The sequence below is a fragment of the Amblyomma maculatum genome, chromosome 4, assembly GCF_055883805.1.
Source record: "Amblyomma maculatum isolate TAMU_Amacu chromosome 4, ASM5588380v1, whole genome shotgun sequence".
Taxonomy (NCBI): domain Eukaryota; kingdom Metazoa; phylum Arthropoda; class Arachnida; order Ixodida; family Ixodidae; genus Amblyomma; species Amblyomma maculatum.
Window position 1 is genome coordinate 58,708,161 of NC_139347.1, and position 60,948 is coordinate 58,769,108.

General features: G+C 44.8%; 3 protein-coding genes across 3 annotated transcripts; 1 reads left to right on the plus strand and 2 right to left on the minus strand.

Annotated features, from left to right (window-relative positions):
• Positions 1-16,769: 16,769 nt before the first annotated feature.
• Positions 16,770-18,987, minus strand: LOC146191160 (uncharacterized). The gene has a single exon (XM_084601631.1). It carries the CDS (start codon positions 18,873-18,875, stop codon positions 17,421-17,423), a length of 1,455 nt encoding a protein of 484 aa, XP_084457757.1. The 5' UTR covers positions 18,876-18,987; the 3' UTR covers positions 16,770-17,420.
• A 4,979-nt stretch (positions 18,988-23,966) lies between these two features.
• LOC146191161 (transmembrane protein 185A) lies at positions 23,967-43,255 on the minus strand. The gene is made up of 7 exons (XM_084601632.1): positions 42,877-43,255; positions 42,546-42,722; positions 38,659-38,866; positions 38,466-38,549; positions 34,350-34,526; positions 30,399-30,531; positions 23,967-26,617 (listed from the first exon to the last, which is right to left on the minus strand). Exons 1-7 carry the CDS (start codon positions 42,912-42,914, stop codon positions 26,382-26,384), a joined length of 1,053 nt encoding a protein of 350 aa, XP_084457758.1. The 5' UTR covers positions 42,915-43,255; the 3' UTR covers positions 23,967-26,381.
• Positions 43,256-43,304: 49 nt separating this feature from the next.
• RpS3A (ribosomal protein S3A) lies at positions 43,305-55,238 on the plus strand. The gene is made up of 7 exons (XM_084601633.1): positions 43,305-43,461; positions 43,676-43,779; positions 44,079-44,266; positions 46,124-46,249; positions 53,569-53,651; positions 53,746-53,855; positions 55,058-55,238. Exons 1-7 carry the CDS (start codon positions 43,400-43,402, stop codon positions 55,195-55,197), a joined length of 813 nt encoding a protein of 270 aa, XP_084457759.1. The 5' UTR covers positions 43,305-43,399; the 3' UTR covers positions 55,198-55,238.
• Positions 55,239-60,948: the final 5,710 nt, after the last annotated feature.

Below are 60,948 nucleotides of genomic sequence, written 5' to 3' on the forward strand. Positions count from 1 at the left end.
GGGCTATGCCAGTGCACGTTAAACAACCCGACGAGGTCAACGTTATCTGTAGCCCTTCACTACGGCGTCTATATAGCCTGATTTGCTTTAGGACATTAAACCGCATAAAAACAACGCTGATTAATGCGATCATCATTTCATAACGGCATACGAATTCTGAATGTCAAGCCGTTCTGTTTCTCGGACGACGCAAGCAAGCTTTGTGATCGGGGCACATATTTGATGGTTTTTTTTTTTTTTTAACCCTTGATCTGCACCCTTACGATTCCGTACGACCAAAAGAAACCGGTAACAACAACGAAAACGAAAAAGAGACAGAATAGGTAAATAATTTTTGAAAAGGTGCTTTTGTTTAGCCTACAGTTCTTTTTCCTTTATTTTTTTTTTGTAATTGAACCAAAGTTTTCTAAGCCTAAGAATAAGAGTTGTATAAGATGATGACTTTTTATTGCTGAAATATCGTCTGAAAGCGGGCAACAGAAAATACCCGCCATGTTTTTAATTAGGGAAAAATAACAGCAAGGCCTAGCCGCAATCTTTAGCGAGGAAACGCACTGCTAGCCACGCGCCGTTCTGAACATTAATCCCAAGCGGCTTCATTACCATTCTGGTAAGAGCGCAGGTAGCGCCAAATTAATTGCGAATTTTCCGCGGGCCTTTTCGCAGCCATGATAATAGATTGTCCCGATACTGCTTGTTGTATTGTTTAAGGTATTACTCCCTACTGCCTAATGATGAAGTCATTGTTCCGCCGATCCTCTCCAAATGCTCCTTGCGGAATTTCCCCTTCTTATGTTTCATTGAGCTCTTCGTCCGATCCACCACAGGCCTCGGTTGTTATGATGGAATTCAAGAAGCGCGAAATAAATAAATAAATAAATAAATGTAAGAAGCATGATATTTAACGCTGCAAGTATCTCGTTGCTTATGTTCGCTCCCTTATAAATTCGCTGTTTACCAAAAACTATGAGCTTTAACTTGATGCGAAAGCTTAAGAAAAACTTACACCAAACATTCTTAATCTGTTCTTATTGTAAGGAAATAATTACATGGCCGTGCGCCTATTCCTCTTTCAACAACTGTGCAGCGAAGAATGCTTGTGAAAGTTGAGAGGAGATAACACATTTTCTTCTCGTATAAAATGGGCGAATGAAATGCAGTCTAGTTTGAGTTCTGTTCGTTTTATCCTGCAGTAGCCCATTTCTCTATAATCTCCAAGCAGGAAATGGCAAAAGATAAAGCGCTGTTCCCGTCTACTCGCTTGTCCTATGTTTGTTGCGCTGTGTATTTTTTTTTTTTTTAAAGATAAAGTATTTACGCGGATAGAACGTGGCCACGAACGTAGAGCAAGGAGGGTTTTAGACTTCATGAAAAAAATATAAAGCCTAACGATTATAACATTGTCGCAGTCTCTTCAAGACGACCCCGGCTTACACTCGGAAGAAACGGACAAGTCACGCAAGAATACGGAAGTAACGGACACTTCGATATAATTTGAGACGCAAAACTTCGGCAATGTGCGAGACATCATCGTGCGCAGCAAAGCCTTTAATGAACGCATGCGCAGAAGCGCGCGGGCCACCGTCACAGACCGTCGTGCAACCGCTGCAACGTATTTCGATCTGCCAAGTGCATTGCTTGACGCCCCCTTTTTTCTTCTTTTACTTTCCTTACACCATTCAACTCATTCACTGTACTTTTGTCTCTTTTATTTTTCCCCCCACATTCATCAACCCCATTTCCTTCAGCTGTGAGCGCCGCGCGGTTCTAATGCTGCCGGAAAGCTGGCTTCTTTAAATAGCTTACAAGTCTAACCGTGAAGCTTATCGTACCTGTCTTCAGCGCAGAAAGGACAAAACCGCCTTAACGCGAAATTCGATATGAAATCAATAGCCTGAAGGAAAAAGAAAACTTGCATTATCTTCGTGTAAGTACATTAAACACCACATATGCCTCGTGGCTTTTCAATTTGCAGTTCGGCTTTAATGCAGTCGTCTCGAAATCAAATCACGGAGTGCTGTCATGCCAAAAATAACAGGGTCGTATCGATCTGCAAAGATTTCCTCTAAGACAGAGCCACAAAGGCATATAACGAACTATAACTATACCTCACCAAATAGTAACAGTAGGATATCTGCTCAATTATAACTTTGCCCTCGCTTTGCAGGCGAAATTTCGCAGCATTTTGGCGAAATGCTTTGAACCTTTTTTGTTTCAATATTTGTCGCAGAAATACAAAAAGAATCGTATTACTTTGACCAATGATGAGGAAACGACAAAGGTGGTTATTCTGCTTGCGAATCTGCCCCGCGGAGACCGCAACGTATTAAAGCAAAAGTTTATAGAGAAAGTGAAACGTGCGACTCGCAGAGATCTAATCAAGCCTTTGCTTTTGCCAGCGCGTTATCAAGGAGTCTTTCTTCTATACGAAACAACGTACACAGTGAAATCTCTGCGGGCTGGCTCTTTCGTAACCATGTTTCGTAACCCTCATTGTGATGCGGCATAAGTAATGGGTCCCCACCCGCGTAACTGGTGCGACGGGATCGTTGATGCGTGCATCTGCTCGTCCCATGTTGCCTACAGAGAGCGCTCTCCATCTCGAACATGTATCGAGCAATCTTGCAAGCATGCGGGGGCGTCACAACGCGGGATGAAGTATGAGCGTTCCAAGAAGTGGAAGCCGCCGTCCTTGCCTGGCCGTTGTCTTCACGCTGGCTCCAGTCTCGCAAAATAAATAATTATATAAATAAGCAAAATGTGTGTTGTCTGACGTATTAAGCTATCAAGGTAGTGTGTTCAGGATGTTCAAAGACATCTGTTTTCGTAAGTTGGCAGTGTTTGATAGTTGATGATTTGGCCCTTCTCCGAGTCTTTGCTTCGTCCCGTCTTTGAAGCGCCCTTGAGCAGTATATTAATTCGAACAATTCAAGCAGTGCATTAGGGGTCGAGCAGTTAAGCTGAAGTCTCAAGCGTAGGACAAACGAGACGCTTGGTGCCTGGTGCCACCAAATTTTCAATGCGACAACGTTATTGCTCCCGTTCAGCATTGTATGGGGCGGCGCCGTTTTCAATGCATTTCGCGTGTAGAGAAAGGTGAGCAGTGGTCGAAGACAATTTCGTTTAGTTTATAGTTGATATAACGTCCCAAAGCGACTCAGACTATGAGAGACGCCGCAGTAGAGGGCTCCGTGAATTTCGACCGCCAGGGGTTTTTTAACGTGCACTGACATCGCACAGCACACGGGCTCCTTGCTTTTCGCCTCCATAACCAGATCGCGGCAGATGGAATGCAAACTCTATTAATACACTTTGAAAATGAAAAGTGTGTCAAGGAATCCCTGACAATGCTGCCGATACAGCCGAACAGATGGCGAAGAAAAAAAAACAACCTGCGTCATTGGCTATTCTATGGACGCTATACAGATACGCTGGAGAAAAGAGCACAGTAAGAAACGTCAGGGCGTCAACCATTTCATCCAATAATCCGCATACAAACACCTCACAAATAAGTAAGGCAAACCAGTACTTGGCGACAAATACAAGCTTGGATTGTTCTAAAACTCCTTTCTTTTTTTTTTTTTTTGCTCAAGCATAAGCCTCCGACATTTATTTATTTATTTATTTATTTATTTATTTATTTATTTATTTATTTATTTATTTATTTATTTATTTATTTATTTATTTATTTATTTATTTATATATTTATTTATTTATTTATTTATTTATTTATTTATTTATTTATTTATTTATTTATTTATTTATTTATTTATTTATTTATTTATTTATTTATTTATTTATTTATTTATTTATTTATTTATTTATTTATTCATTCATTCAGGGATACCCCGCGCTTTGCTCAATGGCGTACAAGCAGGGGGTTACAACTTGGAAAAGAACAGATCTTCATTAGTACAGCACACATGGTCACGAGACAAATCATTCCACTCTGATATGATTCTGACAAAAAATGAGTTAGCATAAAGGTTCGTTCCAGTCCGGTATTCGCGAATTTGGTCGCAAAACTTCCTTACGTCCTCCAGTTCTTGTACTGTACCGCGCTGGTGCAGTCGAACAGTCTGGCTAAAATGTGGTTTTTATCTTTCACATAGGGACCATTTTTAACCTACACCTACAGCTATAGCAGTGTAGCAAAACTACAATGCATCTTATGGTGTTTTGTCACACTAGTGTAGTTGAAGTATAGTTAAAAAATGACCTTATCATGCGGTAGATTACGTCTGTTTGCTACTACGTATGTGTGAAACTACAGGGAGAGTAAATAAGGGATTAGTGACTGAGAACGTAGCAAAATGCGTGTCAGTGTACGCGAGCGAAGACCGGCAGGAGGAACCGCTCACGCAAGGCATTAACGCTATCATAACCTCTATGGCAAAGCTTAAGTGTCCCAAGAATTTTTTTAACGTTAAGTCGAAATAATTGGATATTTAGCCTGCATAGTAACTAAATGATGACGACATTACTATTTTTATAGCACTGAGAGAAATTGCTGAGTGATCCCTGGTGAAAGGTGAAGTGGCCGGAAAGTAGTGAATTTCTGAAGGCCACATTTCTTGGTGCTGCGACAACGTAACCATTCAAGCGGGTTAGACTTAGACTGATTTAAATAGTTATGAATGCCAAAGCATGAAGATAAGTGCTTCAGTTCTATTTCAGTGCGCTTACTAGAAAAAGAGTTTTCCTCCCCATGATGGTCGGCGATAGTTTCGAGTTTCCGGAATGTAACACTCATTGTGCTGCGCATGCTCTGTTAGCCTTCGTGTGGGGTTGCTGTTTTCATTAAAGTCCTAGTCCAGTCGTCGCAGTGTACATCTGTCATCTCGTTCCTTGTCACTTTTCGCTAGTTCTCTTTATAATTTGACGTGAATCCCGTGAATCGGCGCGTGTCGACGGACACTCGGACTCTGATGCTCGTCAAAATAGGACGATGTAAAGTAGCAGCCTCTGCAACAGTTTGGGAAGCCGTCTGACAAGGGCGCGCCCGCGAAACCGCCCTGAGACAAAGTGAGGCTTCAAAAGGTGCGAAAGAAACGCATATACCTGCTTTTGCGAAGCACTTCATACAAGACGTGTTTGGAGTGTCGTGCAACGTGTGAGGTATACACACTTCGGCTCGCGTCAGACATCAAGCATGCAAGGTTCACACCACTAAATATTCTTAATATTTAACTTAATTAACGCGATATAGTTAAAGGCTCTATTCTTCAGGCTCTATTCTTCAGACAATCCGGAGTCGGTATTGCCGGCGTTGGAGCGAGAAAATAACTACCATGTATCTGGCAAATAAGGTAGTTAGCAGGTGACATGGCCGGACGCTGATTGGTGTAGCGGTTTGAGTGACGTCACAGAATCATATCACATGGTGAGTTTGCAGCGCTGTCAGCTCGCGCTCCTTCTTTGAGATGGGAGGCTGACATGGAAATTGAAAGCTCCGAGACCCCTGCACCCCGAGTCATACACATTGATATGGCTTGGTTAAAGTGAGGCTCCATATCTATCTACGAGGATCTTTCACATATTTGGTATCTTACGTGTCCATGCTAATGATTATGTGTGCGACAACAGAGGCACAAATAAAAGGATTAGAGGTTGAGCAAGTAGCAAGGTGGACACACGTGAACGAAGAGCCGCAGGTGGGAGCCATTAACGATGTCATGTCGTACCTATAAATACGAAACTCCTCCAAATTCTCTTTATTGAGAGTGAACATCACGACTACAATCAGCGTAGTCCGTCCCTGCAACATATTTTGCTGCACTGAGTTATTTCCCTTACCGTAGGCAAGGTTTAAGGGCGTTTTGCATTGCGGTCTGCGGGGGTATCGAATTATCTTAGCAGGAAGCCACACCTGGGACAAAGCATGACACCTATAGTATTCTGCGGGGCTTGAACTAAATGTAATCATTCTATTGCCTGCCCCAAAATTTCGCATTAGTTTTGCCGCTCTGATCCGAACGCACAGAAAGAAAACGCTGATGGTCGACTGGAATGAAAGAAGCCTGAAGAAACATGTGCACGTCCTCATACACAGCATGTGCCACCAATCTTTCTGTCATATCCCTATAGGCGTCTATCGCAGAAGAGTAAAAAAAGAGAGAGAGAATAGGAAGAAAGTACAAAGGCCAGAAACTTCGCCGGGTATTTTGTAACCTAAATGGCGCATTTTTTCTAGCTAGCAAGAATTGTTACTTGTAGAGTACATTGTGACACTACCTCACAGCGGTGACTCAGTGGTTAAGGCGTTCTACTTCTGATTTCAAGAATGCGGGTTCGATCCCGGCCGAGGCGGAAACTTTTACTGGAGAGCTAGAAAGGCAAGGCAATCGCGTACTAAGCGATGCTATTGCACGGTAAGAAACCCCAGGGGATCGAAATTTCCGGAAACCTCCATTACGGGCTCCCTCACAGCCTGAGGCGCTTATGAACGATGAAGCCTATAAATCAAACCAAGCCAATAAAAAAAATAGCGATGACATGTAGAGCTAGCGACTTAATTTTAATACGCTTTAGAACTGCCTAGTCTATAGCGAGCCGTTGGGTTCTGCCTGAATGGAGTTTTTCCCACGTGGATAGGCTCACAAAGAGCATATACCTGCGCTCTGGGCTAACTTAATTTCATTTCTATGCAAGATTGAGCAAGTTGTAATTTTCAAAAGGCGTTTCATGAAGCCTCATGCAATCTTTCATTTTACCCCACGGAATGTGGGATCAAATACCTTCTTTCGTATATCGCTAGAACACAGCGCAGTCGACTGACTCTACTGCAGACAGTGTGATTCGCCATGAAGGGATGCATTTCAGCGTCGTGTTACACAAAACACGTTTGTGGCGCTATTATGCGCGACTGACAGCAACAAAAAAGAAAAGAAGAAAATTAGCTGTGGTTTAGCTTGCGGTTAAACCTGGAGTTTTGCGAAGGCTATCTGCATGGCTACGCTTAGGTTAGGCTTGAAAGTAGACATGGCTTTTGCACATAGTAGTTTACTCTATGGCTTCAGCTTTATTTATGCCATAGGGGGCACGTTTGACCACTAAAGTGCGATGAGGCGAAAGCCTCTATCGCGCGGTGGTCTGAACCCTCCCCTACATCACCTCTTTCTCTCTGTTTTTACTCCCACCTTTGATGACGCGATAGTGTAAACTACCAGCCAATATATAAAGCCCTGCTTTAACTGAGCCGTATGAACGTACCTGCGTGGCCTAGTGATAACGTGAATGCAAGGGTGTTGGCAGACTGATTCTGATATCACCCTCTCATATGAAAGGAGAGGCCCGAGTTGGCAGTTCCTGCCAAACGTAGTGTCAGGAATCCCTACGCTCAGTTAGTGCTCGGCCATGTCAGCTGCCAGCTACCGCCTCCCACGACTTCTTCTTTCTTCGCTCTTCGGACAGGCACCGGACAGGTACAGACAGACACGGCGAAATGGCGATACTGTGACCAATGTAGCTCTCGCTACAAAACAAAATTACAAGGGTTCAACGCTGCTGAACCAAATATTGAGCGAAAGCATTAGCTGCGGGTGACCGAGCGTCTTTTTCTTCTTCCTCAGCCCACATATAAAGCCCCGCTTTAACCAAGCCGTATGGACGTGCCTTAGTGGCATATAGGGGTAACGTGAATGGCAGGGCCCTAGCAGGCTGATTATGACATAACCGTCCCATGTGAAAGAGAGACCCAAGTTGGCAGCTCCTGCCAGCCCACATATAAAGCCCCGCTTTTACCAAGCCGTATGAACGTGTCCAGCTCTCACCCTAGTGTCACGTGGGTGCGGCCGCGCCACGCTGAAGGCTCGAAACCTAGATTAGTATTGCTTTCGCAATAAAGAAGTAAGATGCATAATATGTATGAAATGCCGCGCAATGATTTGCTACGTTGGCAATTAAGTAACTCTATTTCACGCGCACTTTAACATCCTCGCATTAATTGGTGCATATATTATAGGCACTGGCAGGCGCGATGAAAACCACATTCTATTATTCACGTTCTATCCCCGTGTGCCTAAGTTTTCTCTTTTTAGTTTTTAGCACGCAGCGTCAGGACAGACTGTGTACTCAGTTCTGCCGACACAGGGGTCTTCTTTTCCGAAGCAACCGAAAGAAAAGAAATGCATATTCAGATAGAAATCTTTCTAAAGAACTACAAAGCAAAAAGAAATGCATACTATGAAAATTGTCCCGTCTTTCGTCAGTTCTCATGACATAGAGTGTCGGACACGGCTGGAGCAGCACAAAAGTCATGACTGGTAGTTTTTCTGCGAAGGCGAACACATATCGCTTCCCCATATATAAGTTAGGAGAGTTGGGAGATATATGAAATCTATATTGGACACATATAAACAACGCAGGTAATGTTCTGTACGTGGCACTTTATGCTAACCGTTCCCAGCACAACTTGTCGCACGCACCGTGCTTGCATAATTACTCGTGTTTACATGCCCAGCTGATTTACTCAATTCTTACTATAATGGCTATGAATACAATGAACATGCAACAATTCGAATACAACTGTTCCTTATTAGTCAGCACCAAGCGTGACATCACTGATCTCCACTCAATCAAAACCTTTACATAATAAAACATCGTGCGCACTAATATACACTTTAAGGTCCATACTGTTCCATTTGTTCACGAAATTACATTATATAACACAGCCGGCACGTCACACTTTAGTTTTAACCGAGGAGTGCCTCCCACTATTGGTGATGCACTTACTTCCCTTACTGTTTGGGAACGCGCACGAAGCCAGAGAAGATGATAGGAAAAGCATGCTGCTGCGCCCCAGAGTTGGTCGCGAACCTTGACAGGCTTCCACTCGGCGGTTCTATACGCCCACGCTTCGACCGCGGATATATATATATATATAAGAATATAGCTAGGAAGAAAGAATTCATTTATTATTGATGTGTGCGACTGTAAAGACATATAGGACTCCCGTATATCGGGCCAATGCGCTCCTCATCGATCGCAGGACCAAAAGGATGCCACCGACGTTCGCGTGGCCGGCTCTATGGACGACATGGATCTACTTCCATTCCTATAGTTCCGCGTGGCGCATGTGTGTGTTTGTTTGCTGACATCGCGCTCACTCCAGCCGCTGCCTATGCGAAACAGACATACAAAACCACTTCTAATTTTATGATATCACTTTGCCGTCATGCTAAAATGCTCACTCTATACTCCCACCAATTCAACGTTAATAAATTCCGAAAAAAAAATTTCATTTTCTCGAATAACATACGCTCATATTCTGATACTCTGATGTGTAAATCAAAGCAAAATAATTACGTTGTTGCGAACAAAGTGAATAAAAGCACTGGCGCGTACCGAAGCAAGGGTTAGCACATACGGGCGCACCAACAGTCTGCCTCTGGCATGCTCCCCTTCGTCTCAAACCAGCATTAAGCGGAGATGAAGTTCATTTGCTATAGACGCACTGCGCTCTCAGCTTTAAACTATGATTTCGAGAGGGTATGCGGCTCAGTGTTTTGATGGTGCCCAGAATTGTGCCGATTCTAGGCGTGCCTCCAAGGCGTCAAATCCAAGACGAGGTCAGTCGTCCTCCGGGTCTCTTCTTTTATGGACTGCGGCTAAGGCTGCTGAAAGCTTAATTTGATCGGTGCTGTCGTACTGATGCGTAATCTGCTGTTACCATGAGGCGACACCACAGGTAATTTTTCTAGATTTGCCGAGAGGTATACGTTCCATGCCGCGGCTCTAAACATTGCGTTTTCTCTGTGTACCGTAACGCGATGCTGCGTTCGTCCCGATGGCCTTGCTCATTGTGTTTGCGCAATGTGTGCGTTCGAAATTGCGTTTGCGCAATGTGTGTGTTCGAAATGAAGGGGGGGGGAGGGGGGAGGGGTTATGATAAGACTCCTAGTGTATCAATTACGCAAGTTAACTAAATAACGGACAAATTCTCAACCATCGCATGCTAAAGCGATAATTGCTGTTAGTAGACCACTACATCCTGGATCATGTGGAAACGTAACGCAGGTGGAACGCAGGCAACAGAGGCTGAGACAAAGACGTGAAATATTTGACAAAATACTATAATGCGATGACTCACACATCAGCCACATGAGTCCATGCATATAGGACATTTGGATAAGATAACACATATATTCGATTTCATCATTTCATTTCGTCGCAAAGATACGCATGCTAGAGAGCTGGCAGAAGTATATCATACTTAAAAAAAAAAGAAAACCAGTTAATTGATTAAGCTCCACGTCTGTAAGCCTGTTTGAAAGTGAACTGGCGTATTTAGATGACTACCGCACGTTTTGAATGAGGCGATTTTGAATGTAATGTGCGGGCGCCCCAAAAGCAGAACACAACATGCCACCATTGGAAAAACATGCATGGACCCAGTGAATCAGCGCAGACTTGTCGCAGACGAGTGTTCCTCTTTACTCTTTTGGCACCTGTACATACGTAGCTTGCATTTTATCTATGTTTCATCTCAGTGCACTACAGAAGTGCATTATACCCCCCCCCCCCCCCCCCACACACACACACACACACCAACCCACTTTATTTGGCGGGGGGGAGGAAGAGGATTGGGGGGGGGGGGGGTGGCAGGCGACGGTACAGCTTTAAAGCATTCCAGGAAATTGGACTCAAGAGCTCGTAGCAAAACGCCCAGGCGAGCAAAAAAAGTGACTCGAGTCATTGGGCGTTTGCGACATCCGGCGCGGTTCTATAGAAAAAATTTAACGAGCATCGCCGTAAAGCGCGACGCCCCGCGGCACGCAGGTGCACCGCGAGCCAACCACAATCACGGTAGTATCGCCGCATTGTTAACGGACATAACCCGATCAACGACCTCCCGCTTTTATGGCCACGGACGGCCAGAACGTCGGCGCTCGTTTCATTTTACGGGCACGTAGAAAACAATTGACGTCATGCGAGCTCTCGTATAGATAGAATTTCGCGGGTTCAAATGCGAAGAAAAAGGAAAGAGTGAAAGTAACAAAGGGATTAACAGCGGCGGCTATGTACGGTGAGGTGCGGAGGATAGGCGGCGGCTGCCGATGCAATATATAGCTGCAAACAAAAATAAATAAAAAATATTTTATCATGGAGCGATGCCTGCACCAAACGGGGTTGAGATGGCGGCTGCAGAGTCTTGGCGAGGCCCGTTTTCCTCACGGTGACGTCTTCATACAGTTCACCTCGGTACACAATTGAACCGGAGTCGCTGCGCCAGCAGGGGTAGATCGAAATGCGCCTTCGAAAAATGCATGTAAACCCAAAAATGCGTCGAAGCGAAGTCAGGGAGGGTTAGAAACTACGAGAACGCGCTTGAACAAGAAGAGTCTTGGGGAGAAGGAGTGAGTCGGCAGTGACGTCCAGAATAGCAGATTGGGCTTGTTGGTGACTCATTATAAGGTAACAGCGCAAAAAACGTGACTGGAACACGAGAGAAGAGGACAACACAACGAGCGCTCGTTGTGTCGTGTGGATAAAAAAGAAAGAGAGACCAAAACGTCTAACCTTCTAGTTTAACTTCCAGATGTGACGCAGGGCGGCACTGCATGAACACCGATGCAAAACTTTCGATTTGCAGTCGTGAAAACAGTGCGAGTTGCATGCGATGATTTACTATCCATAAAGATTCTCCAAAGTCCTGCGTTACAACTGGTGTAACACAGAATTTGGAGAGAAGAAAAAGTGCTAGGTGCAGTAATAATGGTTATGCGCAGGTTAAGAACGTAGCGGGCATCAAAAATCAAGAGCTTATCGATGTCTTCTCAAACGCAGAGGTAATGTCTATACTCTAACTACCGGCGTTCTTGCTTTGGGGAACAAAATCTAAGCTGTAAAAGTAATCATAGCAGAGACACATGGTCGTCTGGATTTGCTTACGTTTACGGCAGGCCACATGGAAATTCAGTTTGAGTAAAGGTCGTACTTGGCTTGAACGAACTGTCGTAACAGCCAAAAATTCGATACTGTATTCACCGATTACATATTGTTGCAAGCAAGCAAAGACCCCTTCAGGGCATTGAAATTCGTATGACGTTCATCCCACTGAGTGCACAAAAGAAAGTCTTGCAGGCACGGGAATTATAATCGCAGGAACATAAAACCTTCGGCTAAAGCAACCTTTCGAAATGAAATCACTTCACGTTAACGGATGCGCACTGTAATACAACATTTTGCCACATTCTGCCAGCTTTCGAAGGCAGCATGTCGGGCCTCTTCTTAAAATTCTAACAATAATACGCACAGAACGTCGCCCTAGCATTAAAATACAGTTCTTCATTGATAAAACCGATTCTTTGGCAGCCATCTTCACCCTATATAATGTCCCACAGTAAATGAAGTACAGCCGAGCCCACATATATCAAACTCGCATATCTTGAGTCATTAGATACATCGAAATTACATTATTCCCTTAAATATCTCGTGTAAACGTCTGGGAAAGTCACGCAATACCGAACTCGAACTTCGCAGATTATTTATATCGTATAGCGCGGTGCGCCCCTGCTGGGGGCGCTCAGCTTCTAATGCTGCTTTTCAATCTCCTTCCGCGCACGGAGACGAGCCAACTGCATTGCCTTGTACTTCTGATGACGTCACTATCACTGTGAAATCGCCACATTGCTGCCATGCGATGAAGCCAACCTGATTTACTAAAACGTATACCAGCGTCACTCGCGTGACGTACATGCTTCACGCACTTGGCTGCGAAGGTTCTGCAGAAACCGCGTGGCTCCTAATTTTATGAATGATTATACAGGGTGTCCAAGCTAACTTTAACCAAGGGTTAAAAGATAAAACATTTGAGATAGTCCGGAGAAACCACTTGTATACAGCTGCCAGCTGTCTGGCGCTCTACAGGCAAAGATTTTTTTTTTGTTTTTGTTTTTTTTTTTTTGTTTTTGCAATTTACTTATTAGTAATGAAGGTACGTTTTCTAATTTACTAAGTATTGCCTTTAGAAAGTAAGTGTGATTTGCAAAGTTGGAGAGCACCTTCTTAAACCCCCATTCCATTTATTTATAGGTAAATGAGAGAGGTAAATGATAGGAGAGGAAATGTAAGCTTTCACGACCCTCTATTTTTTTATTTTTTTCATCGCGCGCCTCTTTCTCCCCAAGATGTCATCGCGCCGCCGCCCTCTCTCATGACGTCACTTAGTTGCTAGGATGCCCCATGACGTCAACGGCGGCGGTCTATATAGCAAACGCGTTGGCACCAGGCTAGACAAGAACTAAGATATGTTTCTCACTTGCCCGGCGTGCCATTCTTATTCTCTTCTTATACTTTCATTATACCTTTTATGGGAGATTTCAATTGTTTGTGGGGATAAAGACCGAGCAGTGTTAAGTAAGCATTATGACCCTAGTGCTGCTTCACTTATTGATTTAGCGCATAAGGAAGCTTTGTGGACGCTGGACAAGATAAGGATGACAGTATTCATTTTGCTCATTTTAACTGTTCCTCCAGCGCTCAGTCTGACACAATTTACACTTCACTAGACGAGTTAGGCATTCTTTTGTGTCAGCGCGAAAGCATTTCTTACGTTACTTATTGCATCAACCATCAAGAGTCACCCAGTATAACGACCATGTTCGCGCAGATATACAAGTTTAAAATACTATTTCCACCGAGTTACGTCAACACCACCTGGGCGACTTCTGAATTCTTCTAGTGGGATTGCTTGAGCTGCGCTTGCATCTGGAGATCAACAGGTGGTTACAGTTGCTTAATATACAATCATGCCGTCTATTTGCTGGGAGTGTTTTGCTCAGTAACAGTTGTTAGCTTGACGAAGCATTTAAGAGTGCGCGCGGAAGTGATAATCGTATGTGCACTCACAAACGCATCGTTTCGCGTTCAGCGCTCTGCTTTCCTTTCAGGTCGAAACTTTACATGAAGGCACAATTGAGGACTCACGTGAAATGTCGCATGCTACCGCCAAGCACACGCACTCTATCGGCCAAGATAACAGCGGCGATATTTTGAAGGGCAGCCTACAAGAGCCCATTCTTGGCGGGTAATGCTGCTTTCCAGAGTAATGAAGACTGTGACAGGCGCTTCATACAGCCTCCATTCCACCTTCTTTATCATTAGCGACACGCACACTAAGCAGAGCACGAAATAAAACATTTAAGGGGCCGCTAGTCTCTTCTGAAGTAAAGGCTGGAAGTAGCAGTAGCTCTTCCTCCTTCCCCTCATCAGCATCCCTCTGTGTGGGTATGTGTCATTTGTTATTAGGACGACAACAACAACTCATATCACGTGAACGCAAAAGCAGGGCAAGATGTTGGCGGGATGGTAAGGAATTGCGAGAGGGCAGTTAAAATGTCGCGAGGCCAGCATAATTTATATATAAGGTGGAGCAAGTTCTGAAAAGTCGCCGACGTGCTGCCTGAGTGGGCGCCAAGCGGCGCGGATGCCTCCACAACCATTCATTATGCGCCTTAAAAAGGGAGCCTATCACGAGAGAAAAGGTTCCTGCTGAAAAGAAAGAGCTCCCGGAACAGGTGAGTCGTCAAGAGAGAGAGAAAGAGAGAGAGAGAGAGAGAGAGAGAGAGGGGGGGGGGGGGGGGGGGGGAGAAAACAAGGTTAAGGAAAGACAACGAAAATAGGAAGTGATGAGGACAGTGAGGCCTGCTCATGACACAATAACAAAAGTCGCGAGCGTTCCTTTGCATATTTAGTCAGCACGAAGAGGTTTTAAGCTGACGCAGGAGCTGTTATGCCCCAGACGAAAAATGGAGCGAACAGTCACTTATAGGTTGATCTTTGACGAAATTAATGCTGCTTCTCCTGTAAACTTAGGACGCAAGAAAATCAGACGAGAAAAGAGGAGCGAAGCTAACCGCAGACGTACGGAGAAGTGGGCAAAGCGAACGGAAGATTGATGCGAAAGTGGGAAACTCTTGCATAGCTAGTCTATCAGAGACCGCCCGAGTGTGTCGCCTTCATACATCACAGATGTCTTCTCGTGGTTGGGACGCAACTTAAAAGGATAAGAAATAGGCTGGCATTTCCAGGAGTTTCGCAATGTCTTCCACCTTCAGGAAGAGGAGGCAGTGACAAAGTGCGCATGCAGAAAGAAGGGGGCGGCGTTTGTAGGAAAATGCATCCCGAAGACTCCTGTCGTCTAGGTTCCAAGCAGAAATCACTCAAAATGTGTCAGCGCATTAAATCATCATTGGTATTTATAATTATAATGAATGCGACTGCCGGAAAACTTAAATAGTAACCCCATAAAATTCATTCCTGTGCCTCTCCATTTTCTACTACAATTAGATGACTCTGAGGGGCTGAATAAGAAGCAGCGGTAATAAAAAAATTCGTTGGAGGCACTTAGATCTCTGCCATGTGCAGTAAGGCCTGCGATTTCTTGCACTTATTCGCTGCTTTTTCGCTCAGTTCATTTTTTCTTTTTCTTTTTTGCTTTTTTTTTTCTTTTACTCTTTCTACTTTCTCTCTTTTTTAGCTGCTTTTATTCTTCTTCTCTTTGACTACTTTTTCTTTCCATTCTTACTCTTGACTGACTGTCCTCGATGTTGTAACACAATGACGAGGCCTGACTTTAAAGCTTTGCAGCGTTTTGCACGTTTTTCGCGTAGTTTTGATGTATTTTCCCCAATTTCGACGTCCGTGGCTGTTTTGAGCCCCGACCAGAAGTGCAGCGAATTTCACTGATGCCGGCATCAACAAACGCCGTATAGATGCTCTCCCTGTCGCGCACGCGCTCTCCGTTTGCCTTTCTTTCGTTTTGAAAAACTAGTCAGCTTTCAACCTCCGTGCTTAACCCCGCAAGATTGTGTCGAGCAGGTGTGTGTGTGTGTGTGTGTGTGTGTGTGTGTGTGTGTGTGTGTGTGTGTGTGTGTGTGTGTGTGTGTGTGTGTGTGTGTGTGTGTGTGTGTGTGTGTGTGTGTGTGTGTGTGTGTGTGTGTGTGTGTGTGTGTGTGTGTGTGTGTGTGTGTGTGTGCGTGCGCGTGCGTGCGTGTGCGTTTGCGTGCGCGTGTGTGTGTGTGTGAACGTGGGTTTCGCGCACCTCGAAAATCGTTTCGCGGGCCTCCTGAGGTCCGCGGCCCCCCATTAGAGGAACATTGTCAGTGGTCATAAACACAAACAGCCACAGCAGTCCCTGAATAATTGAATGGATCCATGGCTGAGGATATCCATGTGGGATAAGTATACTATGCATTACAGTCCAGCTAAGGGCATCAGGTCCAAATTTGGTTGCACAAGTTGGCCTTAGCCTGAGCAGTGACCACAGTGGTCTTGCCCCTGTACATAGACCATGCATCCACTCACCGAGGACTGCAGCGGTGGACTAACGGTTTGAGCACCTGTCTTAAATGCATGTGGTCCGGAGCTCGATCCTCAGTGCCGCCAGGTACCCACTAGTCTTCTAATGGGTGCAAACATTCGGTTTGGTTTGGTTTGTGGGGTTTAACGTTCCAAAGAGACGCCGTAGTGGAGGACTCCGGAAATTTCGACTACCTCTGACCTGCTGGCTGGCTTACGTGGTATGATATGCTTGAAAGATGGGCCTCTTACCACGCCTCATGTAACCCAAAATATCTTGTGCCATGATACTCTTTGCCAAGCTGCCTATGCATAATTAAAAATTCATACTCTTCCTATGCTAGGGGGGATGGAGGTATGCAAGCGGGATGGCGATGCAGATAGCGACATAAATATCAGATGAACTCTGCTGTGAATGAAATCAGTTTTTGCCTTCCCCAAAGGGTAACATACCAACACTGATAGTGAGGCCCATTGTTTATTGCTCCAAATGCCCTTTTTTCAACAATGTCTGTCAATCATGAGATGTCACCTTTATAAAAAAACCTGGTTGAAGCTGATGCCTACAAACGATGTAAAGGACAAGGATATATTACAGGACATAATTTGAATTTGGAGAGATATGGAATGAAAGAATTAGAAGGATTAAAAACAGGTTCCCTTATTTTGCCCATCCTAGAGAGTACAAAACTATCAGATGGCTCATATACAAGCAGACTTAACATGTGGTGACATGATGAAGCCTCGGCATACATGCTTGATTTAACACTGCTCTGATCAGCCAAGCATGTTAAAAAATTGTTGACAAACTACGACCCTGTTCAGAGTCCTTGAAGGGGACTCAAATGGCCCCTAAAGACTTTTCTACCAACCTGCATTCGTTAGACTGCCAAATAAAATTTTCTTCAACAAATTATGTGCTATTAACAAAGTGTAATACACAAAATCAAATATGGAGACCTATGCAGGATATAAAAGGCTGTTTAGTGTTCAGATATGGTACCAGAAAGAAGGCACAAGATAAAAGGAAGAAAATGTTTAGTACACAGATGGCTCAAATTTACCCGATGTTGCAATCAGCCAAACTGATCAATAGTAGGAATGCACAGCTGACAGCATTAGGGAAATGGTGTCAAACCCTCAGCTTTATAGTCCCGCAGAGGCCAATGCAACTTATTCGGGGCGGGTAGCTCCTGCCACGTCCTCCAGTGCCAAGAGTCACAGAGATCAGGCTGCATTGCTTCGGGCTCTCCTTCCTGGCTAGAATCTACTGTGCCTCGCATAAATACAGTCAGTGCATGATAACCAGCAGTCCATTCTACGGTGTCTACAACGGAGCACACTGACAGGTCACTGATGTTCATCGCTATACTATCAAAAACTTCTCTGCTAGCTGCCTCTTCCCATGTTTCTCCAAATTCTATTTTCCCACAGGGAACCTGGTATAGGCCTCCACCAATGATGTCCTTTCGCTTCCCAAGGAGGACATGGTCAGGCCTTGATTTGTCCATAACAAATACTGCAACTTGAGCAAATGGCCGCTGACGCACAAGATGAGGCTGTTTGCTCTGATGTCGTTGCCACAGTGAGCACATCATCACCTCAGCTCGGCCGTCGGGCTCTCGCCGATACCGCTCCTGCAGAAAATGAATAAGTGCGCCTACTAAAAGTGCAGCATCCTCCATATTTAGCAGCTCTGCTTCCTGAAACAGCAGCTCTTGCACACCACCAAACAATTTCTCTAAAGTCTCCTTACGCTTTTGTAATGACTTCAACTGGGTCTTAAAATCTGCGCAAAGTAGCATGTACTTTTGCAAAGGCGTTTCTTTGGCACTAGCTGTGAAGCGGCGAGCAAGCAGTGCAGGCTTTTTTGTGCGAATTACATGTGATCGTCGCTGCGAACCAGCAGTTAAACCCGTCTGCGGTACTTTCACAACAACCTGGGACTTAGAATATGTCACAGGCGTTCGCTGCGGCTCAGTAGTAGTTGTTTCACTGGTGTCGCGAGGCTTTGCAGAGTTGCTTGAAGTGGAGCTCTCACTGGCGTCAGAAACTGCAGATGACATTGCAGACGAAGCCTGATAAGCTTTTTTCGGCTCACTTTCCACAGTGCTTATTCCTTGTGACATAACTGTCAGAGGTGACTGCGACTTCGTATTGGGCGAATGTTTTTCGCTGTGCATCGGCACACTGTAGTCGTGATCAATTTCCACATGTTGCAGATTGACGGACGTAAATATAGTGGGCACCGCGTCAGATACCAAACGGTGGGAGCCTTCCTTTTCAAACTGAGACTCGTCAAAGTGCACACCACACAAATAATTACTCTGGTGCACTTCTGCCACAGATTTCTCGCACAAGGCACGGTTTCCACAATTGTTTATCCACTGTTCACATCGTCCAGCATCCCGCGGAAACCGATAGAAACGTGAACTGCGTGAACCTTCCACACTGCTGCCGAAGCCGCTGGCGTAGCATGGCTTGAAGGCGCAGTTGATCTGTCGATCCTTCGTTGAGAACAGGGGTTCACATTCGTCATCGTTTCGGGCCATTTGTTCGCTTTGTGCGGTCATACACTATTAAAGTATCGCTCGCACAGTTTAAGCGCGCGCAGCACGATTAAACAGTCGACACGAGACGCCTATCTTGTGCTATTTTGACGTCTGTACCAGTTGGATTGGATTGGCTCCGGTTCAAACCAATCTTGCCATCCGACATCAGGAAGAGAAAGTGGGAGTGAAAGTGGAAAGAAACAGGAGCCGTAGTGACCAACGTTGCTCACTGAGCTGTTTGCTTGGTGCACCAAGAGTGCCGCCGCGAATTAAGGCCGGCATAACCCGTGTCCGGTATCCCCCCCCCCCCCCCTTCCGAGAATAACCCAAATACCCCTACCTACCTTGGTGCGGGTACAATAGTGCGGTAGTGCGGGCCATGATGAACTCTCCCCTTCCCCCACCCCTCTCCTCATCACATCTCCCCAATCCCCCGGACGCCAAGAGTGCCGCCACGACATTTGGCCGGTATCCTCTCCCCAAAAATACCCCACAGTACCTAGAAGAAGAAGCACAACACACGGACACCTCGTTTCGCCTTCATCGAAACGCAGCCGCCGGCGGTCGGGTTCGAACCCAGGTACACTGGCACAGTAGTCGGGCACTTCCACCGTGGTCGGGCATTTTCACTGCACCACCGCGGAGGGGCACTTCTGAAAGTTCCGTCATGCAGTCTCTGGAAACACTTCATAACCTTTCCAGGGACCATACCATCTTGCTCAAAATTCAGTGCAGCTTTAATTACAGTAAGAGCCTGTGTTCTACAATCACCTTCCATGTTCGGCATATTATTGTTTAAATGTCTACTAAACATTATAGTAACCTTTGCATGTAACATTCCTAGAACATTAGAAAAAAGGATGTTAACATCAAAATAACGGTCGACTTAAACAAAATGTAACATTGTTGTAATGTTCCTAATGTTCCGGTGCTACCTGAGGCGGTTGCTCTGTGCACAAAAGTCTTCCAGGACTAAGGTCACAAATATACCATGATTTCCTTTGAATAAGCATCACAGAAACCAGATTCGAGATCTTGAATCTGGTTTCTGATGCCTAATTACAGGGAGCAAAGGGATTTATGGTACATTTGTGAGTTTGACACGTTTGCCCATCATTTCATTTCCGCTTTAACAACCACAACTTGTGTGTCATCCTTACCAGAATTGCGTCTTGCTAAACGCCTGAGTCTACCACTTCTGTCTTCAAAGAGTGACAAGAATGTAGCCCTCCTCGATTTGGCAAATTCGAGAGGGGCTACAAATTATCCCCTTAAACTGAGTGAGGCATTTTTCAATCACCTATTCTATTATATGGTGTAACAGCATCCAGACAGCTACTGTGGCATCATATTGGCAAAAATGAAGTTGTGGATTGCTGAAACAACTGGCATCTCTAGCACCTTTGAAAAGAAAACAAAAATTGTTACCTCTACAAGAAGAGCCCCAGGGAACTACAAATTTATCTACAAAAAAAAGTCTTATCTTCGCTTGCATGCAGTTTGCAAGCAACGACTGCATGAATTCCTCTTAAATTTGAAGTTTGTCCAGCACGTCTTTCGTCTCTTCATGTGTTCCGGCGAACAGCCGTAGCAGATAAAGGGCATCCAAAACTTCAACCATCATCTGATGAATTCATTTCCATATTATAAGTCTCATTTTGCATGGTGCAGTTTGGTGAATGTGGGAAAGAAGGTGCTCCAAGATGTTATCTTTGGCTTGGAATTAATCATTCGGGACAAATTACGAAATGAATTTTGTTATTTCAAGTTAGTCAAAGCACTGGACCCTATCTATGGTCATCTGAGGGCAATCAGGATATCTTCGTTAAATCAGGTTTCTTAAAATCGAGTTTTGACTATAGTGCCCAAACAGCATCATTGTTACGCTGCTTTGATGAAGGGGATACCATACCTAAAACTGTTGGCAAAATAAACATTGAAAAGAACAGTGATGGATTGTTGTTCTTCTTTCTTTAGTAAACTGGCCCATTGACTACACGTACACACACACATGATGAGTAACCTTCAGGAACATCTCAGGGCCTTGGGAAAGAAATTCCTAGAAGAATGCAAGATTGAAGTGCATTTTACCAAACACTCTCAAATTAAGATAGTAATAGCGCTTAGTTATAAAAAGGGATCGTAGAGCAGTTACAGAGCAAGCATGCCAATATTCGCCCGTGGGTCCAAAATTTGGAAACTAAAGAAGGAAGCTCGAAACAAGACAAAAGAGGCATAAAGTAGGAGGCAACTCGAAATCAGCGTTTACCGGAAAACAAAACAAACATAGAGTCATTTTGGCTGCAATGAGGAAGAGAAAGTAGACCAAAGTAGGAAATGTAATGCACAAAACAAATACTCGGAAGTCCTCCTAAGAATCAGAATAGGCACCAGGGAAACAGAAATTAGGGCTCATCAGCTTGGGTTAGGTGATGAACACAATAAATAATTTGCTGGAACATGGTGGGCATGATTTGCACAGGGCTAATAGCACAATGCTCTGTTGAGCAGTGGATGTCTATAGCTATGACGATGGTGAATGGAATTCTCAAGACAGTGAATGCAAGATGTGCCGTTTATAACAAGTCATAGTTACTCTACACAGAACTACCTTCTATGAAACTAAAGCACGAAATTATGAAGTAGTTGTTACAATAATATTAAGTAAGCTCCCAAGTCACATTCAAACACTCTTTGTAGAGAACAGCTAAATATTATTCTATTCTGCACCGCATGCACTAAAAGTGATATTAAGCTGGCTCAAGTTTTAAGTCATTAATATGGTTCTGTAAAGAACTTGCTATCATTAACCCTAATGCTGTCATTTTAATGAGCACACAACTCATTTTCTGTCCCTGCTGCTTATGCAGAAGAGAATACAAATTCACTACAAATCATACTATCACGTAACAAATAATTTATCAACTTTATACAGAAAGCCATACCTCGATATTCCATTAGAAATTATTACATTTTTACTGACAACATTTACTGTTTGAGGCTGATTTTCGTGGCAAAAATAACAAATTCTGTAAGTCAAGATGGATTTGAAAGATATCATCAGTCTATAATTTGGACGGGCTACCACTTGAAAAGGTCCAACATTACAAGTATCTAGGGGTCTATTTTTCAGAAAATTTGACATGGAACCGACACATAGAATATTTAACCTTAAAGTCATCTAGAACGCTAAATCTCATTAGACGAAATTTTTATAAAGCCCCCACAAAAGTAAAAGAACAGCTATACGTAACTAACGTCCGTCCTATACTCGAGTATGCTTGTGCGGCATGGGACCCTCAAAGCTCTTACCTTGTGGAAAAACTTGAACGCATCCAAAACCGCGCTGCCAGGTTTGTTTCCGGCAACTATAACTTCCGTAGTAGCATCACATTAATTAAAGAAAACCTTAGATGGAAAACATTGGCTCACCGGAGACTAACCGCAAAATTAGAACTTTTTTACCAAATATACTCTGATCTTACGGGAATAAACAAAAGCTTGTACATTCTACCTCCACATTTTATCTCTGAACGCCGCGACCATAAGCTGAAAGTTCTTGTAACGCGATGTCGAACTGATGTGTTCCGTAATTCCTTTTTTCCTCACACTTCTTCACTTTGGAATAGTCTTCCTAAGAGCATAGCACAATGTAAAACAGGTAAACATTTTCAGTCTTTCCTGGCGTCCAATTTGTCATAGTAGCTTTCCACCCTTTTAAACCTGTTTCTCGCACTCACATTTTCAGTGTTCTTTTTATTGTTAAACAAATGTGCTTTACTGTATACTTTCGGTATTGTAACATGCTCATTTTAGGTATTTTTTTCCGTTATTGCCCCCCCTGCTATAATGCCCCTGGGCGCTGCAGGTACTTGTATAAATAAATAAATAAAAAAACAAAGTCATCTCATGTTTATTAACGTAGCTTATGAACAGACAAAATATCAGCTGGTTTTTAGGCACTGTAACAATGGCACATGTAGGTAGCACCAGCTCCGAAAACAATAGTACATTCTGCCGAGCTTGTGATGTCAAGGTTGACGTCTTTTCTTGCATATGTGAGATACAAATACGACTGCAAATGCTTGGGGATAGTAATCAAGAGTTGCTGTTAATATGAAGATGTTTTGGCTTCCATATGGAAGCCTTGATCACCGAACGGAAAGCCTAAAGCACGGAGCTTAAGTGAATCACAGTAATCACCCCATGCATCTTGCGTACCTAGGCCTGCATTGTGGCTAAGGGTCCTTTATGTTTGGATTATCAGGGATTACAGATATTGAGGTGAAAGCCAATTCTTTTCTCTTGCGATGACTGATGCTTCTTCCCAGGCTATTTTGTGCATCTATTTTGTCTTTGTATTAATAACAAACTTTCATCGATACTCCTTTTCTTAATATATGAATCTACTACCAGACTAGAGTTTTCGTCAAACGTTAGATTTCAGTAACCATGAAAAAGATACACCGTCATTCCCACTGTGACATGCAGTGGTCCGGAATTAAACAAGAGATACCTACATAATAGGAAATGTGCCACTACACAGAACCACCAACAAATAAACATTGTGTACTTTGTTCTTTGCATCAACGAATTAATGAATAAATTTCTAAAAAAGAAAAAAAGCTAAGAACAGCTTTAGGAAATAAGCTCTTGCCACATACTTGTGTTACAGCTCATATTGTGTGCAGTACGCATATATGAAGATATTCAAACTATGATCCTCAATGTTCATATTACATTGCCCACATGGGGACACCCACACCAGTAAATAAATTTGATTGCCTGCACATTAACCCTAATGTCAGCTTCCAAACATCAAATTAAGTAGAGATGAAGGCCATAAACTAAAACTCATTATAGCTTACGTATATATATATATATAACCCAACAATACAAAGAAATAGCCGGCCCTCCTAAGCACACCTACATCAGTTTACCTCACATTTCTATGTGTTTGTGCAGGCCAGAGAGAAACCTATCTATCTTTTTAGGAGCATCCATGTTACAAAACTATTAAAACCAACCACAGCCACTGCAATTAGATGACATGCTAAAGGTAAAACTCAATGTTAGCACCAGAACGAAAGAATGGGACAACAAGCATCTGCATACTGACATAACATTTCCTTTTTATTTTTTGCTTCAGTAGACTCGTAAAATACACATTTGCATTTAAAACCATCCAGTCACATAGGTTTGCATCTGCAGTGTGGTGCAGCTACCTTTATTGCCTACTCGGTCTATGTGCCTACTGTAAGTATCAGGAATAAAGTTATTTCTAGACAAATTAACAGTTTATCTCTCTTCTATGTGCATCAAGATCCACGACTTCCCAGTATTGCTTCCCCATTTTTCAAGGCAATTTGCCATCCGACACAAAGGAAGTAAAAATACAGCTTTGACAATCTAGGGATGTTTATACAAAGCAGGTTTTGCATAAATGCATCTTTGCAGCCATGCACAATGCAGGTGCAGGAAGACAGAACAAAATCCACGAATTCCAGTGTAGAAATGCATAGTCGCTACTCTTACTTACGCATGAGACACTGGACCAGATTAAAATTAAAAATATCTAGGAGCAAGGGTATTCAGAACAGTGATATGCATAGTCATCAGTTGACCAAAACAGCACTGACAAAAAAAAAATGAGGCAAAGATTTTGTAGTAATACAAACAGAACTACATGAGACACTTGTACGACACTCAGAGAATGACACACTACTGTATTCACACATACGGCACTGGAAGATTAAAGCTAAGAGTCAACACTAACGTCATTCCAAAAGTTAAATAACAAAAGAAACAAACAAAAGTAGGGATGACTATCACACAATCATAATTTCCTGCAAAGTCAAGCTCATGTCTATATCGCAAAGTTCAGTTGCCAGCAAATGTCTTGCTTTAACGCCAGTTTTTCAAGAGTTTATTCCATGTCCCAATGCCACACCTTGACAGGAAACTCAATAAGGCACAGGTGCTTTTATGCACTAAATATGTCAATGGCATGCTACACGAACATTACCATACATTGCTTCCACCTATTTCTGTTTAACTTGCTTTTCCAAAGCTTTGCCTTCAAGTGTGACCATGCCCAAAAAACTTTTCAGAGCCACTGCATGACATTCGATGATGTTGTCCAGAAGTTGCTAGTATGTGCTCTTTACAATGCACAGGTACTCAATGACAAAAAGAAAAGCAAACATAGCACTCACGTGAAAGACATTTGTCAGTTGGGACATGGCACGTGCGTCCATAGGCGCAATAACTTATCCACTAAAAGCATCTTCGTCAAGTTGCAAGTCTAGAATGTGCAGAGGCTCACAAAACACAACTACTTAGGTTTTGGTTTAATCATAGATAAAGCGACTCAAAATAGCCTTGCTTAACACAATCCACTGACACACATATTCTTCGTCCTTGCATCCTTTACTCCCAAGAACAGGCACATTGCAATTCGGTGCACAGTCACAGCAATTAATATACAGACGGCAAAAACTGCCCTTCAAAGTGCAGCAGCCTCTAAAGCATTAACATCTGTTCAAAAGGTAGTAGCATGGATTCGAGGTTGTTCATATGTCTATGATGTGTACTCAACGCTTGCAAGCAAGCAAACTTGTGCCATCACTCCAGTCATGCGCAGAATAATCAATGCATACCTCCCAACCCTCATGCATCAACAAAGAGTAAGACCAACCTCTCAAGAAAGCTTTAATGCTCCCACATTACCCTTTTCAATGCTACAGCCTGTAACCAAGGCTTTTTTTTTTTTTTTTCAGATCATCTGGAGTCACTAAAGCTTTACACATAACCCAAACTTCAACCAATTTTTCCTGGTGCGCTTAGAGATTTCAACTGGAACCCCCTTTTGTAACAAAATCTGCGTGACCCAAACAGCCCATTTCTAATGCAACACCACAGCACAGGAGATGGGGTGTGCAAGCAATGAAAACGTCAATGCAATGGACAAAACCTTTCACATCAGGCCTGTGTTTCTTACTCTCTGAAGCACCTGCGAGATACCCAAAGTGATACACGATGCGAAGGCCAGAAGCGCAGGGCTGAATAAAATAAGTATAAAAGGTGCCAAACCTGCCGGCCTCAGAACCCTCGCACACTGGCAACATTCTTTACTCAGCCACATTGTGTACGCAGTGCTTGAAATAAACATTGTGTTCTATAACATCTTCAACAACTCTATAGGCACAAGGGAGCAGAAACATTGTGCATGAAAGGAAGGCCAGGGGTGAGGAGGCAAGCAGCAAAAACTCAGTCATTACACACATTCTGTGTAAATCTACTAGGCTGGAAACCACACCTATGCAAGTGAGAACAGAAAATGACAGGGAAGTCACTATGTGCCAGTTTATTGGGCTGAAGAGAAGGGGACCTTCTTACATTCGGTGTTGAAAAACAATGCTCTGGCCAAGCTAATGCCTGCCCCCCGCTTGAGGTGGTTCCTGGTCAGAGGTGATTACTGGTCAGAAAAAAAGGAGAGAGAACAGCTGTTTGCCACCACTGGTGCATTTAGTCAGGTGTGTCGATGGCAAGTGCCGCTACAATGGGACGAGGCTCGGAGAGCACTGAGCTCCTCGGACGTTGCCGGGGTATTGATTTGATCTCAGACACAGTAACCGTGTCTCCCGGGGGTGAGCTGTCGACTTCGTTGTTGTGCAGGCTGTAGGAGATATTGCCATACTCTTGGAGCAGTGGGCACGCTCCCAAGAGGAACTGGCAGAAGTCTTTGCGGATCCCAAACCACCCTGCAAGGACAGCACCAAGTAAAGAAAAAAGAAAAGCCCGAAAACTTTGGGCACATAATAAAAGCAGCGGCCCTTGGCAATACAGGTAAGCTTGCCCTGTCCCCTTGAGGTAAAAGTTGGCAACATTTTGAAACACAATTATTGCACAAAACCAATCTTTATTTATTTATTTATTTATTTATTTATTTATTTATTTATTTATATATTTATTTTGCTTCGTCGGCACCCGGAATCACTGCAACAAAAAGGCCAACATGTGGCTACCACTCGTTGCCAAACATCAGACAATGATTTAGCAATTGGCAATACAATCTTTTAAGAAAGGCCCTGGCAAACAGAAAGATTAACTTTGTAAAAATCTGGCCTTGTGCACCAGTAGTTTTTCTTGATCACTGATAGAGAACTTGAAAAGTTCTGAAAAGTTTTTACTGTTACAATGCACCTCAGTATGCATGCTATGCACACTGCTTACTGGCACAACGAGCTGAACAAAAATAGGATGTTATCACTTCTGTTAACGTAACACATTCCTCCTATTTCTAGCAAATGGTCTCGAGATATTTGGGACTACAACAAAGCTGTCCAGTTCTTTCCTACTCCACTTTCTTTGCAGAAATGAATATAATACCAGCATGTCGAGTAAAGGTGCTTCCAATTTTCTGGGCAGCTGTTGAAAGCATAAGGATTCACCATCATTACTGCACAGACTAGAGCTTTCTGAACACAATCGCATAGCAATATATTAAAGTTCTTGCTTAACTTCAATTTGGCAATTAAAATTGAGACAACTTTCTACATTTTCATCAGCTTTAGAGGTACAACAAAACCTCGCTAATTCGACCCTCATTAATTTGGAAAATTGAATAACTCGGACAGCCCATCCAGTCCTGTCAACAATATATACTATTCTATGGGGTGAAACTCTCGTGAATTTGGACAAATTTGGCCGCCCTTCGGTTAATTCGGACAGGCAGCGGAGCTTGCATGTGTAGAGGGCGGCCATGAGGGTAGCAGAGGATCAGGTGATAATGGTGGCGATGATAGCGAGAGCGGCGCTGGTGTTCAACCAAAATGGAAAGGCGCCATTTTCATCGCTGTAAACATCAGCCAAGAAGGCACGACGGGATGCTTTCTTGTTCTTTGTTGCGCGGCTGCGCCTCACCATTTTTTAGAGCGCAGCTCCTTGGCGCCCAATCCTGCGTTTTGTGGAGTCGCCATTGTCCCTAGCAACCACCTCCATAAATAAACAAATAAATCCTGTCTCCACCGGGAATCGAACCTCCACCCCTTGGATCCCCAGCTGAGCGCTTTAACCAACTACGCCACGCCCGGGATTGTGAAATGCACATCACAATTCTTCCTGTCTATCGTGAGGATAATAGCAGCGATGACAATGATGCTGCAATTAGTAATAATGACAATGATAATGACGGTGCATTTAGTTGATAATGATAATGAGAGCAAACACGATGCACCGTGTGCACCAGCAATGCTTAGGCTTTTGCATTTCTGCAGTGCGCAGGAAAGCTTCTGCCGGCATCGTATGCTCCCGGCCTAAAAGTGGATTCTGCCTAGAACGCCGGAGAACTTTGATGCTTTCAACGAAACACTGGTTGTGTTTGAAGCAATGCCCGGTAGCCAACACCGTCCATGCCGAAACGCATAGCCGCGGCGAACCGCCTGCCCATATAAATAGCTTATTCTCTGCCAGTGCTTTCTGAGCCATGAGCGGGGCAACCGGTATGCCGCTGTATGCCCAGTTAATCCGCCTAGTGCCACCACCACATTTCCTGTTGTAGTGCAGGCCACATATCCATTCAGCTCAAGAACTGTTAGTAAAGTGTTTCTTGAACAAGGAATATGTGTGAAAAAAAGTTGTCCGTGATTGAACATATACATCTTGCTCGAATTTTTTGCCTCAATGTATCGAAAAGCTTAAACAGCTGATGAGCTGTGCTCAAATTTCGCATTAGGGAGTAACATAATCACCGGCAATTTTTTCTTTGGAGTGTGATTGTCGCGTGTATAGACAGCATTCTCCTGACAGCGCTGCATTTTTAAGTTTCTGCAATGGCCACCGCAGTCCGCAACGAAGCAGGCGAAGTATACGTGGCAAAGAACTTGGCAGAAAAAGTAGAAATACTGAAGGCTGTAAAGGAAGAAATTCTGCGACAGGCCATCCTGACAAAGTATAACGTGAAGAGGAGCACGCTGAGCTCATACATCAGATATGAAGCTCAAATTTTGGAGGCTTGCAATGGACAACAGTTCTCCGATAAGTGGAAGAGATTCCGAATGGCAGTGCACCTGAAGCTAGGAGAAGCACTGCTTCAATGGATTGCAGACAGGTGAAGTTCACAGCTGCCCTTGATCGGAACCCTAATCTGTACGTAAGCAGAAAGGTACGCCCTAATGATAGACATTGAAGGTTTTAATGCATCAGAAGGGTGGTTTTACCATTTCAAGAATAACTATAATTTAGTCTTCCGCAGTGGCTGCGACGAAAAAAGTGCTGTGGATGGCAGCGTCGAGTACAACTGAAGAAGTGAGCCTCCGAGGCGCCTTGCTGCCTATGAGTCTTGCAATGTGTTCAATGCAGATGAGACGGCGCTCTTCTACAATGCTCTGCCAGATAAGACACTTGCCTTTCAAGGAGACCCTTGCGTCAGCGGCAAGCGTAGTAAAGATAGAGTGACAGTTTTGTTCGGAGCAAATATGACCGAGACGGAGCTGTTGCCACTGCTCGTTATTGGAAAATCGCAGAAACAGCGGTGCTTTAAGAACATAAAACAGCTACTCGTAGAATATTGATCAAACAAAAAGGCTTGGATGACATCCGAAATATTTCAAATTTGGCTACGCCAACTGGACCGCAGATGCAAGGTACTGCTTGGCATCGACAATTGCAGTGCATACAACATATCAGGGCTGAAAAACATTGAGCTGCTTTTTATGCCTCCTAATACCACTGCTTCCCTCCAACCCATGGACCAGGGAATAATGCAGTACCTGTAAACCCAGTACCTGAAGCAGGTGCTTGAATGCATGTTATGCTTGGAAGCAGGACGCAAGTATGACATCTCTTTTCTTAGTGCAATGCACATTTTAGTGCATGATTGGAGCAATGCACCCCCTGCAGTTATTGTAAACTGCTTCAAACACTGTGATTTCACTGAAAGCATTGACAACACCAATGCGGATGACCTGGATACCGACTACGAGAAAGAGAGAGACTAAACAAGCATTCTGCCATCGAATGTTCGACTGTGCATGTCGCAATTGAGAGTAACGTTGCCACTGTCGCCATCTCACCAACAGTGAAATTGTTGAACAAGCTTTAGGGACTGAACAGGCAAGTTCCGAAGACGCTTGTGATGAACTGCCGCGCCACACTGTGACGAAGGCTGTTGAGGCCCTGGGTGTTCTGGAGAAGTGCACAAAGCAGTAGTTGCGACGAAAGTTTTCCGCACAAAAATAACATATTTCTTCAAAAAATAAAGGTCTGTTGATGTGCGGCCCTTTGGTGTGGTTTCTTTTTCTGCCCCTCAGCAATTTGACATTCGGATAATTCGTGCATTTCCTCCGGTATAACCGGGGTTTTGCTGTACCTTAAAAGCAAATTTTAATTTAACATCAGCACAATTAGTCGTTAATGCACATTAAATTTATATTATACCATAAAAAAAAAAGATATAAGACACAGCTTTGCCTGTCCCTTTAACGAACATGGCTTTAAGCAACAAGCAAACCTCAACTAATATCAAGCAACGCTGTCACTCACAGTGATTTCCCCCTTTGGAGCCAAACGAGAGGAAGATGAGAACAAGAAATGTGAAGTACAGGGGCGTGCAAGTTTCTGTGTATCCGAGGCTGTCCTCTGTGTCCAGTGTGTCCAGTTTATTTGATAGCAGCACCTGCGTCAGAGAAGAACACGATAGCTCAGGCTACCAGCAACACATGAGGCGTTGCAACCCAAAATGCACCAAGTTTCCCCATGTGCGTTCAGTTAAGCAATTACGACACAGCACTGTTTATCACTCACAAGAAATCCTCCGGACATTTTAAAAAGCAAACAAAACAAAATATATGTCTTGTATGTGGAAGCTACCATCCCGAAATGACTCAGGCTGTGAGGAACACCATAGTGGAGAGCTCTAGATTACATTTAGAACATACGGGGATCTCCAACATGCACTGTCATCACATTTCTACGGAGCCAAAGCACAAAATATTAGTATATAATAATTACCAACATACAAAAATAAATCACCCTGTACGCTGCCCACAGTGAAATAAGGGTCCTCATAGCAGCTATCCACACTTTCCTACAGAAGCCAGAACTGTGAAACCCTGCTCAGCCCAGCGCAAAAATCTCTACAAAAATAGCAAGACACCTTCCCGAACAGAATTTAAACTATGTTGAAGGTACCAGACTAATGTGGAGTGAAAGCAGGCACTTTCTTCATGATTAAAAACTTGTTTGCAAATGCTCCCTGTTATCCCATAAGTAAAAGGGGTTCCTTTTTTCCCCTTATGCTCATTGGCCTGAGTGTTATTTACCAACCATGAATTCCGTGAAGTTTGAAATGACATGGTAAAACTTGAGTATCTGTGCTAGATTTACCTTCTTTCCTAAACATGACTTTGCTTCCGAATCTACCAAAGCTCTCCCAGCCCTATGGATGGCAACACTGTGCAACCTATGCCTCAGATGGAGGTGGCTGTTGATGCAGTAGAACAACAATCGCGAAGTGTTTATTCAGGTTTATGACATTTATTGTGAATGTTTGTTAGCCGATTTCTTATCATTTTTTAAATTTAGTTTCCATACTGCACCGTCTTTCCGAACCTTCAAGCTAGACCTGCAAGCAATGAAAACCTGTAAGTAACGAGAAATTGCAGACTTTTTTCAATTCTAAACGTGTTTAATTGTACACAAAAGAAGCCAAGCCAACTATATTTCTGTTTTTGTTTTTTTAAATAAGCCTCAGGTAAACCTGACTCTTTTTGTGATATTAGAAATCAAAGAAAGAAATTAACTGCTATGCGAGATTTAAAGCCCCAAAGCTGCATATGGACCGCAAGTGACATCAGAGTGGAGGGCTTCGAATTAACTTTGGCTGCCATATTTTTCAGTCTAAAAGCCACACTCCTGCAAGCAGCACTTTTTGTGGAGGAAAAAAAAAAATATATATATATATATATAGCGCCTCATCAGTGTACAAGAATGCACGTGTTCATTTGGAAAGCGCTATAAAAATGCACTAAGCACATGCCGTCGGAAAGGACGACAAAAGCGCATGCTTTTGGCAGGCCCCATGCACAGACAATCCTTGAGGCCAGAGTGCCTTCTTCCCACAGTCTAGCTGTTCTGTTCAGTTCATTCCACCTAGCACCAGACCTGGATCAGTTCTTCAGCGATTTCAAATTGCCTTATTGCTACCCGTTCCCCAGCGCATATTGAGTTGCATGTGACTTGAATTTTGCATTTATGCTCTTTTGCCTTGTGGTCAGCATAATGCTGGACAGGAACCAAGCATAGTGCAATAAGTGAGACAACATGGTCAAACACAAGAGGCACAAAAGAACTGACGCCAAAATCAAAATGTGTGTGAATATGAGATTCTTTGTTCGGTTTTTGAGGTTTAACGTCCCAAAGCAACTCAAGGCTATGAGACGCTGCAGTGAAAAACTTCGAAAATTTCGACCACCTGGGGTTCTTTAACGTACACTGACATCGCACAACACACGGACACCTTGCTTTTCGCCACCATCGAAAAGCGGCCGCCAAGGCCGGGATTCGATCCCGCATCCTTCGGCACAGTAGTCGAGCGCTGTAACCACTGCGCCACCCCAGCGGGGAAATATGAGATTCTTGCCATCCAGCGAAATTAGCTTGATACTATTCTTTTTCTTTTACCACTGATCTTTTTTTCAAGCATAGCTGCTGGGCACAGCGAAAGATGGCATGCAGTGGGTACATAGTTTTTTATCTTCTGTAGATCACACTGTTGTATAAGTGCACTGGCGAAAAATCCGGAAAAAAAAAAAGGCGCACTAAAAAATATGGTACCCATGGCTTGCTAACATGCTCAAATACTGAGCTGCACATGGCCATCTTTTAGATTCTACCTCCATCAAACTGCCAGGATTTGATCCTTCGACCTTGGGCATAGCAACAGGAAATTAGCCACAAAGCCACCACAGAAATTCAGATATTATTTTAGGTTGGAAATTATTCTACAGAAAGTAAAAGGAAATATAACCACACACCGCTGATGGGTGACAAACCCACAGTCTCCCTGCATCACGAACAAAGATACAGGCAGAGGTCACGGGTTTTGGCACCTACAGCTCAGCTCGTAGCGGTTCCAATAAGTGGCAACTCACCACAAATCCAATCTCCATCTAAAATCACATCTGGACACTGCAGTCTTCCATATGATAGTTTGAAACTGTAAAAGATGCATCTTCTTTCAGGTAAAAATCAATCACGAGTCTGCACTTGTTGTGTACTCTTCTTGTTCTTGTTTTATGTGTGATGTACCCACTGTTCATCCTTAACTGACTCGCCAACATTGCACACTCTTAAATCACCAACTGCTTCTCAGGAAAAAAGTATGTGCAGCAACAAGAATTTTGAACAGGGACAAACATATGCAAACAAATTAAACAATGCCAAATCAACAGCAGTTGACTATACATACAAGCAGAAGGGCGGACTACAATGAGTGGCCATGAACGAAATGCCCACTCTGGAAAAATTCGAAACATACCAAGTCACTTACAAAAATAAAAAAAAAATAGCTAGATCACAACATTTTTTGCAACCCTTCTTTCTTTCAATAAAACTTCAGTTGACAGTCCAGCCTTGTCTTGTGCCCTTCTCATCTCTGTGTTCAGTCTTTTGGCTAATTTTAAAATGAACATTTCGAAATCAGCGTGAACACTGGTTCAGCTTTAATCTCAGCACCTCAAAGCCTTTATGAAAACTGTGCCACACGCCTTTATGTCTTCTTTAACTTTCAGTATGCAGTTGAGTACAGTAAAACCTAATTAATTCGAAGTTATTGGAACTGAGAAAAATGTTTGAATTGTTTAGGTTTTCAAATTAATCAAACACCCCAAGAAACCTGGTTCAAGCGAAATATTTCATACCGAAAAGGGTACCGAGGGTACTAACGGCTTCGTTGCAGTAAAGCACGTCTCGACCTCGGCAGGGGCGCGCATTGGTGGTTGGCGAAGCCGTACCACAGCGTGGTTTTCCATGCTGAAAGCTCTAGAGTTTGAGGCGCTACAGCATATCAAGCATGAGCATCGCTTTGCGGCACTACTTGGCAGCTCCAAGGTGCCATCGCTTCATTGATTTACGGTGAAATTGGGATCGAGCATTCCAGCAAAGCACCGAAAACCTTAGAATTAAGTGGGCTGGTGGAGGCTGCCGCTTCGAATTGTAAAGATTAAATTAATATCAAAAATTAGGCGACCGCAGATATTCTTCGAATTATCTGGGATTTTGAATTATTATGGTTTTTTAATAAAAGAATGCAAAGAAGACTTCCGTAAGTCCAATTTTAATAAGGCAGCAAAGAAAGAAAGCAAGCTAGCTCATGGTATCTACCCGTCCTAGCGAGAAGTGCAAGAAAGGCATAGTTTACTTTTTTTTTTTTTTTTTTTTCCAGCAGTAATTTGTCTTTCAATCCAGTAGAAAGCAATTCACTGCACAACTTACAAGGAACACGAGGAGGGGGCCCACAATCATGCTGTAGGAAACCGCAGAGTGCAGGCTGGTGCGTCGCTGTTCGGGGCTCACTTCGGGCGTGCGGAGCAGTATGCTCGCAAAGATGATGGCATAGAGCACCCCAATCACCGCCAGGCACATCACAATCCACAACGGCACAAACACCACCTGCAAGGCAAGCCACACATTGGGCATGCTGCTGGGGAACTACCACGGCTCTAGCTTGAGCAGTGGAGCAGTGCCTATTGATCACGCATTGCAGTTCACGAGCAGTGAAGCCTTGCTACAGGAAGATTCCGCCATGTAGTAGCTTCTCGGCTTGACACTGCAGCCAGACCATGCAGAAGCAGGGCACAGCACAGCCCGAGCAGCACCTTTTCGATGGCCTGTTTTTGAAAATCCGAGCCTTGTGCTCCTACTCTTTGGTAAGCTCCCACTTCATGGCTTGATGCCTACTTCACAAGTGCAAGCACCTCATCAACAGCGACATGCCATGGGAAATGGAGATATTTTGCTCTCTTTTCTTTGTGAGGCAGTGCTTCAAAGAAAAGTTTTCCTCTACCATGCCACCAGCTGAAGCTATGGCATAAGCCACTGCTCCTGAATAGCTGTGCCAAACTACGACAAGTAAACAGGAAGAACAAAACGTTTCGTTACCTTTACAAGGTTTAGCGTCCCAAAGAGACTCAATGAGAGACAATATAGTGGAAGGCTCCAAGTCAATTTAGGCCACCCAGGGTTCTTTAACCTGTACTGACGTTGACAGTTGAGCGCCTAAACCACAGGGCCTCTGTGGCACATTCGCCCAATGAGGTCCCACTACAAAGCAAGCTTTGTAACCAGGACTGAAACATAGGAGGCATTGGCCAGAGACAGACAGAAGGTTTAGTAAAGAGAGTCTTGAATCCAAAGCACCGATGTGCCCCTGGTGGTAGAACAAACAAAGCATCAAGCGCTGTTGTCATTATGGGAGAGCTTTTAGCTAACATTTCAGGATGCGCAACAAAAGATGCAAATAAGTCATTAAGACAGGCAAAGCACAGTAGCGTCTCAATGACTCTTAACGCACACATCATCTGTGCCTTGAGGGAAGAGATTAAGGAGCCAAGGAAGGAAAGAACAAAGAGCATTCTGTAGTGAAGGGCTCTGGATTATGTTCAAACAAGGGCTCTTGGAAACACGTGCTGGCATCATATATATCACGAATGCCTTTTCAGTTTGCCCCCATCAAAAAAGGCCACTGCGGCCAAGACCTAACGAGCAGCATCCAAGCGTAACGACCCCTGAGCCAAAGCATCAGCTTGACTTTGCCCACTCCAACTAACCTGGTTATGTGCCAGCTGACGCCACTTGATCCCTCATCTGCCCATCCAATTTTCTGGTGCCCCTCTGCTATGCTTGCTTTCACTGGAACCCAAACCGTTACACTTAATGACCATTCGTTTGCTGCTTACATATTACATGCCCTAGCCACACTCATTTTTGTTCTCGATTTTGACAAAGATGTGATTAGGTCGCGTTTGTTGCCTGACCAGCTTTGCTCTCTAATATGTGCACGCAAGTGATTTTTTTGGAAAACAGCATCCCGGCTTTTGTTTTCTTTATTGGGTTCTCATGAATAGAAAGTGTTAGTCACAACCAATACAATCACAAATTAAGTCCACAGAAATCAAATTCCCCTGTACTCATTGCTTTTGCGAGGCTAAACCTCATCACTCTGAGGTGGCCAATGAAAATGCTACTACAGTTGAACGTAGTCCGCCAAACAACTCGCATGTTTTTGAAGGTCACTCCACATGGTGTAAACGACTGGCTGCGCAAGGCGAGCACACCGGCGGATGGTAACAATCAATGCAAGCATGAAGAACTTGAACGTCATGGTGACGCGAAATGGCTCTTTCTGTGCCATGAGATGCTGCTGACCCCAATTTTTGAATACAAACAGCTTATCGCATCTTATTCCTGATGGTCCAAGCTACTTCACAACTAAAATACCTTCAGCTCCGCTGAAGATATTTTTAAATTTAGCACTTTAATTTTCCCATGAACTTGTCTGGAAACTGGTGCAGTCGCTGACAGCATAAACTGATTCCCTCACACGTGGCATTGTCTCCTGCATGTTCTGCGCACAAGCAGCTTTATGTCTTCTAGAGCACTGTAGCAGCAACAAATGTGGTTATGTGAAGCTGCACGAACCATATGCGGCAGACCAAACTACGGTGATGCCACTAACCGCAGTTAGCACAAACCGAGCTTTTCGACTTCAGTTAGCACTTTAAACCAAAGAAATGGCGGTGTCTATGGACAGAAAGGTGCACGGAAGAGCCACAGTATGAAAGGCGAACGAGCTGAGCCACTCGAACAACACACATTTCGCCCGCTAAACCATATTTCAAGAGCAACACATAAAATAGGAAGAGTATAAAGTGCTGTCTGATGGCACTTTTCTACAATCTACGAGTGCCCCCTGACAGCACAGCAGCAACATGCTGCTGTACTACACTACGTCGAGGCACCCAGTATTACAGTCCTATCCCATTTTAGCAGCACCATTTGAATGATGTGTTGTCAGGCCTAGGTCTCGACTCAACTGCATCATGAAAGTATGCAGTGGACAAATTTATCATGCTTACAGCACTGGATGCCGCAACCTAACCGCAATGGTGCTGCCCCCGAGTGCAGTGGACGACAACCTTCTGGCATGTGCTACTCCCTGCTCGTCCCTCGGCATTGATTGCTTCACATCGAAGCCACGGCGGACGGCACTGATCAGCGATGCATTACAGTAAATGGTCTACTCAGAAAATGCCTTACTGTAAACTCCGCTGTTTCATAACAAATGAAAGATGTGATTAATTTCAGCAACGCCTTAGCAGCGAAGCTAGCATGGGCACCGCACCGTTGGCAGCTTGTATGCAGCTGCGAGCAAACACTCCAACAATACAGGTCAGTGATCCTCAAGAAGCACTCATTTTTCAAATTTCTTTACCCCAGGGCTCATCATTAAGAGGTCATTAAATTTTAGCGCTCTTTTCTGATGCTGGAGCCGGGGCGCAGGATCCGCTGTACTGCTGGTACGGGTAGCTGCAGAAGGTGACGCCAGCACGGCAATGTTTACTGAGGTGGGGGCAGTGCTGCCATCAGATGAGGGCAGCACTGAAGGGGAATGTGGAGCAAATAGATCACGCTTCACTACAATCTGTGCGCTGTTTTCATGAATATCATTAGGAACTGTGATGGTTTGCAAACAAATATGTACGTTTGTGCAAAGTATTAACAGACTAGTGGAGCCAGCACAGCAGGCAGCACAACAGCTGGTGTCTATTTGTGACATCACCAAAGCATTTCAATATGGCGATCGCTGTTGGTAGGAGGAGCTTAGTGGTTTCAACTTCAATCACAGGTCAGGCATTACCTGCCAGAATACAAAACTGCAATGCATCGGACTGTAATGCATGCATAAACTCATTACATGTAAACACTCCAATATTCTAATATCCAAGAAATAGGTATATAATAATAATTTCGCACTGTAAATTGCACAAAACAAAGTGAAGTCACCTCTTGCAGTGAAACACTGTTATCAGTATAGTATACACCACTCGACCGCATCTCGGTAAAATATCATCAATTTTCTTAAATGCACAATGTTCTTTTCTCTTTCAGGAGTGCTCATCGCACTTTATTATATTTTGCACTCTCTTCTGACTCTCATGCTGATGTGTTGTGGCATTTTTTAAATATATTACCCCTGAGGTGAGGTTCTTGCTTTAACATTCAATTCTAGGACGAAAAGACAATCTTGTAGGTTTGTTGTGAAACCAGAGAAAAGCTTTGAATACTTTTTCTTGCATGTGTTAGCAAGGGCAATAATGCCTAACCAGTTCCAGCATATGTAGATGCTTCCTACATTTCTAAATGTGGTGTTGGTCTACATAACACTATGACGCTGACAACTATGAGAGCATTTCTTGACTGCCTATACTAACAATGAAAAATTAACCAAGAAACTGTAAACAGCATGAAGGTAATGAACGGATGGATGCACAATGACATCAAACCACAAGAGATGGCAGGCAAATGATCCACCAGTGATCAGACACTTACCACCCAACTCCAAACGATGAACTTGTCCAACTGGAGGGCCAGGAATATGAACTGCAAGACGTTCACAGAACAAAAGAGCTCCAGCTGTGTAAAAAAGAAAAAGCCAGCATAAAGCATTATTTCACTCCAATCCATACACTACAAGGGTATTCTCACAAAGCAGCATAAAGAAAGAACAGGTTCCAGCAATCACCTCAAAGGAGCGGTCGTGCTTGACAGCCCAAATGCAGACGGCGATGGAGAGGACCGAAATGAAGATGAGTGGTATAAAGACGAGTGTCCAGAGGTGCCGGTCATTCTGCAACTTGTCACAGGCAAGCACCTCGAAGACCAACAGCAGTAACTGCAGGAAAAGGCTGATGACCATGGCCTTGTAGTGGACATGTCCATCGCCCTCGTTCCTACACGAAGGTAATCAAAAATGTGCGCTTTCATGCTCCACTGTAACCACTAGCTGAACTGAAGAGTGGCAATTTAAGGCTCACTTAGCTAGCACACCTGAATTGCTGTTTGGCAAGGCACAACAAAGTCACCTATATCTGCCGATCAGACTCACTAAAGTGACACAGAAGTGATGCACAGTGATAGTGGCTGTATGCCACAAGAGCTGGGTTACAATAAAAAAAAATGCCAGCTCCCATGTGTGGTCCTGTCACAGCTTCAACCTCTGACTGGCCAGCAAAGCCCAAATTCCACAGCACTTGGTAAACATCAGATTTCAACTCAAGGGTTCAGTCAAGGTTCTCAAAATACAAACTTTTGGGCACAAACAAGAGAAACCCAGAAACTGTTGCCAGCAGCCTTCCAGAACAGTGACTGCCTAAAAACGCTCATCACTTCTCATCACTTAGAAATTCTTTTTTTAAGCTTCTGACTTAACAGTGCAAGCATGTGCAATTGTGGCCACTAGCCAATCTGATGCCGATGATTTGCACCTGAAGATGGCGGGTACAAGCATTCTAACATGCCTCAGATGAACAATATTCACTTGAGTCCAATGACACCAGTTTGCTGAGCCAGTTCCTCTCATCACAAAGGTACAGTTTAGAGGCGGACATCACCTTTTTCTTAAAAACCACCTCAATGCCCACATGCCAGGAAAAGCAAGGCTACATTTGCACCTTCAACTAGCGTATTATGTCTTTGGTGTCCTACACCTATAATCGCAAAACACTGTTCTGCTGACACCTGTTAAGTACCGCTAGAACCAGGCAAAGCCCACAGATGGGATACATTCCAGTGCAGTACTGAATGAAAAGTTCCAAAACAATACTGCTTGTTGGTACAGCATTTGTAAAAAGTTTCCACATTGCAAATTCTAGCTGAAGCAGGATTAAGGCCAAATGAAGGCATCCTAACGGTGAACACTTGATGCTTAAGTTGCTTTAGAAAGAGAACAGCTTTTCTATTCTTGCTCTCCTCTTGCAGCCAGATGCGGAGACTTGTCATAGCAGATGTGGAAGCGCTACAGGTGCTGGGACCTCCTGCTCATGTCAAAGCATTCTCACTGTGAATGTGCCTGTGATGGTAAGAGCGCCAAAGGGTGCTCGAGATAGTGGTCGCCGATATTCACAGAAAGATGTCGCTGCAGTGTTCAGAAGGCAGAAAAACTGCTGTGAAATGTGATTGCTTTTTACGGAGCTCTTCAATGATGGCGTCAACAGTAGTAATGATAAAACAGAAATCACTGTCGTCAATTTTGCCCACCTTGCCGGTCTCACTCATGGTGGCATTCACTTATTAGAAAAGTTCAGTTTTATGAGGTTTAATGCTCCAAAGTGACACAGGCTATGAGAGACGCAGTGAAGGGCCCCTGAAATTTCGACCACCTGGGGTTCTATAGCGTGCACAGACATTGTACACTACACGCCCCCCTTGCTTTTCGCCTGCAATGGAAAGCGGCTGTGCCGCAGCCGAGATTCGATTCCGCGTCCTTGGGCTAAGCAATCGAGCGCCCTAACCACTGAGCCACTGCAACAGGTTGTAGCGAAGTGACAGGACATCTTGGATTTCGGCCACATAACTTTCCGTAGAAGATTGGGCATGACACGCAAGTCATTTCTTTGCAGCAAGCTATCGATCAACAGGCCTCCAAAACAGTTAAATCTACATCTTTGCCGTGCCACTTAGATAAAAGATGACACTGGCAAGTATTAGGGTAGGTATCCACGTGTTATTGGTGCTGACTTGTTCATAGAGGCTCAGCAAATATTCCACATTGGTGCCATCGGGGTCAGAAAAGGTGCTGGGGTCACGAGACAGAGCAATAACCATGAAAGGAGTGGTAGTGGTGCTCAGAGACTCGAATGGTAGCACGGACTATAGTTTTGGTCTGATGATCACTTTAAAGCTCCGTGGTGTGAGGAGCTTACCCAGAAAATGTTCTGTAACCTGAAGCAATGAAGACACAAGGACAGCCAGGGCATAGCGCATAAGCCACTGAGAGAACACAGGGTGGAGCAATCCCCACAAACCTCAGAAACTTTGTTTACGTTGTTGCTCTTACCTGTGCAGATATCTTCAAAAGGACATTAAGGCACAAAGAAGCAATAAAAAAAGCCGACATAAAGTGCCCTAGGGGGAGCAGACGGGGAATAAAGAACAATACTGAAGGTTTTTTTTTGCGTGTGTTCTTTTTTATTATTTTTATTCTTGCAATTTCTACTTTTGCTGTCTTTGCTATTCCCTAACTCAGCAGCCTGTGATACGGTGATGCATGGGTTACGGTATTCATTCAGGATTATTTTTATTTTCATTTTTTTTTCCCCACTACTAAGCTCAGTCTGTCATGAAACCCTGTATTGATGCTGAGCATGGCCAGTTCAATTCAAGTGATAATAAAGCTGCAGTCAGGCAGTATAAAATGCACAATGATGGGCACCCTACTAACACCTGCCAGCTGCTCTTCTACCGTTTTAATTAACTAGTCGTACTGCAGTATGGCAGAGGCTGCAAAGCAAGCACACTGCTGTGGACTGAGGCTTGTTATATGAATAAATAAAACTTTAGCATCAGAAATTGTGAGTGCATGAAATCATGCTGGTTTGACTCAAAGTAACCCAACCATTACTTGTTTCCAACATTCCTATATTTTTAGTAATGCTGAGAACATGCTGAGCATAGTACATTTCTGGTATCAGTGCAGAAAGGCAAGAGTAAAAATTTTTCCTACTGTCCAAGACCTTGCTTCCATTGAACAGCTGTGTCCATAATAGTTTTGGCTGCTGCAACCTAGATACTTTTGACAAGGACTATGCCCCATGCTATAAACACCAGTTTAAAAGGAGGTGGATGTCCAGCCAGTAAAAATTCTTGAATGCAATGCGCATCATTCATCGAAGCGAGGAGGTGCACACATAAAACAGATCCTCACCCACGTTGCTTTCTGTGTCTGTTACCAAACAAACAAGCAGGTGTGCCATTTGCATTTTGCATAGTAACAGCAGAATAATAGTTTATCCAGCCATTCCGTCACTACATTTACTTTATATAGTACTGCTGTTCTGAATGATTCAAGTAAAAGGGGTGGTCAAAAAGCACGAAGAAATGAAACATAACACACCGCAGAAAGAACACGCAAGGCACTGAATTGTGTCTTTGTGAAGTTGCTTTACCGCCACTTCACCCCACAGCTAGCAAATAACACTTTCTTTCACTTTGATACCTGGTTTGGTTTTAGGGCTTAATGTCCAAAAGCGGCGCTATCGGGCTATGATGGAGTGTAGGGCTCAAGTCGACCACTTCGTGTTCTTCAACGTGCGCTGAAAGTACATGGGCGCCTTGCTTTTCGCCTCGATGTTAAACCGATCGCCAGTGCCGTGATCGTACTCGCGCCCTCGGGATCAGCAGTCAGCATCCCAACCAACGAGCTACGGCGGCGGCGTTTCAGTTTGATAGGAATTTGAACAATCTGTGACAGTGGTTGTACCGTCTAGGATATTCGACACACGCTTTTAGTAATGAAAAGTCTACGACCGTTATTAGCAATAAAGAAAGTGAAACTCGATCGTGGCGCCTACGGCGAGTCCGGAAAGCTTTTGTGAACCTGTTAATACAGCTGTTCTGAGCGAGATGCAGTACCTGTATTGAGGGTGCATCCACCACACGTAGCTGCCCACAACGGCTCCAACGATGACCATAAACTTCCATATCCACAGTGGAAGGAACACAACCCAGTAGTTCCAAGAGATGAGGCCATCGAGTCTCAAGGAGAAGAGCAGCGTGAATGCTAGCAGGCAGCAGTGAACTAGAAAACGACTGCAAAGACACAAGGCAACGGCTCTATCAGCGCAAGAGAACTGATCAAAAGCTACAAGTTAGGGCGTCTACGGAAATGTGCACCAAAGAATGCTTTAGCCGTATCCGCCGTTTAGCAGGCTAGAAACTACGGTGCATAAAGTGGAACCGGTACCTAGGGTTGAAGTCTTCAAAGAGACTTTGAAGGTTCATAACATCAGGTTGCAGGCACGGAAAGCCAACTTGAACGCCATGCGGTGCGGTGGCAATAATGAGGAGTCACTGTCTCTCAAACTTCCTACATGCAGATCAGTTATCGCACAATACAGGCCCACGCAAGTCGCCAAGCGATATGCGCTAATAATTTTTTGGTCATGGTCAACGCTCAAGGAACCGATTTCGTGACCATGTAGCAAGACAGTTCACCTGTCATCACTTGACAACGTTTAGTAAACTAGTAAGTATTACTGGTATTACTACGTCGCCTCCCTTCAGCTTCCTTTCTTCCTAACAAAACAGACCGCAAATAAAAAAAAAAGTCCACTGACGACGAGTGCTTACTCTTCACGCCAGGACTGCGCGGTCACGGCACCGGAAGCAACTCCAGCGCTTCGGAGCGGCGTTGAGAGTTTGCCATCGAGTCTGCTTCGAGAGTATCCTAGCAAGTTCCGCTCTTTTTCATCTTCAGCGCTTTCGCGATGGCTGTCGGAAAAAATAAGGGGCTCTCGAAAGGCGGAAAGAAGGGCGTCAAGAAGAAGATGTAAGTCATAATATGATCTTTAATGAATGCGATTGATGTTTTTTGTTATGTCAATACATAGAATTGCGTTTTAAACTTGCAAATTTTGGTGGATGGGACTCGATAGAAGTGACGGTGTGGCTGGTGACCAGTGCATGGAACCGCCGGTGCCTTTTGTTGTGTCGTGAAATCTTGCTAATCTCGCTTCCTTTATTTTTATTTCGCACATTTCCAGTGTAGACCCGTTCACACGCAAAGATTGGTATGATGTCAAGGCGCCGGCTATGTATACTGTCAGGAACATCGGAAAAACATTCGTCAACCGCACACAAGGCACAAGTGAGTGAAACTATGCTAAGTTGGTACTGCCCGTTTTCGCTGCATTTATCGTGCAAGTTATAGATTGTGTGCACTTGAACCCTCTGGCTAAGGGAATCACCCTCTTGCCGGTTCTTTAATAGTGCTACATTAATTCCGGCTCACCACAGGCATGCGGCAGTTATGGCGCTTGCCTTCCCGAATGGCTGGAACAACTTTCGTTAGCGTAACAGTTGTACTGCCTGCCATTTTTATTTCAATGCAAACGACCGCGCAGGCATGTCACTGAATTACATTACGTTGACGTTTATTTTCGACAGAGATTGCATCCGAAGGCCTGAAGGGACGTGTATTCGAGGTGTCCCAAGCCGATCTGACGAACGGCGAGGATGCCTTCCGAAAGTTCCGCCTCATTGCCGAGGAAGTACAGGGGCGCAACGTTCTCACCAACTTCCACGGCATGGACTTGACCACTGACAAGCTGCGTTCTATGGTTAAGAAGTGGCAGGTGAGTTACAGTTGTGTGTAGTGTACGCTTACACAATGGCACGTTTTAAGAATGTAGTGCTGCATTTGTTGCACAAAACTAGGGGGCACATCTCAGGCAAGTAACTTGCTGCACACGGACTCGAATACATACCATTGTGATAAAAGGCCGCAGTCAGTTGACATTCAACTTTAATTTACAACTATTGCTGACGCTCTAAATTGTTTTTAGGTACCTGTGTTTTGTGCCGATAGCTGTGGGCCACTTCTGGGTAGGATGAACATAAGACAGTTGAACAGGTTGCTCGGTAAATTTTGCGTGGGATGTTGCGAACGGACAATAGGCAGGGGAAGGAGCAGTGTTCATCCATTTGTTCCTCCTTCAGCCTTTCATCTGTTTTCACTGTTCCAACAACACTGAATCGGTGAAGTCTTTAGTCTGTCATATTTATATTTTGCATTATGCGCATTTTACATGTGTTATTCTAGAATTTGTTCAATGTGGTTGAGTCTAGTAGTCTTCAAGTCGGCGTCATGTAATTTCTGGATGTAAAATTTTGGCTTTGCCTAATGCATTGATTGTGTTGCATTTGGCATCATGGGCACTGTGAAGGCTTCTTGCCATGCATATTTAAACAGACTGGAAATGTGCACAGTCTAAGTACACCGGTTCTCAGACATTGTCACCAGCATGTCTGCAAATTGTTTATGTGGTGATTAGCAGGCAGTAAAGCACTTTCATCCTGACCTGTCTTGGTGGATGCTGACCACAAACACTTCAACTGCCGCACTTTATGATAGGTTAGGCTGTTATCGTCGAAGCTATCATGTGCTCTGTGCCCAGAACTGTATTCACTCCTGCAATGTAGTGTTATTGGTTATGGTGCAGAAGTTATGGGGTTCAGGCCTAAAATCTAGCATACAAAAGGCCGCTCGGTAAGCCTATTTCAACCGCTGTGACACTGAATGCTTTTGGAAGTTATCACCACTGGTATGATGTCAAGGCACCGGCTATGTATACTGTCAGGAACATTGGAAAAACATTCGTCAACCGCACACAAGGCACAAGTGAGTGAAACTATGCTAAGTTGGTACTGCTCGTTTTCGCTGCATTTATCATGCAAGTTATGGATTGTGTGCACTTGAACCCTCTGGCTAAAGGAATCACCCTCTTGCCGGTTCTTCAATAGTGCTATATTAAATCCGGCTCACCACAGGCATGCGGCAGTTATGGCGCTTGCCTTCCCGAATGGCTGGAACAACTTTCGTTAGCGCAACAGTTGTACTGCCTGCCATTTTTATTTCAATGCAATTTCATTGCACAAGCGAAATTTTCTGAGGCAGATTGTCTCGGATTAATCACGCCTTTACAAAATAGCGTCCCGCATCGGCGGGCTGGGCTGCTGCGGAAGGGTCAAGCAGATGACGTGCAGCGGAATTCTCCAATCTGATGGCTCGGTCACAATCAGGTGCACTCGGCAACGAACAAGATCTTTTTCTTATTGTTTGTGGTGGTTTTTCTCAGTGGCCATTGAGGACACAGGTGAGCAGCAGTGGTAGGAAATTGAAGCCCACTGTGCGCCCTTTCAAACGAGCCCAGCATGGTCGAGGTCGGTACGGTAGAACGGCGGTTCCGCACAATTAATTTTTTTTTTTTTCTCCCCTTCGTCTGCTACTGCGCTAATTCTGCCCGCACGATGATCTAAACTTAACATTATGCCGAAAGTACTGACTTTTGGGAGAAGATAATTGCTGGTAAAAAGCTACCATTATCTGAAAATCAGTTATTTGACCTGAAAGACCCGTGCGCAGGGTCAATAGAATCATTACTGCAACTAAGCCCAGTTACATTTGAGTATATTTGCTTGTGACACTGCAGACCCTGATTGAGGCAACAGTTGATGTGCGGACGACCGATGGCTACCTGCTGCGAATGTTTTGCATCGGCTTCACCAAAAAGTGTGCCAACCAGCTGAAGAAGACATGTTATGCCCAGCACAACCAGGTTAGTGCTTTTTCATTGTATTTGAGCTGCATTCCCTTCACACTAGAATATTATCATTCGTATTGGATGGCATCTAGTTTATTTCTGTACGACACAGTTGCATGTCCTTTGCGGTGCTATCATATTACGGTTGAACCTCAATACAGTTAAACCTCGTTATAGCGAACAGTTAAAAAAAAATCGGAAGATAGTTCGCTTTATCCATAATTTGTAATATAAAATTTCGTAGAAAATACGTGCAGGAGTAGCAAAACTCTGATGGTGCCTACTTTGGTCACGTCAATTTATTTACGCTCAAAGAACTGCGTTATCGCGGCCTGCTTTTTTGTGTTGATCACATTCCATATCATGCCCTGTTCCAAAGTTTGCAAACATTCAACAAGGGCAAAACCACTGCGGCTGCGCAGTAAATCCAATGCAGCAAGCGCTTCTTGTGAAGTCTGAGCTTTGTCTGCGAGATTCTCAGAAACTTCCACAGCGATTCCGGCGTCCGTCAGCACTCCCATAGTCGTCACGATGTCGTCGCCTGCAAAGTCCTCTGCAGTCATTGTTGCGGGCATGTCACCAACAAAATGCGAAAAGTCGTTCCAGGCCCCATCAAGCTCACGGTGCTCTGCTTCTGCTTCGTCCGATCGTCACTTAATGCACGGGCCTCTGCTGGAACAAAACCTGCTTGCCGAAAGCAGTTGGCAATCATTTTGCCTTTCACGCTGTCCCATGAAGTGTCACGCAGTCATGGCCGAGTGGTTTGGGCACCCGTCTCTGCTGCGGGAGGTGGTCAGTTCGAAACCCGCCGCCTGACACCCACCGGTAAAATTGGGTACAAGCGTCCCTCAGCCCGGTGCCCGGCTCTTTCAGGGGTGTGCGTTTGGAAGAGGCTCTGCTAACCCTGCTGTGCTCCTTCGGGGGCTTAGTTTCGAACAACCATGGCCTGCAAAGGCCGTGCTGGTTCACGAGAAGTGTCAGTCTCCTCTTGTAAACTGCCTTGAAGGCTCTGATTTTATCTCGAGCTTGGTCTTTAACGTCAGTGCTGCTCTTTTTTTCACGTTCACCGCCATCACAGCACTATGTACACCCGCGCACCACACTCGAACGACGCAGCCTCCACCAAACGCTACGACGGGCCTCGCCGTGACGCCACTGCTAACACTAAAAGGCAAAAGCAACATTCGATCGCATCGCTGCTGAAGCGGCGCTGTCAGCAATTGTGAGATGCGAACAATTTCTCATGGCCTCCAAGATCACCTCCACGCGCGTGGGGGTGATTTCTGAGGCCATAGATTTCTTTGGCTGTCAACTCTCCATGCTGTCGTGGCATCTGTGGCGCTGTCAGTGCCTGCGAGGTAGTCCTGAACGTTTGCTGCGCCGCACAACACACTTGTAGTGCAACGAAGCCTGCCTCCTGCTTCAGGTAGTGCTTGGCGTTGCGAAATTCGTAATATCCGTTTTATGCCGAACTGCATTCACTATAGGAAGTTAAAAATACGTGTTTAGCAAAAATATTTCGGAAGAGTTTGATATATTTGATAATTCGTTATATCAAGGTTTGACTGTATAACTAAAATCATGATGCAACAAACTTTTTCGTTTAAGTTTCTTGCTTCCATTGAAAGGCACATTTCTTTCCCTCGATTTAACTTAGTAATTTTGACTGAGCTTCAATATAATGAAGGCTTTGCGAGCATAGAATGCAAACTTCGGCAAACTTTACCGCCTAGAAATCAAACAAACAAAAATGTCATAAAAGCTTGCAGCATGTTTCTAAGGCAGTACAGTTAAGGAGGCGGGAAAATATTCCTCCTTTGCGAAGCACCATATGCGTGGACGTTGAAATAGCTTGTGTGATGTTTAGACTGGAACAGCACTGCAGTGGGGAGAGCTACTCAGCTCTGCAGAAAACCTGCACTGGTGCGATGTTTTGATATATGCTATTTCAAGTTAATGAAGCATTGTTGTGCTACTCTCACCACTTGTTCTATTTGTTGTTTCTTCCAAGACTGCCTGTATTAGCCTCCTGAATGCATGCAGGCAAAATAAAACTGAATAGGAAGATTTCAGGGATACACAGTATCGTTCGCGCCACTGGAAGACAAGAACCTCTATGCGGCAAAATTCTCGATGTAATGCAGTTTTTTTTTTTTTTTTTTCCTCTTTTTCAAAACTATGGCTTCGTTATAATAGAGGTTCGACTATTTCCACCTGTGCTGCTACACTTCAGCCATCAAAATCTAAGCCAAGTTAAATTAATTTTGTTTTTCGAATTCAATAAATGTAAAATATGGCTGACAACAGTTAATACAAAGCGCAATTGACATTGACTATGTCAAGCGCTCAGTTCGAGTTTTATATACTTCAGAGATCAGAGCATGAAACAACCGAAAAGGATGGACGGGTAGGGCTTCTACGGGTGCAACAGCTGCACCAAATGCGCCATTTTGGTACAGGTGCATATTTCTGCGCCAAGCTGCACCATAAGCATAAAATTTGTTAAATTTGCATCGGGCTGTGTTGAAATGCCCCTACAGTAGAATCTCGATGATACGATTACGGCTGGTACGAATTCAAAGCGAATGATTGCGAAAGTGAGCCTGACAGGGATGGTGACGCTGACGACTAGTGTGATCAGCCGCCGTCAACGGCAGATACTCTTCACGCTTAAGACGTTCTGCGTCGCACCGTAAGTGCCGGCAGCTTGAGCGACGAAACCGCAGCATGGTTTTATGCCTTTCAGGTGGAGTTTGTCTGCGACATCAACAGCAAAAAGGTGCAGACAAGCATTACGGACTTTTCGGCCGAAAGTAGTTCACCATAATGAAGTTTGGTTCATTTTCAATTCATTCCCATGTGGAAGTTGACTTGTTTTGGATCATACGAATTTGGGGTGATGCAATTATTTTGCATACTCCCTTGGAATTCGTATCATCGAGATTCTACTGTACTAGCTGCAGAAGTTTGCCATACTCGCGGACAACTTTCTGTGGTCGTGATACGGCCAGTCACGACATTTCAGACACTGCAGTGCGCCTCACTGGAATTTTAATTAGTTTTTATTTTTATATGGCATCACGCCATTCTAATGCCTACCTATAGTTTTCTCTTATTCATCCATGTGCTTCCTCCACTTTTTTAATAATTTTATTTTGAGTGCATATGACCAACCTGACAACTATATGTTTGGAAATTAAGAGAAAACAAGGTGCGCAGCATTCAGACAGCGAACTATTTTTGCATTGCTCACTAATACCTAGCCACATGATTGGCAGTTTAGTGCTTGCTGGCAGAGTGGCAGTTTAGTGCTTGCTGGCCATCATTGACTCGGTAAATAAAGATGCTGGAATGGAACCCTGGAGTGCAACACAAGATAAGCCTGCAAACCTTTGACTCTTGCCCTTGCTGATCTCCTTGACCTCAACAGGTGAAGCTTCGGAGGGAGTTCCAATGCTAGTAGAAAACCTTCGTAGGCACCCTTCGCAGTAGCAGGGGTTCTTGGGGGTAATATGCTAGGAAACATTTACATCACTCATTCGCGATAGCAAAATATTTTTGAGACTCGCAATCTCTGCTCAGATTTCTCGTATTTAGGACATTGGCGGATTTGCCTCATTACACAGGGAGGAGTAACCGCACTTAAAAGAGCAGAATATATTGCCTTGTTTTAGTCTCTATCTAGCTCAATGAATCATCACCATCGAATAAGAATTGAGGTAAAAAAAACCACACCGAGCTTTCTGTCGTGCGCTATCTCACTGTGGTAGCATTCGAAACGAGACTGAAACAACCACTTTTCAAACTGTTTCATCTATGGGAGCTGTGTACTGGGATTCAACTCTCAAGCTATTGCAACGAAGAGTGCTGCTTCACAGCTCCAGTCCAAAATGAACGTTAAGCGAGTTTTGCTGTGCACAACACCCTCCCTCAGTAGCGCAATGCTCCAACGGCTCAAAATCGGATGCCGAACATTCTACCTGCTTGACATTTTAAATCCCAAGATGGCGAGGGAGCAGCACTCATTAACGGCGACTGCCACGCAGCCGCTCGGCACTGCGCCTGCTCCGCTAGCCTGCTGGGCTGCTCGGTTACTTTTGCCAAAGACTGTGCATCAGTTCTGGCTTCTGTCTTTGTGCTAATATAACTTGAAATGGTACATGCTAAATTTATTTCTACCCCGCCGGGGTGGCGCAGTGGTTATGGCGCTCAACTACTGTTCCCAAGGACGCGGGATCGAATTACGGCCTCGGCGTCCGCTTTTCGATGGAGGCGAAAAGCAGGCGCCCCTGTGCTGTCCAATGTCAGTGCACATTAAAGAACCCCAGGTGGTCGAAATTTCCGGAGTCCTACACTACGGCGTCTCTTGTAGCCTTAGTCGCTTTGGGACGTTAAACCCCACAAACCAAATTTATTTCTGATGTTATCAAGTCGGGAAACATGCAGCACCCTACATTTTGAATTCTATAGCGCCACAGTGGAGCTCTAGACTGCCAAAAATTAATACTTACGGAAGCTGGAACGTTGAACTACTACAAAGCCTGCTCTGTGCATGAAATGTGTAACCTAATATCCTTAGCCATAGAAAGCGTACATCACTGGCCAAATACTGCAGTCTCCTTGCTCGTCAGTTTTCCTTGCTTACGACTTGCTTTCTTGGCCGCTTGCGGCGGCATTTGCCCTTTCACCTTTTGGTTAGTTTTTTCGTATATACTTTCGGATCAACTTTTTTTTGCTGCCCTCTCTTTAGGGCACGGGCTGATCGCAGTCATAGCTTCGAATTGGGCTCTTCTGGAGCTGCCCTCACGCGATACAAGCTTTGGATTTCTCAGGCAGTAAAGCAATGGCATACCTGGCAACTCCCCCGAATTTGTAATAAATCTCCCAATTGTACGGACGCGACCTTAGATCTTCCAAAAAGTGGTCGCCACAGCCCAGCGGTTTATTTATTTTATGCGGGCTATAACTAATCTTATAGCATCCTCCAATATAACCATGCCGAAAGCAGCGCAGGAACAGTTAACCACCAGCATGCACCTTTAATCGCGGTAGCAGCCGCTGGCACCTCCACGAACGCGAATAACCAACGGGCGTTGCCATATTGGATTTTCCTGATTGGCTCTTCTCAGGCTGACTCGCGCAATTAGCAATCCAGATCGTGGGTGCGTTAACCGTGCTAGGCTTCAGATGGCTTTTTCAGGTAAAGTGGGGAAAGCCGAACTACGTCTTGTGTTACCCTGATTTGGAACGATCAGTGGCACTGAAAGCTAATGGCGAAGTATGGATTTTGTACCACGTGCGGCTGTGATGTGAGCCACAGTGTTAGAACTACTTATAACATCATGATCTGAGCGTTTCGCACGACTCAATAACATCAAGATGCACATCACTTTACAAAAGCCTAAGAAGTATGTTTTTGCTGCAGAAGTGCAGGGCACCATCGGCAATTTCTTCCAAAATATTGGCGAAGACTGTGTGTGATCCGTGCAGAGAGCCTCTACACGAGATTTCTTGTCGAACACAATCTGCTGCTAAGCGCGAGTGATCACGTAGAACCGTTATTTCGGAGAATGTTGCCGATATGTTATTGCGGGATGCGCTACAGGTGCGGACGCAAAGAGCTCAATGCTGGAGTCTGAAATGCAGTGTTTTCGCGATCATTGTGGATGGAAGCAACGATAACATGTCGCAAATGTATCCTATCGGGGCAACTTACTACCTCGAGGAATCACAGCATGTCGAAAGCTGATTGCGTTGTTTGCAAGAAACAGTTGCATGGAGAGGCCACAGGGCGGAAAATTGAAACCTTGTTCTAGACAAGCAGACAATGGAGAACTGCATTGTACTTCGTTTCTGACTGTGCAACAACACAGAGATAACTTCAAAATAAACAAGTGGGCTGCCAATTTCACCTTTTTCCTATGTTGCCGGCCTCGGTAATTTCCGGATCGCTGAACAAAAAAAAAAAAAAAAACCTCCTCTCCTCAGCGGCGGTCTCCCGAATTTTCATATTGCTAGGTTGGCAGGTATGCATTGTTTTAAGTCTTGCAAGCAAGGTAACATTGTGGGATTCATTTGGCAGACTGCACTAGATGCAACAAAAGTTCTTTATTCATCCCCCGAAGGTTCAAAAGTTACCTTTCTCTGTTTTATGGCTCACATTCTCCTTTTTCTTTAGTGCGATAGCATGCCTTGCAATACAAAATGCTTATTTACAAATTAGGCACTCTGATTCCTAAAGGAAGTATCTAGCGCCTGTGATATGCCGGTGGTCCTTGCTAGATTTCAATGGATATCGCATTCATATGGTCCAGTATTCATACTTTCTTCATTTTTTTTTTTTTTTTTAACGGATCCAAAATTCTTGCTGCAACGTGCAGTTTTTTAGCTCCCCCAACACCTCCAAATATGGATTTTACTCCTCCAGAACTAAGATTTTGCTGTTCTTAAGTTTGCTACAAATCCTGTTTCGGCTGTTGCACCTCTGCAAATAGTTTCACACCAGATTTAATATTTGCACTGATAGAACTCTTTATTTAAACTTTAACCTCTTGTGTCTGCTGCATATTTGGTTTTCTGAGTATGTTGTTTTTGTACCAGCCGATTAGTGGCATTATACACCACTGCCATTCAGCTTGAATTATGCTGAATTTGCTGGTGCGTACCTGCCAACTCGTGATTTTTTCACTGAATTATTACGACTGCTGCCCTATATCTCCCGAAAAATTGCCTCTGCAAAGATGGTTCTTAGAACCTGCAACTGCATCACCATCAGTGGCCATCCTTACATCATTGACTAAGCAGTCGGTCCAAGCCAAATAAATCAAAGCTATCTGAATTTCAGTACTTTGTGACATCGAGAAAAGATGAACGTTTTGCACAGCATGTGAATACGACCGCGTGTCTTGACTAAGCAGTCGGTCCAAGCCAAATAAATCAAAGCTATCTGAATTTCAGTACTTTGTGACATCGAGAAAAGATGAACGTTTTGCACAGCATGTAAATACGACCGCGTGTCTGGCAACGGCAGTTAGGAACTAAAACTTGAATTCCGCTCAGTGTGCAACACAACCCTTCAACATCTGCTGCTGAAGAGCTGCGAGCTTGGATCATGTCGTGATACTAGCAAAACTACTTGGGCAGCTTTTTAAAGCTTGCGAAAACTGCTCCTGAAGATTCCCGCAAATAAAGCCAATCTCTCCAAGGTTGGCACATATTCCACTGACAGGGGTGTATTACTTGTTCTCTAGGTTTGTTGTAGCTTGCAACATTTTACATTAAGGGATCGCTTGGTAAAGGTGGCTTGTGCAGTGACAGTGCTTTTGCATATGCAGGTTCGGCTCATCAGGAAGAAGATGACTGAGATGATGATTCTCGAGGTGTCTTCGACAAGCCTCAAGGAGGTTGTCAACAAGCTGTAAGTCGTGTTGCTGTCAACTGTATTGTTTTATTTGTGCTAAGTGCATTGCAGTGATAAATACAACACAGCACTTCTTTCTTGAACCATGCAGAATTCCTGGGAGCATTGGAAAGGACATCGAAAAGAGCTGCCAGCACATCTACCCATTGCATGACGTGCTCATCCGAAAAGTGAAGGTGCTCAAAAAGCCGAAATTCGAGCGTAAGTGCACTTCGTGTACAGTGAAAAATCGATTTTTCAGCATGAATTAGTCATGGGGGGATAGAAGCTCGCTATTCTTGTTAGGGAAATGGGGAGAACTTTTTCTAAGGTTTATTGACATTTTGTAAGGCACTTAAGGAATTTCCATAAACAAGAAACAGCTCCATATAGTTTTATGTTCCCTGTATTGATGATAAAAAATAAAAGACCAAGTGCCAGCTTTTTGTACATCACAACAGTGTGATGTGAAAAACCGTATGTCAGGGTGACAGCTATTGTTTTTTATTACTGTGACAACAGTTTTGGATGTGGTAGCAGCCGATAAAATGTCGAGGCAGTACTCTAGCCATTTCTTTTATGCCTTCTTGTGATGCCTGAGGACAAAAGCATCAGTTTTGGAGTGTAGCCCCACAAAGTGACCATGAAATACCAGCTAGAAAATGTGCATAAGCAATAGGCATCCCATTAGTCCTCTTTGCAATGCAAGAATTCTTAGGCTAAATTCATTAGCACGCATTGATGGGGGAAAATGGTCCTCCTTTCCCCCTCATATCAATGCGTGCCGGCTTGCAAGCATAAATTTTTAGAGGAGCCGAAGTCACAGCGGTGCCTTATCCCGCTCACATTCTTTGGTGCGCTCAGAGCAAGCCCCAATAACGTCATTCGGGATGTGTCACCCTAATCGTTTGCTAGCGATTGCTGGAAGCACTTGGTAAAAATCATTGGATTGTAAGTTCTACAAAAAGCTTTCATATTTTACTCTGAAATTCCTGCATTGGTATATTTCTTCAAATAGTTAAAATGGGAAGACAAAATGTGAGGTTTCAGTGTGCAGAACCCAACATGAGATTACAGCATTTGCACTTTCTTTGATTTAATAAACTTCTAGTTGTAGCATTTAATTTGCGGACTGCATTGCAACAGGTACAAATAAGTGGGTTTCAAAAGCTGGACTTGCGTTAGTCTTCGAAGTATGCGTGTGTAATCAGTGCCTCTGTGAGGTGTCTTTTGTGTTTCGTGCATCGTTGAGGATAGGGTAAGTAGTTGAGCTCTTCATAAATGGATGTTATGTCAGGAGCATGTCTTAGGATCTTCATGCTAATTTGGCAGATACTCCCAAGGTAGTCAGGCTGGAAAGGCACTCACTGATTGTGGTTTGGAGGCCCAGGCATCTGTTGCAACTGGGTTTTATTATTTTTCAGTTGGCAAGCTGCTCGAGCTCCATGGAGAAGGCACTGGCAAGGGTGGCGCCAGCACCACTGCAACTGCAGCTAAAGGAGAGGAGGGTGTGAAGGTGGATAGACCAGAGGGCTACGAGCCCCCTGTGCTTGAAACTGTCTGAACACAGCGTTCAAATAAATGACCATCAATGTGTGATCATTATTTTCCTTTGCTTTGGCTATGGTTTTTGCAACAGATTCTGCCAGCCTCTTGCCACTGCCAGAGTTATTTGTGGTGGCACAGAAGTTAGGTCCACATGATCACTGACATGGAGGGCCAGTTTGATCTTGGCTGTATTCGAAGGGGTGCCCATTTGCTGTGCGATATCTGTGCACTAACCAGAGACCCACATGTCTTCAACACGTTAATACATAAGTTTTGATTCTAATGCAGGAATGCATCTAATGGCTACATTTTCACCCATTGACTGCCATGGTTCCATCCGCCAAAGCAAAATTGCACCGAGATGTCTTGATGACTATCACGAGTTCCAAAAATTCTCGTGTGTTGAGACTTCAAAATAGCCATCTGAAGGCATACAAACTGGTCTAATTCACTACTTCCAATATAAGAAGGCACAAGATTGTTAGTTTGGGAGAACTTGTAGCGTGTGTGTGCTCTAGCGCCATTTTCGGCCACTAACTGGACGTGGCGCAGCCATCGCGCACTGCATTTTTGCTTGTGTTGAAAGACAGTGGCACCCCTTGACCAATTAGTGGCCCCGTGCTTGAACATCATCTCAACTGCCACCCGATATGACCGCGTAATGGGGTCTTCGTTGAGTTTACTGCCGATCGCCTAAGGCCTCTTCGATTTGGCTTTCACTGGCTGCTCTAGTTCTGTAGGACTGCGATCTACCAGACGCCAACGTTGGCGCAGTACTTGGGAATGTATCGCAATAACCAATTTCGAACGTGCCATAGACAAACTGCGCTTGGAAATTGGCGCAAACTGGCGACTAACGACTGCGACAAGTTCAACGTACGCGCGGCTGCAGTTTCGCCGCGCGATGGCAACGCCGCATTCCTGGCATGGTGGCGAAATGTGAAACGATGGGACGTCGTCGGAGCAGACGCTCCGCTAGCTTCCTGTGCACGTGCGGCGATTGAGTTTCGCCTGGAGGTTATTTGGCGATACAAAAACGCTTTCGCTGATGCGAAACGGAGGTACTAAGTAGCATTGTGTCATGGGTAGCCACAATAGTAGGCGAAGCGCCAAAAGACGAGGCTCATGTGTGAAACTTGCAGATTCTTTTGGAAGCGTTTCCACAATACCTGTTTTACTACTGCATGACAGCGTTCTGAGAAGACTCGCACTCTTTGTGGAAACGAAAAGAGCCAATTTCCCTCTTCTCCATAAACTCGAAAATGTGGGCAGTTGACAAAGACGTCTTGGAGAGGCATAAGAGTACAATGGTTTAACACCATGCATACAAAGTGAAGGGGGTGGAGTATTTTTCATGCTCTTCGCTCCGCGCGTCTTGCTTAGCCGATTTTCTGTGCTCTCTCCCTGCTGTGCGAGTGCTCTGAAAGCAACCAAATCAACAGATATCCAGCGTGCGACGTCCGCGATCGACGATGATATGTGAATGTGCCCTAGGATCAAGAAAATATCTAGGAACGAGGCCTCTTTTTTTTTTTTTTTTCGTGGGGGGGGGGGGGACATGCCTTGCTGAGACGCTTTTACAGATTTCCGCAAATTGGCCAATTAATGAGCCAACATTATTATTATTCATAACGAAAATATGTTGGAAGTGCAATACAAAAGCGATCCTAGTTATGGCTCGATTGACACCACTCGCACGGAGCACCCTATTCGAATCACAGGTTTTGTGAATGCAGAACAAATATAAATGAATCACTACCATTTAATAGGAACCGAAATAAAGCAGGATTGTGGTACAAGCTGGGAATTCACCTGCCTTCCGAGCCAGCGAGCCGGTTCTGTCGCGTGCAGTGCGCGGAGCATGCATGTGCTTTTGAGACTGCTAGCGTTCGTGCCTTTGAAGAAACACCTCCTTCGGACTATAACCAGGGGTGTGAAACTCCCTATACCTCCCAGCGGCCACGAATTACAGACGCTAGCGCCAAACTCCCCATTATAGGATTATAGCGGGCGGGGGCGCGTAAAAAATGGACTTGACGGGGGAGGCCGTATAGCGGACTGGTCCAAAAAAACGGTGCGCTGAAGGGGGTGTCGGTAGGCTGCTTCAAGCAGCGCGGGTCGCGCGCTCGCGTGCGCCCGCGCCCGGGAAAACGCTCTGCCCGTGGATTTTCTACCGCATCATCGTTCTGCCGCGGCGCGACCATGCGACCGGCTCGCGGCAGGAACAGTGTGATGGAAAGAAAAACCACAAACATAGCGCTCTCGAGGGCGCAGGCGCTCGCGAGCAAGCGTACCCGACCGCAGCAAGAAATAGCACAGAGAACAGCAGATATCGTTTCTCTTTTTTATTAGCTGCACGTGAAACAGAAAATGAAAATATGCGACAAGGTATCCCTCACACACGCGCACTTTACATAGCTAACAGTTTACAGTAGTGTTATGTGTTCTGCGCTAACATTGTAATCTTGCATGCTTGCTTTATCACTACAAAAGAACCCAGTTTGCCGGCACTGCTTCTGTCAGCATGTGTACAGTTGATATGAAATTAAATAAATGATGCACATATTCATTCTACGCATTCCATACCATCAAAGAAATGTAGAAACATGAGCAAATACCTGCGTTCTAGTTACCTAGTGGTTGGTATTTGATGCAAGTAATGTCACTGCGCTATACATAACCAAAATGCATGATTAAAAATTTACACTACCCTTCCTGGAAGAACCGTCTTCTTCGAAACGCACGTCTCTCCACAGTACATGAAGGTAACAAGTTCAACAACACGAAACACAGCGGATATCGCCGACTGTAATGGCCAGCACAATGAGCAGACGAGATGGGTCCACGGAACTGGAGGTGCACGCAGACAAGTCTCTCGTCTCACGAAGGGGCGAAGAGCCAGCAGGAATGAGATGCACAGAGTAAAAGAACCGCGACGAAAAATCGCGACTTTGGCCGATAAGCCAACACGCAGAGAATTCACAGCGCTAGGCTACGCAGACGACCGACGCAGACGACAGTTCTAATTCAAAACGAGCGGAGTCGTAACGGTTGCAGCGGTTCACGCGACGAAGCAAGCCACGCAGCGCAGTCGGCGGCGCCGTCAGTGCGAGGGGAAAATTTAGGCGCGAGGGAGAAGTCCTCTCAGCTTTTTCTTTCCTCCTTTCGCCCCCGCTTGGGAGAATTAGGCGGGACGGAAGTGCCCCTGACTTTCCGCGGCCTGCTATAACTTATTTTTCTACTGCAAGATTTGCTTTAGTAACTTCGTAATAATAAAAACAAAACCGTTTATAGATCTCATGCTACAGGCCAAAATGATGATCGAGTGAGCCGCTTTATTTCACAGTACTGGTAATTTTTTCACAGGTTTTATAGCAGATTTACCTTGAGGTACACTTCCTACGTTTTCACTAACGTGGGAAACGCATTCACAATCAATATTTACAACATCGCCGTCTGTCGTCTGCTGTACACAGTGCAGACGTGAATAAAAGTTTTCTCGCCTATAATTACGTTTCCTCCATGGATATACGCGGCAGGTTATCCAGTATCAAGACTGAATGCAGGCGGCATGTCACGATGCGCCTGCGGGGGCGCGTGAGGGCGCGAGCTCGTGCGAGAGAAAGCGTGCGGCGCACGCCGCAAAGGCAGCGAGCCGTTCATTCATTCATTCATAAACCTTTATTCATGAGGATGACCTGAGGCCTAGAGGGGAAGGGGGTGGGTTAGGTGAGGTTGAGGGCGCCAGACTCCGACATGAAGTCTAGCAGGGCACTAAGCTTGCGCTTGGCGTTGGTATTGGGGGCTGTCCAGTCTTCGTAACTCTGAATGTGGTGAGCAGATGTGTAGCGTGCGCGGAGGCCAGCCGTGCCAGGACAGGTCCAGACTAAGTGCTGCAGGTCAACGGAGTCAGCAGGGCAGTTGGGGCAGCTGATCTTGGTTCGGCGCCATTGACTCAGGATGTCCGGTGTGTACGCTGCACCGGCTCGCGCCTTGTGAGTTAGAACTTGGGCTGGACGAGAGAGGCCGGAAGGGATCGGAGGAGTAATACCGGGGACAAGGTCCCGCAACAAACCCCTCCACTCATGTTTAAGCCGCGTGATGACAGAGTCCGGTATGATGAAGGAGACGGGTGGTCCAGTAAGGGTGGTCCGAGTTGGACGGGCCCACATCAAGGCTATGCCGGCGGTCTTCCTCTAGCTGCGCGCCAGCGGCCTCGTGGGCCATTCTGTTCCCAGTTCCTTGTGCGTGATGTCCAGGTGTCCAATGAATTCGTACCGAGACTTGTGAGGTCTCTCGCAGATATCGGCAGCGCTCTTTGATGCTGTGTTGTACTGAGGAATTGTAAGAACGGGCTTGCAGGGTTTTTATAGCCTCTTGACTGTCGGTGTAGATGTGGATGAAACGATCTGTTCCTTTGGTGCAGTGTTGAAGGGCCTCGTCGATGGCTGTTAATTCGAGTTCAGTTGCGAACCAGTACCTGCGACCACTGTGGCTAGTAGCGTGCAGCTGTGAACCCTCTTGGTAGTAAGCGGTGGTTCCAAACGTGATGCCGGTGTCATCGTCATGATATAGGGCGGCGTCGGTATAAATGCGGAGACCGATGTGCTGGTCTTGTGTATCAATTATGTGGCGTTGTCGGTGATCTCTTCCTGGCCCTTTGGCCCGAGCCGGCCGCGCCCCAGTGTGTGTTTTTCTGCCACAGATGGCGATGCTCATCAGAAGCCGCAGCGCCGCCCAGCGATGCTTTGGGAGCCTATCCATTCATGCGCATGGGTACACGAGAACGTTGTTAGCAGTACCACGAATTATCGACTGCCGTGCGCGTGTGGTTCAGCGGTTGTCCAAAATAGGGTAATAGCGGGGTGCGAGAGCGCATGCCCAGAGTGATTGCCGCACCCCTCGCCTATTTATCTCGGCACTCCATGCGTGCGCATTGTAGCCCCGCTATTACCCTATCCCCCCAACCGGTTAGGTCTCCCTATTATAAACCTCCCCAATTCACCACCGTATACGTATTCCGTAAACGACAAGATTGATGTCGCTGTACACGATAGTATGACTGGTCTCGGCATCGCTCAGCGGCCAAGTCATGCTGGCACAATAGTCGATCGCAACTGCTTAAAAAAAAAATGGGACGTGTTCGAAGATGCCATATATCATAGCCACCGCTACATAATCGCTCCTGACCACCACCAATTGTTAATCACCAGCGTGCAGCATAAACAATCGCGTCCGGGTTTTGAAGGAGAGAGACTGCACAAAGCTGCAGAACAATGCGCAACGTAGTTCTTCGCCATGCTGCACTTTTTTTGCGCCTCCGGAGGAGTGCACGATGGGCGGGTACTCGTGCAGAACTAGTAATGTGCCTTAACAAAACGAGGACGGCAGGGCTGTACTTGAACTGATGCAGCCAAATCGAAGAGACCTTATGAAAACGAGAAGAGCCAGGTCAACAACGCCTTCGGGAACAAACCGAACCTCGAGGAGCAATGCTAAAAACGCCTTCGGAAGCAAGAGCGTTTATCTCTGATAGCCACGGTCAGTGAGAACGAGAATGCATTCGCAAGGAGCGCGCGAGAGCCCTAGACATGAAGCTTACGCGAATGTGCGCACATGTACTGCGCAGGCACCGGACGCTCCCCGCATCATCTGTGACGACTAACGTCCGCGTTAAAACATCACAGTGGTTGCCGGTGTTCGTGCGTAAACTACATAGGGTCACATTTTATTGCGAAAGCAAAAAAATCACTTTCAAGCCTTTGCG

Bases quoted from the DNA above. Each gene is read 5' to 3' on its own strand.
- LOC146191161 (XM_084601632.1), bottom strand. From the start codon at position 42,914: ATGAACCTTCAAAGTCTCTTTGAAGACTTCAACCCTAG. The intron at 42,723-42,876 runs GTACCGGTTCCA...GTGTCTTTGCAG, and splicing joins TTTGAAGACTTCAACCCTAG to TCGTTTTCTAGTTCACTGCT. The intron at 26,618-30,398 runs GTGAGTGACAGC...CTGTCCTTGCAG, and splicing joins CTCCAAAGGGGGAAATCACT to GGTGGTTTGGGATCCGCAAA.
- LOC146191160 (XM_084601631.1), bottom strand. From the start codon at position 18,875: ATGACCGCACAAAGCGAACAAATGGCCCGAAACGATGACGAATGTGAA.
- RpS3A (XM_084601633.1), top strand. From the start codon at position 43,400: ATGGCTGTCGGAAAAAATAAGGGGCTCTCGAAAGGCGGAAAGAAGGGC. The intron at 43,462-43,675 runs GTAAGTCATAAT...GCACATTTCCAG, and splicing joins AAGGGCGTCAAGAAGAAGAT to TGTAGACCCGTTCACACGCA. The intron at 53,652-53,745 runs GTAAGTCGTGTT...TGAACCATGCAG, and splicing joins AAGGAGGTTGTCAACAAGCT to AATTCCTGGGAGCATTGGAA.